The 71,031-nt window shown below is 38.3% G+C and overlaps 6 protein-coding genes, 1 long non-coding RNA gene and 4 other non-coding genes across 11 annotated transcripts; 6 read left to right on the top strand and 5 right to left on the bottom strand.

Moving 5' to 3' along the window:
• The first annotated feature begins 6,382 nt into the window (after positions 1-6,382).
• LOC141602341 (thioredoxin H2-like) lies at positions 6,383-7,456 on the top strand. Its single transcript, XM_074422638.1, has 3 exons — positions 6,383-6,768; positions 6,973-7,095; positions 7,195-7,456. The coding sequence occupies exons 1-3, from the start codon at positions 6,490-6,492 to the stop codon at positions 7,336-7,338; spliced, it is 546 nt and encodes a 181-aa protein (XP_074278739.1). The 5' UTR covers positions 6,383-6,489; the 3' UTR covers positions 7,339-7,456.
• A 2,781-nt stretch (positions 7,457-10,237) lies between these two features.
• On the top strand, positions 10,238-11,427 carry LOC141602343 (thioredoxin H5-like). Its single transcript, XM_074422639.1, has 3 exons — positions 10,238-10,595; positions 10,855-10,977; positions 11,074-11,427. Exons 1-3 carry the CDS (start codon positions 10,329-10,331, stop codon positions 11,203-11,205), a joined length of 522 nt encoding a protein of 173 aa, XP_074278740.1. The 5' UTR covers positions 10,238-10,328; the 3' UTR covers positions 11,206-11,427.
• Positions 11,428-11,606: 179 nt separating this feature from the next.
• Positions 11,607-11,679, bottom strand: TRNAA-UGC (transfer RNA alanine (anticodon UGC)). The gene has a single exon. It is a non-coding gene; the product is annotated as a tRNA-Ala (tRNA).
• Positions 11,680-18,389: 6,710 nt separating this feature from the next.
• Positions 18,390-18,462, bottom strand: TRNAA-UGC (transfer RNA alanine (anticodon UGC)). Its single transcript has one exon. It is a non-coding gene; the product is annotated as a tRNA-Ala (tRNA).
• Positions 18,463-29,678: 11,216 nt separating this feature from the next.
• LOC141602339 (thioredoxin H2-like) lies at positions 29,679-30,677 on the top strand. The gene is made up of 3 exons (XM_074422636.1): positions 29,679-29,962; positions 30,167-30,289; positions 30,398-30,677. The coding sequence occupies exons 1-3, from the start codon at positions 29,684-29,686 to the stop codon at positions 30,527-30,529; spliced, it is 534 nt and encodes a 177-aa protein (XP_074278737.1). The 5' UTR covers positions 29,679-29,683; the 3' UTR covers positions 30,530-30,677.
• Positions 30,678-33,973: 3,296 nt separating this feature from the next.
• LOC141602340 (thioredoxin H5-like) lies at positions 33,974-35,095 on the top strand. Its single transcript, XM_074422637.1, has 3 exons — positions 33,974-34,320; positions 34,574-34,696; positions 34,794-35,095. The coding sequence occupies exons 1-3, from the start codon at positions 34,048-34,050 to the stop codon at positions 34,923-34,925; spliced, it is 528 nt and encodes a 175-aa protein (XP_074278738.1). The 5' UTR covers positions 33,974-34,047; the 3' UTR covers positions 34,926-35,095.
• Positions 35,096-36,379: 1,284 nt separating this feature from the next.
• Positions 36,380-36,451, top strand: TRNAD-GUC (transfer RNA aspartic acid (anticodon GUC)). The gene has a single exon. It is a non-coding gene; the product is annotated as a tRNA-Asp (tRNA).
• A 9,511-nt stretch (positions 36,452-45,962) lies between these two features.
• Positions 45,963-48,352, bottom strand: LOC141602338 (uncharacterized). The gene is made up of 3 exons (XR_012524412.1): positions 48,005-48,352; positions 47,187-47,508; positions 45,963-46,116 (listed from the first exon to the last, which is right to left on the bottom strand). It is a non-coding gene; the product is annotated as an uncharacterized LOC141602338 (long non-coding RNA).
• A 7,190-nt stretch (positions 48,353-55,542) lies between these two features.
• Positions 55,543-56,264, top strand: LOC141599980 (thioredoxin H5-like). Its single transcript, XM_074420127.1, has 3 exons — positions 55,543-55,788; positions 55,927-56,049; positions 56,133-56,264. The coding sequence occupies exons 1-3, from the start codon at positions 55,543-55,545 to the stop codon at positions 56,262-56,264; spliced, it is 501 nt and encodes a 166-aa protein (XP_074276228.1).
• A 357-nt stretch (positions 56,265-56,621) lies between these two features.
• Positions 56,622-56,694, bottom strand: TRNAA-UGC (transfer RNA alanine (anticodon UGC)). The gene has a single exon. It is a non-coding gene; the product is annotated as a tRNA-Ala (tRNA).
• A 383-nt stretch (positions 56,695-57,077) lies between these two features.
• LOC141598685 (uncharacterized) lies at positions 57,078-60,137 on the bottom strand. The gene is made up of 2 exons (XM_074418418.1): positions 59,508-60,137; positions 57,078-57,884 (listed from the first exon to the last, which is right to left on the bottom strand). Exons 1-2 carry the CDS (start codon positions 59,972-59,974, stop codon positions 57,449-57,451), a joined length of 903 nt encoding a protein of 300 aa, XP_074274519.1. The 5' UTR covers positions 59,975-60,137; the 3' UTR covers positions 57,078-57,448.
• Between the last annotated feature and the right edge of the window lie 10,894 nt (positions 60,138-71,031).

Here is a 71,031-nt window from a genome sequence, read left to right as displayed (position 1 = left end):
CCGGCTTTGGTCCTGGCGTCTACTTTGGTAGTGACTGCCCGGCTTTTGGCCGTGGCGTCTACTTTGGTACGACTACGGAGGGGACAAGCACTTCGATGGAAAACTTGGATCACTCTTCATAAGATATAATCACGCGTTGGGGTGCCCACAACGGTCTCGGACACCTCCGCCGCTATACGAAATACTTCCTAAGGTTGTCTGTGTTCCAATGGCTCATTAGAGGCACACCCTCCATGTCTGTCAGCCGGTATGTCCCCGACCTCATTTCTTCTCGGCCGAGGATTTCCTCATCTTCCGCTTGACCGGCCGAGCGGTGGAGAGTACGTTCAGCTTGTGAACGATCACCTCCCGGCTCACGCCTGGCATCTCGGCAGCTGAGTATGCGAAGACATCTTTGTTCTTCCTCAGTAGGTCTAGGAGATCGCTACGAATTTTGGCTCGGTCGACACCGAAGCGATTCACGGTGCGCCCTGGGTCAATTTCCACTTCCTCGGTCTCGGCTCCTTCGACCATGCCGACATTAGTATCCATCGGTTCGCTCTCCTGCTGCAAGGATGGGCTCTTCCCTTTCTCCGATTTCTTCGCCACTTTGAGGGATTGCATGTTGCACCCCCTGGAAGATACTTGGATATTGACTATTTCATCTCTCTCGTCCTTTGAGACGAGCTTTTGTGCTTCCCCCCGGTTCGAGACGTACATCAATGGCAGGGCCCGGATGGACATCACTGCATCGGCCTCGCTCAAAGTGACCCGGCCTATGAGAACATTGTAGGCAGACGAACCATCGATAACCACGAACTCAGATAAAACATTTTTAGCCGCGTCCGCTTGGCCGAACATCACCGGCAGTCTGATTGACCCCAGTGGGTACAGTAGGCCCAGCAGAAGTTTGTATAGTGGGTTAATGCGGGGTTGGTCTCAATTTTCAGACCGAGATTAAGAAAGCACTCCCTGAACATGATGTTCGTGTAGGCGCCTGTGTCAATCAGGCACCTTTTGACCAAGTGCTTGGCTATATCCAGGTGGACTACAAGCGGGTCGTTGTGCGGGGCGACGACTCCCTCGTAGTCCTTATTTCCAATGGTTATATCGGGGATGGTGGAAGCGGGGATCGCTGTTTTAGGCACAAAGTTGATGGCTTGGTATAACTCATTTAGGTGCCGTTTATGCCCATTAGCTGACCCACCGTTCTCGTTTCCCCCGATGACAACCTGGATTACTCCCATCCGTTGGAAAACCGACTTTCTATTCGCCCCGTCGGCGCTTGTTCTGGGCCTCCGCTACATACTTGCCGAGGCTCCCCTTTCGGATTAGCTCTTCGATGGCGTTCCTTAGATGTCGACGGTTGTCGGTTTATGGCCGGTGTGGCCGTGGTACTCGCATAAAAGCGGCTTGTGTCACCGTCCCCCTCGCCTTGGGGGCCTTGCCCACTCGTCCATCATTCTTGCTTAGGGTAAAGACCTCGGCCGGGAGTGGCGACCAGGGGTGAGACTCTGTACCGCTTCGGTAGTATGGTCCCAAACTCCCCCGGCGCCCGCCGAGTGTCGTTTCCTATTAGATCTATCGGACGTGACTGTTCCGTCACGCGACCTTCATCTATGTTGTCCGGCGGCTCTTCCTCTCTGGGTGCCCAACTTCACTTTGGCCTACCCAGGTTTTGTGATAGTCTTCCACCTTTACAGCTCGGTCGACCATCTTTCTGGCGGAGTCTAAGTTGAGGTCTTCGCACTTGATCAGCTCGTTTTTGAACTCGCCTTTCGGGAGGCCTTTCATCGGCGCTAAGGCCGCCGATTCGGTGTTCACTCACGGATCCGCTGAACCTTAGCGTCGAATCTCTTCACGTAGCCGGAGGGACTCGTCCTCCCCGTCGGATAGTTAGGAGATCGATGTTTCACGGCCCTTCTCTTGTTGCAAGCATCTTGGGCTATGAAATTGTCTCTCGGTCGGCATAACAAAGATACCGAGCCATTAGGTAGCCCCTTGTACCAACTTTGAGCCATCCCATGTAGGGTAGTTGGGAAGACTCGACACCACACCTCATCAAAGTTGCTCCCATACCGACATGTACGACTCGAAAGCCTCGGTATGGTCGGTTGGGTCGCTATCCCCTTTGTATGATAAGGCGGCGGCTTCGGCTTAGTCGGCACGGGGATCTCGAGGACATAGGTCGAGGGGTTGTCGACCACGTGTCGAATGACACGCGGCGATCGGCTCCTCGCAACCTTAGTCCGGCTTCTCTCCCTCGGGCGGGAAGGGCTTGTTGTCCGACTTTGGTGAGTCGGACTTCTTTCATTCCTTCGAAGGTGGCCTCGTTGTTGTTGCGGCGACGATGTCCTCCCGCGAGTGGGGAAGGACTCAGTCGCCTTTGGAACCACGGGCTCTCTGGCGTTCTAGCATGCCCGACTTCTTGTATCGTTAGGACAAGTTGTTCGAGCCACTCTATGGCCCCCTGGTCACCTGTGGATGCGATGTCGCCCCGTCGTCGTGGACGGGGGTAATCGCGTACTACCCATCAGGTCCGGGAATAGCTTTAATTTGGCCGCATCGACCACATGTCCCATGACAGTGACTTGGTCGGTAGGCGGCGGTGTTCTGGATCTTTCGGCATCCCGTACGCCGTGTCGTGACTCGGCCGTGTGGGGACCGCCGATCTCGGTAGTCATTTTAACGTGTCATCCGGAAGAATGCAATTCCTTCGCTCACGTTTCTTGTTGCTTTGACATCTTCTTAGCTCGCTGAATGGGTTTTTTTTTTGTAATGTAGGTGACTAGCTTATAGTATCTATCCCCCAGACGGCGCCAATTGTTCGGGTGTAATTCCGGAGCAGGATTGTGACCACTTGAGCTTGTAGAATGATGTCGTTGCTCGTCTCTTCCTTTCACTCTTTCCTGTAAAGATGAACAAACTGAGGGCTCGGCTTGGTACCGAGCGTACTCACTCCGACGCTCAAGTCAGTAAACTTAGAGAGATAAGTTGTGTGTTGAACTTGGTAAAGTATATTGTAGAGAGATAAGGGAGTTTGATACCAGATTATTCAGTTGGTTTTTCAATGAGAGATGTGGAGTATTTATAGACTTTCACCTTTTGTCACGTAGTGGCCAAGTGGCGTAGCAGGTGGAAAGACTGTCTTACCCTCGGCCGAGGGACCCATGACAGGCCGGCAGGTCTGGTTGACTCCATGCCGAAGGAACTGGATGTGAGTACACGGATATGCCTCTCGGCCGGCTAGTTGCCGAGCCGAGACCAGTGACAGCCGAAAGGCTTTTGGTTTAGGTGTTTTTCCTTTGACTTGTTGTCTTTTAGCTTTGACCTTGGTCAATATGTTGACTTGGTCGCGGGTGCGAGAATATGCCCCATCAATTTGCCCCAGCCGTAGTCTATGCCGTGGTATGGACCTTCGATGCGTGTTGAGCGTATTCTGCGCATGTCAAACTTCTTCCTCGACTTGGTCCTGTTTAGGCCGTACCATATCCCCCCTCCACATTGTTGTGTAATGGACATCGAATGTGGAAAAGAAAATGGCGCTGGGCGAGACCAAGGTTGGGAGTGCCGTGTGCTTTTGATTGCCCCCGGCCGGTGCTGCCAAGCTTGGTTGATCAGCTGGCCATTAGCAAGTAGATACCAAGGAGCGTGTCGAAGAAGATTTGTCACTGTATGTCGATTGACATTCTGTGGCTGCATGCTTGACACGTGGCCCGGTGTTGATTGGTGGACGCTTCATGGGCTTTGCTCTGATTGGTCCACTGAATGGGCTTTGCTCCAGATGCCTAATATACACGCCTATATGAGGGTTTTTTATAAAGTAAATTGTATAACGGTTTTTTACTTTTTTGATAAAAAGCCATCTAAGGAAATATTTAAGATTTATCCTGAAAATTAGAAAAATATACTCGTTGTTACCATTTTTAAGTTGGAATCTTAAAAATATTTCCTTGGATCGATCCTTCCCGAATTTGGAGGTTCAACCGATCAAGCGTATCGAACTCAGTCGGGAACGTGAATGTGCACGCTGCATGCAGGTGAATTCCACATCGTTCATTGATGGTTTCAAATCTTAACCTCGCAAGTGAACGAGTTCGTTGCACTAATTGAGGATCGAATCCACAGGGAGCATGGGTGATTATTGATTGTCTAGATTCTTAAGTTTAGCTAAGTCAAAGAAAAGGTATTGATTGGTAAATTGACTAGGTAAGCTACACTAAAAGACTAGCAAATTAAACTAATAAAGCAACAACAAAATTCAAGGAAGAAACTAATCGAAATAATGTTTCACTCAAGATATGAAAGAACTAGGGCACGATTAGGCTACAAACATTCATGATTATCATGTTAATTAAATGCAATAAGTCATCTTGGGTACACAAGGCGGGGGAAAACGCCTCTAATTCGCCTATTGACTCCCTCCCGGGCCCACAATAGGACACTAGACCTACCGACTCAACTCCCTCCCGGGCTCATGACTCGGAATCTCCTACACTATATTCTAAGACCCTAGGAAACGCGCGCCATCCCCAAGGTAGTCGATCAATGCTAGGAGTCATTAAGCATACGATAAATTCCCGGCCTTCCCAACCCTTTTCCCAAAGGTGAAGGTCAAACCGGTTCCCAAAGGCACCCTCTTTAGGCTCTCCCTCCCGGGTTCAACCCAAATAGGCAAAGGATGTAAAATGGGTGGTCAGCCTAGGACCTAATCAATTCCCATTGGTGGACAAGGGTCATCAATCAACCAAAATCCCAAAATTCAACATTAACAGAGTAAATCCTAAGGTAAACCCCACCAATTTCCCCTTAATGACTATTTAAATGGAATCAAACATGTTAATCACTTATGTAAGTGCCCAATCGCACCCTAGCAAGGGTACTACTCACTAATCATGGCTTTTAAGACAAGACAATGAATAAAGATGGATTCTTTAAGTGTAAACATGATGTAAAATTGGATTCTACAATTAATCATGCAATAATTCAACAAAACTATGATAATAGACAAATTAAGCTAAGATGGGTAGAGATTAAACCAAAAGACACAATCTTTGACACAAGAAACCCAAAGATTCAATCATTGGGTAAAAACAACAATAAAGAACAAGGAAAAGATGAACAAGAGAGAGAAAAGCAACAATCAAACAACAAGAAGAAGAATTCTAACATAAACAACTTAACAAAACTAAAGAGTAAGCAAATGTAAACAAATGAAATTAAAGAGAGAAAGAGAAATTGAAATATACCAATAACAAGAACAATTGAGAAAACAATGAGGAATTTGGTGAAAGAAAGCTTGAATCTTGTAAATTGTTTGAAGGATTGTCACAAATTACAAGGGTTTTTCTATTTCTCCCACTAAGAGTTGTTATATGATGATTATTCCCTGAGAAAACTCAAGATTTTGCTTATATACTAGGTTACAAATCAAGTAAAAATGACTTAAAGCAATGTCGTTTAAGCTAATAAGAGTATTGCACGAATTTGGAGATGCGCACTGCCAATATGAGATACGCACTGTCAGATGCGCACGTTTTGTGCTTTCCTGTAAGAGATGCGCATCTTGAAGATGAGGAAGGCACTGTTGGATGCGCACGGTTTGTGCCTTCCTGTAAGAGATGCGCATCATGCTTCTGGATACGCGCTAGACTCAGCCTTTTGTTCTCTTAAGCCTTATTCCGTCTTGGGTTGGGCTTGTGGTCATGTGTATCGCATATGGGCCTCCCTTAGTGGGTGTAGTATTGCTAAATCATCATCTTTCCTACAAAAAATGGATAAATACAACCAAAACCGAAACAAACTTTCAAAAGGACGGGATTTGAGCATTATAGGGAATTAAGACACTGAAATGCACATAAAATACATTCAAGTGAGCTATAAGCAAAGGTTCTAAGGCATAGAAAGAGCGTAAATAACGAAGTTATCAAATCTCCCCACACTAAGCCTTTACTCGTCCTCGAGTAAACAAAGGATGCTCAAAACTAGACAAAAGGAAGGCTCTCATTGGGTGAGTCGTATGCACAATATAAGAAACACTCACCATTATTCAAATTAATAAGCCGAATGAGTATTAGCGCACTCTACGCCCTTTCAACTCACGTAATTTCACTTATGAGGAAAATGCAAAATTCGCAAGGCAAGTAGAGTCTTGCAAGAAAAATGCAATGCATCCATCATGTAAGCACATAAGCAAGAAAAATGCAATGCATATAATTTTGGGCCGCATGTTTAGAATATTTTTTTGAGTAGTGAACAAGGACATAGTACAGGCAAGTACACCTATGTAATCAAAATTTTCTTGTGGGAATTACAATGGAAAAATCAAATATTCTCATAGACGTATATAAAAACCCTAGTAGTACTGTAAGTGTATAATCATCCAAAACACAAACAACCTTAACACAAACACATTTAATTAAGCCATTTAATTTTCTATATATTATATTATCTTGCTCTCATTTAATTTAAAATATTTACGTAATTTTTCTTTATCTCACAAAATACAACATGGGATCAAATGTGTCTTCTACCTCTTGTGAAAGAAAGGAAGCAAAAGCAAGAGCAACTCCTCGTGCCTACCGCCGCTGTAATGCACACCGGTGGACTGACACGCCTCCAGCGGAAAGCGAGGTGGCTACCGATTCTTGTAATTTTAAGAACTCAAATGAAGATCAATCTAATATGACTATTGAAATAATTAGGCCTAATACAAACCGGGTCATCTCTTTTCACTCTTGTTCTTCTTGGAGAGAATATTTTCAAGCCTCTAAGCACTCGGATAAACTGGTAAGTTAGTATAATGACATCGTATTAATAAGTTATTGTCAATTTGCGAATGTACGTCATGTAAAATATAAAAAACTGCTCATAATTTTACCAGCTAAATTAACTAGTTGACATCTACACTGCCAGTATATGTATACTTAATAAAAGTTGGGTTGAGAATTATATCGACAACTCCTATAATCTAATACGTACAATTTTATACAGATTGTAATATTCTTCTCGGCATCTTGGTGTGGATTCTGCCGATATATGGAGCCCATTGTCGACGACCTTGCTACCGAGTACACTGACATTGAGTTCCACAAGAACGATATTGATAAGTTATTTGTACGACTCTTCTCAACTCGAAAGTAAATTATACTTTACGTTTATCAATTAGTATAATTTTTACTGATAATTCGATAAATTGAATAAAAATGGAAACAGGAGATATCACGGGAGTTTCAAGTAACTGTAATGCCTACATTCATATTCATCAAGAGAGGAAAAGAAGTCGATAAGGTTATCGGGACAAACCACCAAGAGATTCGTACCAAGATTGAGAAACATAGGGCTTCATTAATCCATTAATTATGGTTTACGAGTCTTAAGACATAAAAGAGTTACGTATATGGTTATTATGATATAGTGAGCTAATAAAAAGACTCGAGAAAACGAGTTCTATCATTAACTCTTGTTCTTGTTAGTATAGTCTAGATAACATACGTGACAAAGACAAACTAATAAGACTTCCTATGTCCTAAGTAAGCAGTTTACATTCGCTTTATTTTATGAGGAAAAATAAAGCAAATGTAAATGATTGATCGAGACAGCAGGTACTCGTAATGTATTTGGTGGTGTTGTATCATTATTATTCAAAGATAAATGATAATTTAATCAAAATAATGTTGCAATATAGTAATGCATCTTGTGGTGTTATATCTATTATCGACACTACCTTAACGGTCGCGATAGTACTCTAGCTAGTGTGTAGGGTATATTATAATTCGGGCTGTAAATGATTTGAGCTGATTTGTAGAGTCCTCAGAATCAACTTGGTTTGAAATCGGTCAAAATTGATGTCGAGCCGATTTTGAGCTAAGCATGACCAAATCTGAACCAATTACAGGCTTATTAGTAGAGCTCGGAAAGGAAGCTTGTTTACGCTCATTTTAATCTTTTTATTTTTCAATTTTAGTATTTTGCAACTATTTGTGTTATTATTGAAATATTTTTTTTAGTATTTATGATTATATTTTTCATTTATAATTGTAAAAAAAATTATGTTTGTTATTTATCTTAAAACAAATTTATTTTTAATTTTATTTTAAAAGTGAAAAAAGATAAATAGAGCTCGAGCCTATGCCAAGAAGATTCCAAGCTTTGTCTTTTTAAGCTCAGTGAATTCCGAGTCGATTTTGTGCCGACCCGAGCTCGAGCTCAAATCAGCTCGATTACACCCCTAATTATATCGCTCAATATATTGCTTAAGTATCACTCAATAGTGTGTATATCCTCATTAACTACAAAATAGAAAATTAACTCCGACAAAAGTTTTGGAACATAATCCGCCCCTATATATAATGACACGAACCATGCGTTTGCATAGTTACGTCCGCCGGCAGAAGAAAGAGATATTTTATTAGTATTACGGAATTACTGATTTTAAATTCAAATTACAGAAGTTAAGATTTCATAACTGTTCGAGTGATGTACAAAAATGTACATATAGGAATGAAGGATTCTACCTAAAACCTAATCAAAATTATAATAAATCCATAAGCAAAACCCTAATCCAACCTCTCATGTAATAGCCATCCTAAATAGCAAATTAGCAACTACCAGATTCAAGGCATTATTCAACGATTTGCTCTCTCATTTGTGGGAGACACTTAAATGCATGTCTGGAATTAATACTCTAACCCATGTTGTCCCAAGATAAGTCTAAGCTTAATTATTTCACATAAGATTCGATATTTTCTATCATGGCATACATTGGCTCCTCGATCAGTTGAGAAAAAGGATTACGCATTTGAGGTAGTACCTCATACCTTTTTGTTTTTGAGCATATGCACATTTTTTCTGAGCATATTACCATTTATAAATATAGTTTTTGAGCAATATTATATTTTTTTAGTGTAATGTTTTAGTAAATGTGCTCAAAAACTTTACACTAAAACAGAACTCAAAAACTTTAAAATAAAACTCAGAAAATAAACAATAAGAGGTATTACCTCAGATGTATAGTCTATGAACTGTCGATCAGTCCCCCCTCAAGAAACATGTGTAGAATCTTACGTACAAAGAAGCATGATGAGTAAAGAGTAAAGATTATAAAAGTGACATATGCTATTTGGAGGGCTTGAAATAAGGCACGGATTTCAACTTATGTACTCCACCCAGTGGTACTAGTCAGGAATATTAAAGTGTGTATTTGGTCTTGAAATAAATTAAAGTGTGTATTTGGTCTTGAAATTACGCTTTTGAAGTTCCGTGTGCAATCTAAAATAAAACGAGAGAGAGTACTTCGTTACTCCGTAGGTATGTACTTTTAGCTAAATGGTCTGATTTTCAAAAATCATTTATCATACGTAATTACTCCCTCCGTTCCAGTGATATGTTTACACTTCCTTTATTTTCCCCTCACAAAATAAAGAAAGCGTAAACATATCACTGGAACAGAGGGTGTAGTAAAATATCAATTTTTAATAATTTATTAATTCATGTGCATCATTCTAAAACAACAAATAAAAAAACGGAGAGAGTATACCATAAAATTTGGCCACCTATATATAATGCATGCCACGGCTATTATCTCCTCTACCACTAAGGTAGTGTCCTAAGTTTCAGTGGCATAATGCATATGCATGGTCCGTGTCACTATGCATGCTAGCCCTAAATTTTTGCTTGTTAAATTGCGTAAAAAATGTACATTGCATGCATGATGCACCGTACTCACTAGTTATTGTACGTTAACATAAATAATTAGTTAATTACAGATTATAAGATAAGTCTGTTTTATAGTAAGAGACGATATTTTAAATGGTTAAACACTACTCATCTATCATTATCATTTTGATCAGTAGTTACCTTACCTATTTATGTTTGAATTTCCCATAAAAATTAAGATAATATAATAGACAATTACTCCGTATATTGACTATAACGGAGGGAGTAATTTATAAACAAAGAAATCGTTGTACACTGTACAATGCACCTAAAACTGGCAAAAGTTGGCCGAAACGACTAGAGAATAAGCCGATGACAATTACCGATGGATAACCCGATAAGCTACCTTTATGCCTTTGACAAAAGTACAATACCAACCATGGTCAAATCTCAAAAAATAAATAATTTTTTGTTCTTGAGGAGACACTCAAATCTCAAATGCATGTATGGAATCAATTGACAATTTATTAACATTTCTTAAAAGTAAGACAATATATTCCATATCAACTATAAAACCCCATGCATCAAACACTTTTAATCCATCAATCCAAACACAAAATCAATTACAAAATAGTTACAACAACTAATTTGCTTTTGTGATATATTTTCCAAAATCTCTACAAAAATCAAGCATGTCAAGCTACTACAGAAGAGAAATGCCAATTCAAAGTAGGGCTATCATTCAAACCCCTGCTTGCTACAAGTTCCCTGCTACCCAATGTTCTGAATTTCGCCGAATGAGGGCGCCTATCGGTCATGGAACGTCTCGTTATGAAAATCAGTCCAATGTTGGTGCTAAGTTTTCGGGTCACACCCCGAACACCAACCGGGTCATTGCCTTTCACTCCTCAGCATGTTGGAGGAATTACTTTCATGCCTCTAAGATGTCTGATAAACTAGTATGTTACTCCTTACGTTTCAGACATTTGTCGTTTGCCTGTTTTTATTCTTTGTGAGAATATTTTAATCAAAGTTAAATATATGATTGGGACGTAGCGAGTACATTTGCTGTCTTGAAGATTTTAACTTTTATGATGGTAAACAAATAATTGTGGACCAAGTTATAAATAAAAAAACGCGTACAGTCTGGTGACTCACTTAGGCAAATTCAATCATAAGGTTTAAGAATACTGACTTATGTCTTGCATTGTTTTGTAGATTGTGATATACTTCACAGCTTCATGGTGCTCACCATGCCGATTCATGGCACCAGTCCTTGACGAATTTGCTGCTCATTATACTGATGTCGAGTTTGACAAGATTGATATCGATGAATTATTCGTAAGGATTTTATTACCAACACTATTTTTCTTAATTCATTAATATTTTGTCAACTAAATTGTGCTAATGAGTTCAAACATCTATGAATGTGAACAGAATGTATCACAAGAGTTCGGAGTTCAAGCATTGCCGGCATTCCTGTTCATTAGGAGGGGAAAAGAAATCGACAGGGTTACTGGAGCAAAGCGCGAAGAGCTTCAAAGGAAAATTGAGAAACACCGGGCTTAATCATACCTTAATCATCTACTCCGTACAATTTAAGGATATTACGGGTTAATAAACGAGTTATATTGCAGCCTTATTTTCTAATTCAAATGTAATTGTGTAATATTGTTACTCCCTCCGAACAAATGATTAGGATGACAGGAATACAATTGTTGTATCCTCGTCCTAGGAGAACTAACGTATTATGTACCGCATAGTTATTCTTACTTATAAAGTGAATTATATGAACCGATGTACAAGGCTTAACAACACCTTCACGAAATCTAGCCATTGAATTGAAATAACTAACATTAAAAAGAACTTTAACGTATAAATGTATCACTAATTCTCCTATGGAACTTTCAGGAGACTTAAATGCCTTATGATATGATATTTGATTAGTATATTAATCTTAAAAGTAAAAATGGAGATGCGGGGGATCGAACCCCGTGCCTCTCGCATGCAAAGCGAGCGCTCTACCATTTGAGCTACATCCCCTTTTGCTGTTTTATGTTCATTTATAGCATGTTATCTGGTGACGTTTAACCATATCTAAAAGTATTCCTTGTTACTTTCAGTCCAATAATAAATATTCACAAATACGTATTACATACATTTTCCTCTGGATTCTCTAGCTGATTTTTTTTTTTTTTTTTTTAATCCTGTTAAAACTTGATAACCGTCTCAATCCGTTTGTTTTTTTGGGTGTAAACTGGGATATTCACCGACCACCGTCGATAACAGTGTATTAGACCTGTCGAACGGGTCGGGCGGGTCGGGTCTCGGGTCGGGTCATACGGGTCGGGTCAGAATACGGGTCGGGTCAAATACGGGTCGGGTCAGATACAGGTCGGGTCATACGGGTCACGGGTCGGGTTAGGGTCAGAATACGGGTCAAGAAATAATTTTTAACGCCTTTTTTACACGATTTTTTTAATTTAAATAATATATTTTTAAAAATTAAAATATGTTTAAAATTATTATTTTAGTCATATTCATCATATACAATAATTATATTGATATAATTCTTAAAATAATGTTTTTTTAATAATTATTTTATTATTAAATATTATAAAAGTTATACTCCCTCCAATCCTGTATTTTCTTCCTCTTTACTTTGGGCACAAGAATTAAGAAATGGAGTATTATATTGATAAAAAGTTGGGTGGGGTTTGGTGATAGGAGAGAGGGATGAATAATTAAGAGTTAAATAATAAATTGTGGGCCACAAATATTAAAGTAAGGAATAAAATAGGATTAAAAGAGTTGGGTGGGTGGGGTAATAGGAGAGAGGTATGAATAAAATAAGAGTAAAAAGTTACCAAAAATAGAAAGGGGAAGAAAACCTGAATAACCGTTTTAGGAAATAGGGAAGAATATGGTGAATTGGAGGGAGTATAAAATTGACCTTTTAGTTGAATTTTTAATTTTAAGTAATAAAAAAATAATTTTTTAACTATATTTTTAAATATAATATATAAATAATAATATTTTTAATAAAATTCATGATTTTCCCTTGACCCAACGGGTCGACCTTTCAAGTCGGGTCTCGACCCTAAAATAACAGGTCATTTCGGGTTCGGGTCAAACGGGTCGCGGGTCGAAAAAACCGGGTTTGTAACCCTAAGAAAACGGGTCGGGTCGGGTCGGGTTTTCGGGTCGGGTCGAGTTTTGACAGGTCTACAGTGTATAATTCCCTCGCCGTAGGTGCTCTCATGAAGAGGTAAACGGCTGACCAAAGAGTCTACTTCATTCAGATGGACAAGATTCGAACCTTTGACCACACCAAATCCTATTTGGTTAATCCGTAATTTCCGTATCCGTAGTTTCCGTACGAGGGAAGTGCGAGTGACGGGTGAAAAGGGGAAAATTATTATGTTAGGTAGCATAAAATCGGAAATGGATCCTCTCCGGTCTCCATTTCCTCTCTCTCCATTTTCTCTCACAATCTCCTTAAATAATAATTTTCTCTTTCACCCTCATTTTCCTTTATTTTTATGCGTAAATTTAGAACCGTTAGATATTGTCAACATGCGATCCGAGCCATTAATAAATACTTGCCTCTCCATTTCTTTTGAAGCAATGGAGAGAAAATGGGCTCCATAAAATCATAATGTAATAGATGCAGATATATCGAATTATATCATAACCATTTACTTTTAAGTAGGAATCTTTAGTTTTTTCGTATTAGAGCGGTTTATGGAATCGTCCCGTCCTGTCCATTGAGCTTGACCCATCCGACCCACAAAATGAGCGAGTATGCAAAAGGCATTCTAAGAAAATTACAAAGGCCCGGCCTACTAACTCATCGCAACCTGCTAACCCACTTATTCGTGGCCTTGCTGGACAAACATTTTAACGTGAGTCTGGTTCGTGTCTGGCCCAAACTCGCTTTTATAAATTGGGCCTATGTTCGATTATTCTCAAACATTGGGCTTAACATCTTTGTTTATTCTATACAAATATTGTGCTTAACATATTTCTTTTTTCTCGTCACCTTTTCAGGCAGTGTAATGACCTTACACACTAATTACGTGAGTCGTTTCCAACGTATTTTGACATCACTCATATATACTTCAAAAAACACACTTAACTACAGAGTTCCTAGCACATGAACAATTAGAAAAAAGTGCACTTTATCAATATGATCTAAGTAGTACAATCAATACTTTTAAACACTCATTTATGCTTCATATATATAACCATTCTCCTTGTACATCTTAGTTATTAAATTTGATATGTTCAAAGCAAATTTAAATGATAATGCATATTTAATTAAATAAAGTTCAAATAGTTTAGCACATGGGTGGCGATTTAATCCTAGACTATACATATGTGATATGTGAAAGGAAAAAGAAAGCCGTACAATTTAGTATGATCTTTGACCTATAATTCCATTTATTCCTAACAAATCAAATTAATTTTTTAAAAAAAAAAAAACATGCACATTAGTTTTGTAAGGAATCGTAATTAATTAAATCTTGGAGCATCAAAATGTAGAAGTAGGACTAACTAATAAGGAATAATCAAATATTCCCACCTCCATTATAAAAGCCTATGTAGTATAATTAAGCTCCTAAGAAACACAAGCCAAAGACACAAACATTATTACCATACTATATTTATCATTAATCACAAAATATAACATGGGATCCAATGCTTCCACCTTTAGTGAAAGAGAGAAAGCAAAGGCAATTGCAACTCCTCATGCCTACGTCCGCTCTGATGGACAACAGAGCGGACGTGGGCGGATTAACGTCTCACCGGAGAAAGGCGAGATGGTGGCCGATAATCGTAATTATAAGAACTTGAATGAAGATCAATCCAATTATGTAATTGAAATAATTAGGCCGGTTGCATTGCTTAATCACTCTGCTCACATCAATCGGGTAATCTCATTCCATTCTACTGCGGGTTGGAGAGAATATTTTCAATCCTTAATGTGTAATATTATATATCATGTTTTTTCTATATAATTTATTGCTGATGATTTGATCTTTGAATTAAATGAAAACAGGAGATATCGCGGGAGTTTAGAGTAACGGTCATGCCTACGTTCTTGTTCATCAAGAGAGGAAAAGAAGTTGATAAGGTCATCGGGACAAAGCACCAAGAGATTCGTACCAAAATTGAGAAATATAAGGCTTGATTAATCCAATGATTACGTTTTATAACATAAAAAAATTACGGGAGTATTATATTAAGTAAAACATAATGATAACGTCAGCCTAAAATATTAGTAACACCAATATTAATTACTATCTTTTTTTTGTGTGTGATCGAGATAACAAATAATTAAGTACTACGAAGTTAATTAAAGTAAGTACTTGGTGACGTTCTATCATCGTTTAAAGATTTTATATAGTTTGGTTGTAGTCGATTATTGAGACTACCTCGGCGGTAGTCGTTAGTACTCTAGTGTGTATGTATTGTATTGTAACGCGCAATGTAGCAAGGGCATTGCCTAGGTATCAAGTGTGTAATTGGTTTTGAAATTAAGTTTCTAAAGTTTTGTGTGCTACCTATCATGCATGAAATTTGGCTTTAAATATATGCAAGATTTTTGTTGGTAAATTGGGTAAACCTAATTTATATACTGACATATTTGCCCTTGACTTTTGGAAGCACTGAGAGTCTGAGACCATCGAATATAAGGTACAATTGAGTCGGAATTGGAGTTGGGTAACCTAGTTTATAATGTCAATCGTAGCATGTCTCAACTAAAAGCTTATTAAAAAATACAATCGACACCGAAAATTTGTTCTTTTAGATCAAAAACCTCCGAATTGAAATCAAACTAAACTAAACTGAGCTTAACTTGTATAATCGAAATTAAATTACCATGAATAACACTTAATGTGAAGAGAAATTAACTAAAAAAAACTCTTCTTTTTTTAGTTTTCTTTAAGGAACCCTACTTTTATTCGGGTCGCTTTAAATACACCATCAAAATGTCCTGGATACTTTCTTTATGTTTCATATGACTGATTTGTCCTTTAATTTCCCACCTATCAAATGCAGTTATTATAATAGAATCAGAGGTATTTTTGTCCATTACTTATAATTGGAGTGTCCCGACAATTTTCATAAGTGTATTTATACGCACCCTTTTATTCTTATTATGGGCCACTTAATGCATGACTAGAAGACTAGAATAAATAACACTCAATCAAGATAAGTAGTAGCTCAATTATTTCACATAAATTATATTCAACATTACAATGCATCTAACATAACAACAGAACATTTTCTTCTTAGTCTTCCCTAAGATGACATTTGTCATACCCCTCCAAAAGAAAATAATAGTGATCTTAGAAAGAGGCATATATATCAACATAGGCCCAAAAATATTTTAAAAAAAATGCTATATGAATATAATATTGTTTCTTAATGTTAGCACTTAATCCTTATCCAATAAGATGCTCTTGTTTTGAAGAATTTTGATAATTTGTAAATCATTGGAGTGTTTAATGAGCTAGTGGAGAATTTTGCAAAAAGAAATTAGGAACATAATAAATTTTATAAAGAAACGTAGGGGAATATAATCAAGATTTTAACTGTAAGATTGCACATAAGCCTTGGTTGTACCGGTCGAGAAGGAGAAAGAGTGTCTACTTACTTTACAATTCAAGAATATTCTATCCCAAAATTAATTGACAATAGATGGAGTAACCCTTCGGGTTATAAGTTATATCACTCTTCTCTTCACATTAACGTTATAATATATTGACCAGCATCCAAAATCTGCACAAATATCAACAAGATTATATAGTACTCTGTAGGTGCTTATAATTCACAAATTATTGTGGGTACAACAAAAACAAACCACCTGGACATCCCTCTAACCAAAATCAACTCAGGAGACAGCAGAGACCTATGCTCAACACATACTCGATACAAAAAACTAGTCGTAAAAACTATCCCGTGGGGAAGGGGACAAGACACCCCAACCCACCAGGTATTTATTAAAAGGAACAACAAAGGAAAACAACTCCACAGACACGGCTTCAACATCAAATGAAAGTGGATCCCACCGCATCCGACCCGAACCAACAACACCGCCCAAGCACCCAGCAGCCCACACCACCATACCACACTCATCACAAAACAAACAAGCCCACCCAAGAACACAGACCGGAGACGGAACCAACGGACTAAGCGAACCCCAATCCGATGAACCGAACAAGGCTGACTCCAAACACACCCAGAACAAAACCCGATACCACACAAAATTCCCCAGGACCATCGACCTACATGCAACTAGATCAACCATAAAGGACACCGCAATAACACAAACCCGACCCGACAAAGGAACCATCCGGCGGGGAGAAAGGATGAAACACCACGTTGATAACACATTTAACAGCTGACACTTCAAATCTCCGAGTTGGAAGCATATCAACAACAAATAAAAAGTCTCATCGTCAACCTTCAAAAAGACCGATGAGACCCAAAACACTACCCAAAAAAACACAAAAACTAACAAGAAGATCATGACACACCGACGCAACTCAACCAAACACCAAAAACCAATAGGTAGATTTCTACCAAGGAGGGGGGAAGGGGCGAGGGGAAGGGGAGCCATCCCTGGGTTGCAAGTGAGGCTTTCAATGACAGGACAGAGACTCGTATTATCGGAAAGGACAGAAAAACAAACCAAGAAGACAGCCAACAAGATCGTCGGACGGTCCAATCAGAACCCAAAAGCCGTCAAAAACCTAAGGTCGAGGTCCTAAACGAGGGGAAGGAGCCAGCGATGAAGTGCGATCGATCACCGGAGATAGGCCTTGGGATGGCCCCATCTCCGGCGATCAGAAAGGGCAAAAAGGGAGGGCGGTGTGGGTCGGAGGATGCGGCGGAGCAGAATGAAATTAGATTTAGGGTTTTTTTTGGGGGAAAAAAAGAGAGAGAAAAGTTAGAGAGAGAGAGAAGGTGAATTTTTATTTTTTGTGACAGTATTTTTAATCAAAATTAAACAAATGATTGGGACGTAGAATAGTACATTTGTTGTCAAAAGTTATAAATAAAAAACGCGTACAGTCTACTAAAGAATACTGATTTATGGTTTGCATTGTTTTGTAGATGGTGATATGCTTCACGGCTTCATGGTGTTCACCATGCCGGTACATGGCACCAATTGTTGACGAATTTGCTGCTTATTATACTGATGTTGAGTTTGACAAGATTGATGTCGATGAATTATTCGTAAGGACTTTATTATCAACATTTGACTTAATTCATAAAAACCTGTCAAATATCAGCTAAATTTTGCTAATTAATAAGTTGAAAAATTTATGATGTGAACAGAATGTATCACAAGAGTTCTGAGTTCAAGCACTGCCCGGATTTCTGTTCATTAGGAGAGGAAAAGAAATCAACAGAGTTACTGGAGCATGACGCGAAGAGCTTCAAAAGAAAATTGAGAAACACCGGGTTTAATTAATCATACGTTAATTATCTTATGATCGATTTAAGGATATTATGGCTTAATAATGGAGTTATATTTGATTAATGTTCTAATTCAAATGTATTTCTGTAATATATATAGTTCAGTAGTTTTTCTTTTTCGAGTTTCAAATGAACTTTATAATTCAATAATTATGATAATTTACAAGGCTTTACAGAATCACACATTCATGAAATTTACCACTATAAAAAAATTCCAAAGTAAAAGTTCTGATCGAAGATTAAAAATTAAAATAAAAAAATGGAGATGCGGGGGATCGAACCCCGTGCCTCTCGCATGCAAAGCGAGCGCTCTACCATTTGAGCTACATCCCCTACTGATTATTCATTTATTCGTTATTTTAATGGTTCTAGCAACATAAATTCATTAATACGCTTTTTTTTTGTTTCAAAAATCCACTAATATGTGATAAACAAATTTTCCTTTCGATTCTCTGGCTAAAAATTTTGTGCTCCGTATTTTGTTAAAACTTGAAAACTTGATGTTTGCGCCCGTAATCCGTATTACGCAATATTTTTGTAAAAACACATTTTAAGAGGCCGACTCCACTAATTATTTCTACCAGGAATTATTTTTATTTACATAAGCTTGAATTCTTCGGTTTCTAGCTATTCCGGGTGTAATTCCGGAGCAGGATTGTGACCACTTGAGCTTGTAGAATGATGTCGTTGCTCGTCTCTTCCTTTCACTCTTTCCTGTAAAGATGAACAAACTGAGGGCTCGGCTTGGTACCGAGCGTACTCACTCCGACGCTCAAGTCAGTAAACTTAGAGAGATAAGTTGTGTGTTGAACTTGGCAAAGTATATTGTAGAGAGATAAGGGAGTTTGATACCAGATTATTCAGTTGGTTTTTCAATGAGAGATGTGGAGTATTTATAGACTTTCACCTTTTGTCACGTAGTGGCCAAGTGGCGTAGCAGGTGAAAAGACTGTCTTACCCTCGGCCGAGGGACCCATGACAGACCGGCAGGCCTGGTTGAGTCCATGCCGAGGGGACTGGATGTGAGTACACGGATATGCCTCTCGGCCGGCTACTTGCCGAGCCGAGACCCAAGTGACAGGCCGACAGGCTTTGTCGGTTAGGCTGTTTTTCCTTTGACTTGTTATCTTTTAGCTTTGACCTTGGTCAATATGTTGACTTGGTCAGCGGGTGCAGAATATGCTCCATCAATTTGCCCCCAGCGTAGTCTCTGCCGTGGTATGGACCTTCGATGCGTGTTGAGCGTATTCTGCGTATGTCGAACTTCTTCCTCGGCTTGGTCCTGTTCAGGTCGTACCATATCCCCCCTCCACATTGTTGTGTAATGGACATCGAATGTGGAAAAGAAAATGGCGCTGACCGAGACCAAGGTTGGGAGTGCCGTGTGCTTTTGATTGCCCCTGGTCGGTGCTGCCAAGCTTGGTTGATCAGCTGGTCGTTAGCAAGTAGATACCAAGGAGCGTGTCGAAGAAGATTTGTCACGGTATGTCGATTGACATTCCGTGGCTGCATGCTTGACACGTGGCCCGGTGTTGATTGGTGGACGCTTCATGGGCTTTGCTCTAATTGGTCCACTAAATGGGCTTTGCTCTATAAATAGAGCAATGTGCCCCTCATTTTGATGTGCAAATTTCATTTTCAAGAAAAATTTCCTCTCTCTAGTTTTCGAAGAATTTTCTCTCTCTAATTTTCGAAGCGTTACTCGGCGTAACACTTTCTTTCAAGGTAAAAAACAAATTCTTTCCCAACTTTTATTTGTTAAGTATTCGTTTGCCACCATGTCTGCTGCTGACGCTCCGGCTAGTACCTCAACCCCGGGGGGCGAACCGCCGCATCTTGATGAACAAGAGCCACTGGTTGTCACCCCGGTAGGGTTCGGGGGTCGCAAGTCGCATTCTTCTGAGATCGACGAGAAATATCTGGAGGATTTTGATGATGAGGAGGAGGAAAAGACCCAATCTGATTCAGAGAGGCCGCATTACTTGTGGCACGGCGAAGCCTGCTCGATTAAACCTGATCGCGTTTGGACGAACAAGTTCGCTTCTGTCTCCGGGCCTGAACTTTTCGAAGACCATTACAACTTCGGCAGGGGGTATAGAATTATTGTCCCTGAGGGTGATCAGGCAGTCTGTTGCCCTCCCGAAGGCTGTATAGGCGTGTATATTAGGCATCTGGAGTATGGGCTCCGTTTTCCTCTTTATGAACGCGTCTCGGCCATAATCAAAGCCATGAATGTCGTCGTGGCACAACTGCACCCGTTGGACATTAGGACGATTATTGGCTTCGTATGGTTTTGTCTCTTTAAGGGGGTGGCCCCAACGGTGAACATTTTCCGACGGCTCCACCATCTTCGGCTGTCTACCCAAGGCGTCATGGGGTGGTACAGCGTGCAGATCGAGCCGGGTTACGTGCCCGTCTCCAAGCTGACATCCTGCAAAGACTGGAAGGGGCGGTGGGTATATGTCGAGGTTCCGGAGGACTATCCACTGCCCCGGTCCTTCCAGCGCCGTGTCAATTTGCGGTGTGAGAGTCAGGGGGAGCACGAAAGATATGTCTCCTGTAATAAGATTATGATGGACGCCAAGAAAGTTTATCTTAATGACGGCAAAATGCGGGCAATGAGGATGTTCGAGGCTGAGAAGGATGGCACGCTGAAGGGATGAATGCCTCCGACGCAGATCGTCCTTCAAGACGAGCCGCTTTGCCACGTCGGCCTCATACCGGCCCTCAGCCAGGATGAGTGGGGTCGGTATGAGGCCCTCCTTTGCTTTTATGCTTCGATATTTGAGCCTCGGTTTACTTCTTTCGCTTAACTTCTGCTTTGTTTCTTGCAGATCGATTTGGCCGGGATCTCTCTGTCTCCATCCTAAGCAAGTTGGGACTTGACGAGGACAGGAGAGTCGTTGAACTGCACCCTAAAGCCGCGTTGCGTGATCTCAAGCATGCCCCGCACGAACTCATGGAGCAGGCGTTGAAGGCAATGGATGTGGGGGCGACTCAAGCAGATATTGGCGGTAACGTGCCGCGCCGGAGACCAAAAGCAACGTCTGCGGCGGCTACGACGTCAACTCCAACTCGATCTCCAATCCCCGTAATCCAAAAGGATAAGGTGGTCGTCAATGTTGACGATGACGTCACCGTTCTGGAGGGTCCTCCTCCTTCAAATAAGAGGAAAGGAACAACGCCTGCTGCTGCTGCTGTTACTGAGGCAGGGAAAAAGGAGGGGTCAGCCGGCCCTCAATCCAAGAAGGTCAGGACTGGTACGGATCTAACCCATGGCTCGAATTTAGCAGGTTCCTTATTCATTCCTGATGACAGGCTTTCTGATATGTCGATAAATGTTGACATGGACGCTTTGTCTGGGTTTTTTATAGATCAGCCGTCGCCAGCTGTTGTTCTCACTGAACGGCAATTAGAGAAGCAGCCTGTGCGGACGGGCGACAAAAATGTCGCCGCCGACTCCTCGTCCAAGAAGGTTTCCTTCGTTCAGCTCAGGGCGGACGGCATAAGGTTGGCCAAAAGGCTGGTGAAGTGGGCTGAAGTTGCCGGCACTCATCTTATCGAGCAAGAAAAGCTTGTGGCTCAAACTACCCCTACGCTCGAACAGCTTAGGCTTGAGCTTGCCGCTTCTAGGGAGGAGGCCGAGAAGACGAAGCGGGACTTCCTGACCACCATGAAGGACTTCCTCGCTGAGCGAAAGCTTAAGGAGGACGCTGAGAAGGTGGTCTGGCCGAGAGAGCTAAGGTTGAGTGCGTTGGCGATGTCGCTAAGTTGCGGGAGGAGAGAAACAAATTTGAGGGCGGTTATAAGGCCATGGTTGAGCAGAGGGAAAGATGGAAGACCCTGCATTCGGCCGAGGCGAAGGAACATAAGGGCACAAAGGCTATCCTTGCTCAGAGGGAGAAGGATATTGAGATGCTGAAAACCGTCATCATCCCTGAAATGTGTGCCCGGTACCGGGACCAAGCTGAAGATGCTACAAGGGATGCGATTAAGGAGCTCCTTCCTGAAGGCACTTTTCCGTGGCAAGATTTTGACAAGCTTCTGGATGAGAAGGCGGCTGCTGCGGAGGCCAAGGTCGTGGCCGAGGCGAAGGCGGTGAAGGCTGCTCAGGAAGTTGCGGTCAAGGCGGCCCATGATGCTAAGGTGAAGGAGGCTAGAGAGGAGGCTGAGAGGGCAAGGGCACGCGAAGCTGCCAAGTCGTCCTCTGGGCCGCCCACCGACGGTGATGCTGCTGCTGCTGCCGGTGGCGAGCGGCGACAAGCATAGGGAGACGGGCGGTCGTCACCAGACTCACCTGGCCTTTCGGACAGTTTCAGCTGTTCGGGGGCCAACTTTTGAGCCTTTCCTCCCTGCCATCCTTTTGGCGCTTCATGTCTGAATGTTGTAATTTTTGTTGTTCCTTCTCTTTTTTTTGTTAAACTTTGGTAGGTTGAGCTTAGGCTACCCCTATGGGGACGGCCGTCGACTTTATTTTGTCTCACTTGTAAACATTTTTAATGAAGTTTGTTTATTTGCCTTCGGCTTGGCCGAGGCTTTGATCTCATCCTCCATTCAGTTGTCTTCTTACGTTTTTAAACATATTGAGCGCTTTTTTCTTTTTACCTTCGGCTTGGCCGAGGCAATTAGATTGCGTATCTCAACTGTACTTAAACGTTTTTAGCATATTGGTCATGTCCTCTGCCGCACCTGAACAGGCCGAGGTAGCAAGATTCACGTTTTCCAATTTGCTCAGCAACATGTTGGCATGTCGGTCGCTTCCTCCTCCACTCTCGGTCATGCCGATGCGGTCAGATTTGCGCTTTCCAACTGCTGTTGTAAACATGTTAGCATATCGGTCGTTTCCCCGTCACTCCCAGCTTTGGCCGAGGCGATCGAGGTTACGGCTCGACTGCATTCGTATCTATAGACATATTGATCGCTTCCTCTGCCACTCCCGGATTGGCCGGGGCAGTCAGATTTGCGTTCTCAACTGTACTTATACGTTCTTAAGCATGTTGGTCGCTTTCGCGAGTATCAACTGCATTTGTAGTGACTGCCCGGCTTTGGTCCTGACGTCTACTTTGGTAGTGACTGCCCGGCTTTTGGCCGTGGCGTCTACTTTGGGACGACTACGGAGGGGACAAGCACTTCGATGGAAAACTTGGATCACTCTTCATAAGATATAATCACGCGTTGGGGTGCCCACAACGGTCTCGGATACCTCCGCCGCTTTACGAAATACTTCCTAAGGTTGTCTGTGTTCCAATTGCTCATTAGAGGCACACCCTCCATGTCTGTCAGCCGGTATGTCCCCGACCTCATTTCTTCTCGGCCGAGGATTTCCTCATCTTCCGCTTGACCGGCCGAGCGGTGGAGAGTACGTTCAGCTTGTGAACGATCACCTCCCGTCTCACGCCTGGCATCTCGGCAGCTGAGTATGCGAAGACATCTTTGTTCTTCCTCGCAGGTCTAGGAGATCGCTCCGATTTTGGCTCCGTGTCGACACCGACAGATTTACGGTGCGCCCGGGTCAATTTCCACTTCCTCGGTCTCGGCTCCTTCGACCATGCCGACATTAGTATCCATCGGTTCGCCCTCCTGCTGCAAGGATGGGCTCTTCCCTTTCTCCGATTTCTTCGCCACTTTGAGAGATTGCATGTTGCACCCCCTGGCAGATACTTGGATATTGACTATTTCATCTCTCTCGTCCTTTGAGACGAGCTTTTGTGCTTCCCCCCGGTCCGAGACGTACATCAATGTCAGGGCCCGGATGGACATCACTGCATCGGCCTCGCTCAAAGTGACCCGGCCTATGAGAACATTGTAGGCAGACGAACCATCGATAACCACGAACTCGATAAAACATTTTTAGCCGCGTCCGCTTGGCCGAACATCACCGGATCGATTGACCCCTGGGGTACCAGGCCGGCCCCAGAGAAGCTGTATAGTGGGTTAATGCAGGGGTTCAGGTCTCCAATTTTCAGACCGAGATTAAGAAAGCACTCCCTGAACATGATGTTCGTGTAGGCGCCTGTGTCAATCAGGCACCTTTTGACCAAGTGCTTGGCTATATCCAGGTGGACTACAAGCGGGTCATTTGTGCGGGGCGACGACTCCCTCGTAGTCCTTCTTTCCAATGGTTATATCGGGGATGGTGGAAGCGGGGATCGCTGTTTTAGGCACAAAGTTGATGGCTTGGTATAACTCATTTAGGTGCCGTTTATGCCCATTAGCTGACCCACCGTTCTCGTTTCCCCCGATGACAACGTGGATTACTCCCATCCGTTGGAAAAGCGATTTTCTATTCGCCCGTCGGCGCTTGTTCTGGGCCTCCGGCTACATACTTGCCGAGGCTCCCCTTTCGGATTAGCTCTTCGATGGCGTTCCTTAGATGTCGACGGTTGTCGGTTTATGGCCGGTGTGGCCGTGGTACTCGCAAAAGCGGCTTGTGTCACCGTCCTCCTCGCCTTGGGGGCCTTGCCCACTCGTCCAACATTCTTGCTTAGGGTAAAGACCTCGGCCTGGAGTGGCGACCGGGGGTGAGACTACTGTACCGCTTCGGTAGTATGGTCCCAAACTCCCCGGCGCCCGCCGAGTGTCAAGTTTCCTATTAGATCTATCGGGACGTGACTGTTCCGTCACGACGACCTTCATCTATGTTGTCTCGGCGACTCTTCCTCTCTCGGGTGCCCACTTCACTTTGGCCTACCCTGGTTTTGTGATAGTCTTCCACCTTTACGGCTCGGTCGGCCATCTTTCCGGCGGAGTCTAAGTTTAGGTCTTCGCACTTGATCAGCTCGTTTTTGAACTCGCCTTTCGGGAGGCCTTTCATCGCCGCTAAGGCCGCGGTTCGGTGTTCGGCTCACGGATCCGCTTGAACCTTAGCGTCGAATCTCTTCACGTAGCTTCGGAGGGACTCGTCCTCCCCCTGTCGGATAGTTAGGAGATCTGATGTTTCCACGGCCCTTCTCTTGTTGCAAGCATACTGGGCTATGAAATTGTCTCTCAGGTCGGCATAACAGTATACCGAGCCATTAGGTAGCCCCTTGTACCAACTTTGAGCCATCCCATGCAGGGTCGTTGGGAAGACTCAGCACCACACCTCATCAGGCTGCTCCCATACCGACATGTACGACTCGAAAGCCTCGGTATGGTCGGTTGGGTCGCTATCCCCTTTGTATGATAAGGGCGGCAGCTTCAGCTTAGTCGGCACAGGGATCTCGAGGACATAGGTACTGAGGGGCTGTCTGACCACGTGTCGAATGACACGCGGCGATCGGCTCCTCGCAACCTTAGTCCGGCTTATCTCCCTCTGGCGGGAAGGGCTTGTTGTCCGACTTTGGTGAGTCGGACTTCTTTCATTCCTTCGGGGCTGGCCTCGTTGTTGCCGCGGCGACGATGTCCTCCCGCGAGTAGGGGAAGGACTCAGGTCTGCCACTGGAACCACGGGCTCTGCTGGCGTTCTAGCATGCCCAGCTTCTTGTATCGTTCCGGACAAGTTGTTCGGAGCCACTCTATGGCCCCTGGTCACCTGTGGATGCGATGTCGCCCCCGTCGTCGTGACAGGGGTAATCGGCGTACTACCCATCAGGTCCAGGAATAGCTTTAATTTGGCCGCATCGACCACATGTCCCATGACAGTGAATTGGTCGGTAGGCAGCGGTGTTTCTGGATCTTTCGGCATCCCGTACGCCGTGTCAGTGACTCGGCCGGTGGGGGACTGCCCGATCTCAGAATTACGGAACGTGTCATCCTGGAAGAATGCAATTCCTTCGCTCACAGTTTTTTGTTGCTTTGACATCTTCTTAGCTCGATGAATGGGTTTTTTTTTTTTTGTAATGTAGGTGACTAGTTTTTAGTATCTATCCCCACAGACGGCGCCAATTGTTCCGGGTGTAATTCCGGAGCAGGATTGTGACCACTTGAGCTTGTAGAATGATGTCGTTGCTCGTCTCTTCCTTTCACTCTTTTCTGTAAAGATGAACAAACTGAGGGCTCGGCTTGGTACCGAGCGTACTCACTCCGACGCTCAAGTCAGTAAACTTAGAGAGATAAGTTGTGTGTTGAACTTGGCAAAGTATATTGTAGAGAGATAAGGGAGTTTGATACCAGATTATTCAGTTGGTTTTTCAATGAGAGATGTGGAGTATTTATAGACTTTCACCTTTTGTCACGTAGTGGCCAAGTGGCGTAGCAGGTGGAAAGACTGTCTTACCCTCGGCCGAGGGACCCATGACAGGCCGGCAGGACTGGTTGACTCCATGCCGAGGGGACTGGATGTGAGTACACGGATATGCCTCTCGGCCGGCTAGTTGCCGAGCCGAGACCCAGTGACAGCGGCTGGCTTTTGCCGGTTAGCTAGGGTTTTTCCTTTGACTTGTTGTCTTTTAGCTTTGACCTTGGTCAATATGTTGACTTGGTCAGCGGGTGCAGAATATGCCCCATCAATTTGCCCCCAGCGTAGTCTATGCCGTGGTATGGACCTTCGATGCGTGTTGAGCGTATTCTGCGCATGTCAAACTTCTTCCTCGACTTGGTCCTGTTTAGGCCGTACCATATCCCCCCTCCACATTGTTGTGTAATGGACATCGAATGTGGAAAAGAAAATGGCGCTGGCCGAGACCAAGGTTGGGAGTGCCGTGTGCTTTTGATTGCCCCCGGCCGGTGCTGCCAAGCTTGGTTGATCAGCTGGCCATTAGCAAGTAGATACCAAGGAGCGTGTCGAAGAAGATTTGTCACTGTATGTCGATTGACATTCCGTGCCTGCATGCTTAACACGTGGCCCGGTGTTGATTGGTGGACGCTTCATGGGCTTTGCTCTGATTGGTCCACTGAATGGGCTTTGCTCCAGATGCCTAATATACACGCCTATATGAGGGTTTTTTATAAAGTAAATTGTATAACGGTTTTTACTTTTTTGATAAAAAGCCATCTAAGGAAATATTTAAGATTTATCCTGAAAATTAGAAAAATATACTCGTTGTTACCATTTTTAAGTTGGAATCTTAAAAATATTTCCTTGGATCGATCCTTCCCGAATTTGGAGGTTCAACCGATCAAGCGTACCGAACTCAGTCGGGAACGTGAATGTGCACGCTGCATGCAAGTGAATTCCACATCGTTCATTGATGGTTTTAAATCTTAACCTCGCAAGTGAACGAGTTCGTTGCACTAATTGAGGATCGAATCCACAGGGAGCATGGGTGATTATTGATTGTCTAGATTCTTAAGTTTAGCTAAGTCAAAGAAAAGGTATTGATTGGTAAATTGACTAGGTAAGCTACACTAAAAGACTAGCAAATTAAACTAATAAAGCAACAACAAAATTCAAGGAAGAAACTAATCGAAATAATGTTTCACTCAAGATATGAAAGAACTAGGGCACGATTAGGCTACAAACATTCATGATTATCATGTTAATTCCGGCAATAAGTCATCTTGGGTACACAAGGCGGGGGAAAACGCCTCTAATTCGCCTATTGACTCCCTCCCGGGCCCACAATAGGACACTAGACCTACCGACTCAACTCCCTTCCGGGCTCATGACTCGGAATCTCCTACACTATATTCTAAGACCCTAGGAAACGCGCGCCATCCCCAAGGTAGTCGATCAATGCTAGGAGTCATTAAGCATACGATAAATTCCCGGCCTTCCCAACCTTTTTCCCAAAGGTGAAGGTCAAACCGGTTCCCAAAGGCACCCTCTTTAGGCTCTCCCTCCCGGGTTCAACCCAAATAGGCAAAGGATGTAAAATGGGTGGTCAGCCTAGGACCTAATCAATTCTCATTGGTGGACAAGGGTCATCAATCAACCAAAATCCCAAAATTCAACATTAACAGAGTAAATCCTAAGGTAAACCCCACCAATTTCCCCTTAATGACTATTTAAATGGAATCAAACATGTTAATCACTTATGTAAGTGCCCAATCGCACCCTAGCAAGGGTACTACTCACTAATCATGGCTTTTAAGACAAGACAATGAATAAAGATGGATTCTTTAAGTGTAAACATGATGTAAAATTGGATTCTACAATTAATCATGCAATAATTCAACAAAACTATGATAATAGACAAATTAAGCTAAGATGGGTAGAGATTAAACCAAAAGACACAATCTTTGACACAAGAAACCCAAAGATTCAATCTTTGGGTAAAAACAACAATAAAGAACAAGGAAAAGATGAACAAGAGATAGAAAAGCAACAATCAAACAACAAGAAGAAGAATTCTAACATAAACAACTTAACAAAACTAAAGAGTAAGCAAATGTAAACAAATGAAATTAAAGAGAGAAAGAGAAATTGAAATATACCAATAACAAGAACAATTGAGAAAACAATGAGGAATTTGGTGAAAGAAAGCTTGAATCTTGTAAATTGTTTGAAGGATTGTCACAAATTACAAGGGTTTTTCTATTTCTCCCACTAAGAGTTGTTATATGATGATTATTCCCTGAGAAAACTCAAGATTTTGCTTATATACTAGGTTACAAATCAAGTAAAAATGACTTAAAGCAATGTCGTTTAAGCTAATAAGAGTATTTACGAATTTGGAGATGCGCACTTTGCCAATATGAGATACGCATCGATGCGCACGTTTTGTGCTTTCTCGTAAGAGATGCGCATCTTGAAGATGAGGAAGGCATTGTTGGATGCGCACGGTTTGTGCCTTCCTGTAAGAGATGCGCATCTTGCTTCTGGATACGCGCTAGACTCAGCCTTTTGTTCTCTTAAGCCTTTTATTCCGTCTTGGGTTGGGCTTGTGGTCATGTGTATCGCATATGGGCCTCCCTTAGTGGGTGTAGTATTGCTAAATCATCATCTTTCCTACAAAAAATGGATAAATACAACCAAAACCGAAACAAACTTTCAAAAGGACGGGATTTGAGCATTATAGGGAATTAAGACACTGAAATGCACATAAAATACATTCAAGTGAGCTATAAGCAAAGGTTCTAAGGCATAGAAAGAGCGTAAATAACGAAGTTATCAAATCTCCCCACACTAAGCCTTTACTCGTCCTCGAGTAAACAAAGGATGCTCAAAACTAGACAAAAGGAAGGCTCTCATTGGGTGAGTCGTATGCACAATATAAGAAACACTCACCATTATTCAAATTAATAAGCCGAATGAGTATTAGCGCACTCTACGCCCTTTCAACTCACGTAATTTCACTTATGAGGAAAATGCAAAATTCGCAAGGCAAGTAGGGTCTTGCAAGAAAAATGCAATGCATCCATCATGTAAGCACATAAGCAAGAAAAATGCAATGCATATAATTTTGGGCCGCATGTTTAGAATATTTTTTTTGAGTAGTGAACAAGGACATAGTACAGGCAAGTACACCTATGTAATCAAAATTTTCTTGTGGGAATTACAATGGAAAAATCAAATATTCTCATAGACGTATATAAAAACCCTAGTAGTGTAAGTGTATAATCATCCAAAACACAAACAACCTTAACACAAACACATTTAATTAAGCCATTTAATTTTCTATATATTATATTATCTTGCCCTCATTTAATTTAAAATATTTACGTAATTTTTCTTTATCTCACAAAATACAACATGGGATCAAATGTGTCTTCTACCTCTTGTGAAAGAAAGGAAGCAAAAGCAAGAGCAACTCCTCGTGCCTACCGCCGCTGTAATGCACACCGGTGGACTGACACGCCACCAGCGGAAAGCGAGGTGGCTACCGATTCTTGTAATTTTAAGAACTCAAATGAAGATCAATCTAATATGACTATTGAAATAATTAGGCCTAATACAAACCGGGTCATCTCTTTTCACTCTTGTTCTTCTTGGAGAGAATATTTTCAAGCCTCTAAGCACTCGGATAAACTGGTAAGTTAGTATAATGACATCGTATTAATAAGTTATTGTCAATTTGCGAATGTACGTCATGTAAAATATAAAAAATTGCTCATGATTTTACCAGCTAAACTAACTAGCTGACATCTACACTGCCAGTGTATGTATACTTAATAAAAGTTGGGTCGAGAATTATATCGACAACTCCTATAATCTAATACGTACAATTTTATACAGATTGTAATATTCTTCTCGGCATCATGGTGTGGATTCTGCCGATATATGGAGCCCATCCTCGACGACCTTGCTACTGAGTACACTAACGTTGAGTTCCACAAGAACGATGTTGTTAAGTTATTTGTACGACTCTTCTCAACTCAGAACTAAGTTATACTTTACGTTGATCAATTAATTAGTACTCCGTATATTTTTACTGATAATTCGATAATTGAATAAAAATGGAAACAGGATATATCACGGGAGTTTCGAGTAACTGTAATGCCTACGTTCTTGTTCATCAAGAGAGGAAAAGAAGTCGATAAGGTTATCGGGACAAACCACCAAGAGATTCGTACCAAGATTGAGAAACATAGGGCTTGATTTAATCCAATAATATGGTTATTATGATATAGTGATCTAGTAAAAAGACTCGAAAAAACGAGTTCTATCATCAACTCTTGTTCTTGTTAGTATAGTCTAGATAACATACGTGGCAAAGACAAACTAGCGGTACTTCCTATGTCCTAGTAAACAGTTTACATTTGCTTTATTTTGTGAGGAAAAATAAAGCAAATGTAAATGATTGACTGAGACAGAGGTACTCCGTAATGTATTTGGTGGTGTTGTATCATTATTATTCAAAGATATGATAATTTAATCAAAATAATGTTGTAATATAGTAATGCATCTTGTGGTGTTATATCTATTATCGACACTACCTTAACGGTCGCGATAGTACTCTAGCTAGTGTGTAGGGTATATTATAATTAGGGCTGTAAATGATTTGAGCTGATTTGTAGAGTCCTTAGAATCAACTTGGTTTGAAATCGGTCAAAATTGATGTCGAGCCGATTTTGAGCTAAGCATGACCAAATCTGAACCAATTACAGGCTTATTAGTAGAGCTCGGAAAGGAAGCTTGTTTATGCTCATTTTAATCTTTTTATTTTTCAATTTTAGTATTTTGCAACTATTTGTGTTATTATTGAAATATTTTTTTTAGTATTTATGATTATATTTTTCATTATAATTGTAAAAAAAATTATGTTTGTTATTTATCTTAAAACAAATTTATTTTTAATTTTATTTTAAAAGTGAAAAAGATAAATAGAGCTCGAGCCTATGCCAAGCAGATTCCAAGCTTTGTCTTTTTAAGCTCAGTGAATTCCGAGTCGATTTTGTGCCCACTCGAGCTCGAGCTCAAATCAGCTCGATTACACCCCTAATTATATCGCTCAATATATTGCTTAAGTATCACTCAATAGTGTGTATATCCTCATTAACTACAAAATAGAAAATTAACTCCGACAAAAATTTTGGAACATAATCCGCCCCTATATATAATGACACGAACCATGCATTTGCATAGTTACGTCCGCCGGTAGAAGAAAGAGATATTTTATTAGTATTACAGAATTACTGATTTTAAATTCAAATTACAGAAGTTGAGATTTCATAACTGTTCGAGTGATGTACAAAAATGTACATATAGGAATGAAGGATTCTACCTAAAACCTAATCAAAATTATAATAAATCCATAAGCAAAACCCTAATCCAACCTCTCATGTAATAGCCATCCTAAATAGCAACTACCGGATTCAAGGCATTATTCAACGATTTGCTCTCTCATTTATGGGAGACACTTAAATGCATGTCTGGAATTAATACTCTAACCCATGTTGTCCCAAGATAAGTCTAAGCTTAATTATTTCACATAAGATTCGATATTTTCTATCATGGCATACATTGGTTCCTCGATTAGTCGAGAAAAAAGATTACGCATCTGAGGTAGTATCTCATACCTTTTTGTTTTTGAACATATGCACATTTTTTCCGAAAGATATTACCATTTATAAATATAGTTTTTGAAAGAATATTATATTTTTTTAGTGTAATGTTTTAGTAAATGTCTTTCAAAAACTTCACACTAAAACAGTAACTCAAAAACTTTAAAATAAAACTCGAGAAAATAAATAATAAGAGATATTCTCGGATGTATAGTCATGAATCGTCGATCAGTCCCCCCTCAAGAAACATGTGTAGAATCGTAATCTTACGTACAAAGAAGCATGATGAGTAAAGAGTAAAGATTATAAAAGTGACATGTGCTATTTGGAGGGCTTGAAATAAGGCACGGATTTCAACTTATGTACTCCACCCAGTGGTACTAGTCAGGAATATTAAAGTGTGTATTTGGTCTTGAAATAAATTAAAGTGTGTATTTGGTCTTGAAATTACGCTTTTGAAGTTCCGTGTGCAATCTAAAATAAAACGAGAGAGAGTACTTCGTTACTCCGTAGGTACTTTTAGCTAAATGGTCTGATTTTCAAAAATCATTTATCATACGTAATTAGTAAAATATCAATTTTTAATAATTTATTAATTCATGTGCATCATTCTAAAACAACAAATAAAAAAACAGAGAGAGTATACCATAAAATTTGGCCACCTATATATAATGCATGCCACGGCTAATATTATCTATCTCCTCTACCACTAAGGTAGTGTCATAAGTTTCAGACTGCATGGTCCGTGTTACTATGCATGATAGCCCTAAATTTTTGCTTTCTGTAGTTATACATGCAAGGGGTTTCTTGGTAAATTGCGTAATCCCGGTCAATTATTGTCCTTTCGTTTTGGCACAAAGAACAAGAAAAGAGAAAAAGGCCAATAACTAAATGATAAGTGGAACAAATTGAATGAGAATGATCAAATCACTCATCAAGTTCATTCTTAAAATAGAAAGGACAACAAATGACTGAGACACCTAAAAATGGAAAAAGACAACAAATGACCGGGACCGAGGGAGTACATTGCATGCATGATGCACCGTACTCACTAGTTATTGTACGTTAACATAAATAATTACAGACTATAAGACAAGATTATTTTATAGTATGAGACGATATTTTAAATGGGTAAACACTATTCATCTATCATTATCATTTTGATCAGTAGTTACCTTACCTATTTATGTTTGAATTTCCCATAAGAATTAAGATAATATAATAGACAATTACTCCGTATATTGACTATAACGGAGGGAGTAATTTATAAACAAAGAAATCGTTCTACACTGTACAATGCACTTAAAACTGGCAAAAGCTGGGACGCCCCACCTGAAACCCCACCCGATATAACCGGAAATTGGGGGAATCGAAACCAACCCCAATCCGACTAGAGAATAAGCCGATAACCGAAGTAGCCTCATTAGTTCCTACCTGAACCCGGGCAAAACGGACTGACCCGTAACCCAATATTGACTCAAACCGATGGGTAATCCGATAAGCATCACTTTATGCCTTTGACAAAAGTACTATAACAACCAAGCCAAAATCGCTAAAAATAAATATTTTTTTGTTCTTGAGGAGACACTCAAATCTCAAATGCATGTATGGAATTAATAGTCAACCGAAGTTGCCGCAAGATTAGTCCAAGCTTAACTATTTCACATAAGAAACATGTGTGGAATAGTACTTGCTGTTTAAGGGTCATGAGGTCATCCAATCTTGTTCATTGAGTCCGGTCTATCCAGCCCACAAAATAAGCGGGTATAAACCATGTATTTTAAAAAAATTACAAAGGTCTGGCCCACAAACCCATCCAAAACCCGCTTGTTCGTGAGCCAAAAAGTTAACGTGATCCCGATCATGTTCGGCTAAGCCTGCATTTGATCACCTCTCGAAACAACTGCCGCACAAGGTTTTTTTTTAGAGGAATCAATTGACAATTTATTAACATTTCTTAAAAGTAAGACAATATATTCCATTTCAACTATAAAACCCCATGCATCAAACACTTTTAATCCATCAATCCAAACACAAAATCAATTGCAAAATAGTTACAACAACTAATTTGCTTTTGTGATATATTTTCCAAAATCTCTACAAAAATCAAGCATGTCAAGAAGCTACTACAGAAGAGAAATGCCAATTCAAAGTAGGGCTATCATTCAAACCCCTGCTTGCTACAAGTTCCCTGCTACCCAATGTTCTGAATTTCGCCGAATGAGGGCGCCGCCTATCGGTCATGGAACGTCTCGTTATGAAAATCAGTCCAATGTTGGTGCTAAGTTTTCGGGTCACACCCCGAACACCAACCGGGTCATTGCCTTTCACTCCTCAGCATGTTGGAGGAAATACTTTCATGCCTCTAAGATGTCTGATAAACTGGTACATACAGAACTCCTACACGGCCCACTATACGAAAAAATGTTATTCCCTACGTTCCAATTATTTGTTTGATTTTTTATTCCTTGTGACAGTATTTTTAATCAAAAGTAAACAAATATTTGGGACGTAGAATAGTACATTTGTTGTGAAATGATTTTGTTGGATGATGTTATAAATAAAATACGCGTATAGTCTTAGGCATATTCAATAATAAGGTAAAGGATACTGATTTATGTTTTGCATTGTTTTGTAGATGGTGATATACTTCACGGCTTCATGGTGTTCACCATGCCGATACATGGCACCAGTCCTTGACGAATTTGCTGCTCATTACACTGACGTCAAGTTTGACAAGATTGATGTCGATGAATTATTTGTAAGCCCTTTATTATCATCAACATTTTTTTAAAATTCATTAAGACTTTGTCAACTAAATTGTGCTAATAAGTTGAAACATCTATGAATGTTAGCAGAGTGTATCACAAGAGTTCGGAGTTCAAGCACTGCCGGCATTCCTGTTCATTAGGAAAGGAGAAGAAATCGACAGGGTTACTGGAGCAAGACGCGAAGAGCTTCAAAGGAAAATTGAGAAACACCGGGCTTAGTCACACCTGACACCTTAACCATCTTACAATTTAATTAAGGATATTACGAGTTAATAATAAATGAGTCATATTGGAGAATTTTTATAGTTCAGATGTATTTGAGTAATAGTTACTCCCTAACAGCAAATGATTGGGAAGACGGGAATACAATTTATCGTATTCGCGTGATAGGCCTATGAAAACAAATGTATCACTTCTTAGTTAATTAGGCTCTGTTTGGCAAAACAACGTGAAAAGGAATTTGAAATCGAAAAGGTAGGAATTAAAACTAAAAAAGTTTAATCAAAACTCGAAAAGCTAAATGATAAGGTAGAATTGAAAATTAGGAGTGATAAGAATCGATTATATAAAAATGTGTTTGGCAAATTTGAAAAGGTAGCCGATTTTGGTAAAATGACGTAAAAGGATATGAAAATTATTTAATATTATAGAATAAAGGGGTACAAAATGGAAAATAAGTCATTTCAGGTACCTGATTTCTCAAATGCTACCTGAGGTAGCATTTTATTTCAGGTACCTTATTCGACCAAATAAGCTATTTGCCAAACAGTTAAAAAAAAATCAGGTAACTGAAATTTTGGTCAAATAAGCTACTTTGGTCAAATAAGCTACCTGAAGTGTCGTGTCAAACAGAGCCTTAGTAATGATGTAAAGTGAATTATATGAACCGATTTACAAGACTTTACACCTTCATGAAATCTTGCCATTGAAAAAAACTCCATTAAAAGCACTTTAACGTATAAAACTATAAATGTATAATTTTCCAAAATAAAATGGAGATGCGGGGGATCGAACCCCGTGCCTCTCGGCTCTCGCATGCAAAGCAAGCGCTCTACCATTAGAGCTACATCCCCTTTGCTGTTTAAATCATTCATGAATGTATTATTATATTCATATCTAAAGTAATATTCTTTTGTTACTTTTAGTGTAACAAAAAAAGGTTCTCAAATACGTATTACATCAATTTTCCTCTGGATTTTCTAGATGAAAATTTTGTATTCTGTTAAAAGTTAATAACCGTCTCGATCCGTAGTTTTCGTACGAGCTAAGTGCAGGTGACGGGTGAAAAGGGAAAATTATCATATTAGGTAGCATAAAATCATAATGTACGTTATAGATTCAGTTTTATCCAATGATGTCAAAAAGCTTTATTTTTAAGTTTTAAGTAGGAATCTTTAATTTGTTCGTAATATAGTTGTTTAAGGGGCGCCCCGTCCATTAAACTGGACCCATTCGATTCACAAAATAGATGGACATGGATGAAGCATTGTAAGAAAATTATAAAAGCCCAGTCCACTAACCGGACCCAAACCCGCTAACCCCCTTGTCGTTGGGCTAAAAATTTCAATGTGAACGGTGAACCCGACCCATGTCCACCTTAAGCCTGCATTTGATCATCTAACTTCATATAGTAGCCATTAAGTATTAAATTGCTCTTCTACATATTTAACAAAGTCGTTGTAGTATAGTGGTAAGTATTCCCGCCTGTCACGCGGGTGACCCGGGTTTGATCCCCGGCAACGGCGCTCTTTTTCCATTTTTGTATCGTCTTTTGAAACAGTTTTGTTCCGTTATTTATAAAATAGAGGTAGAAAAAGAAATCAAATAGAGGTAGAAATGTAGAATTATTAAATAGCCCTTCTGATTATTTTTATTGTGTATCAATACTCGCCCCTTGAAATAATTGTTCTCAAAGATGACACTCAAAATTGAGTCGCCAATTATGAAGGTGACAGACCTCCGCTTTAGGCTCGACATAACGCTCGGGTGTCTATATATAAGTTAGTTGTGTTTGATTGGGTTCCTTAACAAGTTAGGTTAATAACGTATATTTTTCCTTATATATTTAATTTTAAAGAGATTTTTTTTTTTTTTTTTTTGGGTGACGAGGGGTTGAATCCCCCCGGGCACATGCAATACCCTGCAAACCACGTGTGCCATGTAAGACATCCTTTAGGATGACAGTAATCGCAAAGACTCCGTGTAGGGGAGTCGAACCTGGGACCTCTCAATTCGTTGCCATTGCAACGCTTTGAGGCACTCCCAAACTCCACTACACCCAAGCCACTTTGGTATAGATAATTTTATATTAAAATCATTTATATGTGTATTTATTTTAATTTTTAAGTTTAAAAAAAATAACATGAATGTCAAATTGGTCTTAGCTAGGAGCTAATTCGTTATCAAATCATCCGCCTCATTGTATCTATATATTGAGTCACGGACTCACGGGTAGACAATAGCCTTGACAAAGCTTACTCGGCATGAATGACCAACCCGACCCATACCTGATCAACACCCAAACTTAAGACTTAGGCTTGACCTGAACCCGATTTGATCCGGCCCAATTTATTGCACACTGATTATTACCGTAAATAACTTCATAATAATTGACCTTAAATGGCCCAAATCTAAAATGACCAAACTCGGCCTCGACCTCTTACAATCTAAATATATTGACCCAGTTTGAACTGACATGACCCGATTAACTTGTTTGCCATGTATAATCAAGGGTCGTCGATTCGGTTCAAGTTAAGAGAAATTAGACTGTTATCGATTACCGGTTCAACATGGGTCGTTTCACCCAATTTTGGATCGAACTATTCAGATCGGATATCTCGGGTTAGATCAATTTTGATAAGTTTCAATTTTACACAAATTTTCATTTAAGATGATAATATCCGTCTTAAGTTAAAGAGGGGATCAATTATCATACCATTTATTACTTATAACAGATAAATATATTATTGTTTTCTATGCATTTTTATATACACAAGTGATATTTATTGGGTGTTGCTCTTTCACATACGTATTTTACTCTTTCACATACACAAATTACTTTTTTTACCCCTTTTATTTTCAATTTTCTCTCATCCCTTATCTCTCATACTATACATCAATAATAATTAAAAAAAAAAACAATCGCCCCTTTGCCACCACTGCCATCACCTTCATTCCCCTACCTGACCACCACCAACCACTCTTACCACCAGTGACCCACCTACCAGAAACCGACCACATACACCAGTTGCTTTCCCTAATCAACGACTATAATTCATTAATTAGTTGGAAAAAAAAATTAAAAGACAATTGAATGACAATCTATTGAAATATAAAAATGGCTCCCATAGGTTCCAAATTACATGGTAGTCAATGTCTACATGATATTGAACGAAATAATTCATCAATATCTATCTGTATTCCAATTCTTAAGAATATAAGCCCAAAAGAAGCAACACTCGGCATCTGAAATTACATGGTTCTCATTTGACTCCCATAGGTTCCAAATTTGCAAGTAATGACTAGTTGAAATTGCGCTTTATGCAATTGAATGACAATCTGATTGAAATATAAAATTGATTAATGTACAATGAAACTTCATGTATTGCCTGACTACGGTTTCGACAAATTCAACTTTGTGTATTGCTGCAATACAGCTTCGCTAAATTCATTTTTCACGCTAAATACAATTTCGTATAATACATAACAAATTAATGTAATTTTTTGATAAATCGAAGTAATTACTTGTTCGATAAGGTATTAAGATCTATAATTTGAAGAATTTGAGTGATATTTAATTGGGTTTTAGGAGAAAGAGAGAGATATTATGAGGGTAGTGTTTGGAAATATTATGACAAAAATGTATGTGCAAGAGTAAAAGGCGTATGTGAAAGAGCAATACCGTATTTATTTTGCCCGTTTTAAACTTAAAGACTGGTTAATGGAGACTTGCGGCTAATTTTAAGAGGTTAACTGCCAGTCTGCCACTTGTATGAGTTGTATGGTTCCACTTGATGCTTTGTAATTGTGTTGTACTCGTGGCTTACATGCAACGATGCAAATCAATAACTATATACTCCCTCTTATTCCCGATAATCTTCTCTATTCATGGATGGCACAAAAATTAAGGGTGTTTGAATTAAATAAGTTAAAGTATTGTGGTGGGGTGAGATAATTGGAAAGAGGGAAGGTATTGTGGGGGTGATGTGATTAAAATAAGTATTGTTGTGGGGTAAGGTGATTAAAATAAGATAAAGTATGAGTATTGTGGGGTATTGTTGTGGGGTGAGTTGATTAAAATAAGTATAAAACTTTACTAAATAAAGAAAGAGGGAAGATATTGTGAATAGATGAAAAAGGAAATAAGGAAGGTTATGTAGAATAGGAGGGAGTATTAAATCCAGAAACCAATGGACTTCCATGTAATTAAAGAAAGTTATACAAATTAATTATATTATATAGTTTTAAATCACTAGCACCGTGTGATGGACCCGATTAAGGGATCTCAATGCAAATATTATTAAGTTTCGGTTAAAATTAAATTATATAGAAGCTTGGTAATTTTCCTAAATATTTGTAAGAGACTAAAACATGGTCAATTTCATTAAAATAAAATAATTAATTAAGATGATCAATTTCCTTAAAATAAAATAATTAATTAAGATGGTCAATTTCAAGGAGACTAAAAGAAAAAAGATGCTTGGTAATTTTCCTAAATATTTATAGAACACTAGAAGATGATCAATTTTCTTAAAATAAAATAATTAATTAGTATAAACATTACTATTAATTATTAACATCATAAAATTATATATTAAATTTAAAATCTATGCAATTTTATTAAACTTTATAGTTTATTAGATGTATAGAGATGTTAATTATTTAACATACAAAAATATAACATAAGTATGTTATAAATAATTCAAGTTAGATTCCATAATATATAATATTGCATAATTGTTTCGATTTGATTTAATGCATATATGTAATATATTTATATAAATACTAGTTTAAGACCCGTGCAAAGTTGCACGGGCATGTATAAATAGTAGATATAAATAAGCGTTTAATTTTCATAAAGAAAATAATATATTGCCTGAATGTACAATATCTTGTTATAAATAATTTAGACATGAAAAATGGATAAAACGTACTCGAATGATCCAAACAAATTGTGGTGGACAATTGCAAAAGAACATCATAATACTTATGTAATAAAATATTGTAATAATATAGAACAAATCATTTTCTTAATAACTATGATAAATAAAATATATACAGTAAATGATTACACTATTTTGTCTTTTTAGTTATTGTACATCACTGTTGGCCATGAAAACACGTCTGTTTTGATCAAGTATAAAAGCCCATTGTGTGTTATAACATGTAGATAATTAATAAATTTGAAACAAAGTGGTTTTGGTGTGTTAGTGGCTTACTTCATCCCTTGATTCAAAGGTCGGAGATTCAATCCGTGTCCATAAAATAAAGCAAACTTTGTGACCAGTTGTTTATCCTTTTATCAGAGCTCCCGTAATAAGGGATTACTCCCTATTAGAATAAATAAATTACAAATATGAGCAAATTCTAGGTATGGGGTACGTCTCAATCATATAATATAACCACTATTATTCTCGAAAAGTCAATTACAGTGTTGTGACTAATTAGACCTTTCTACTATATTTCAAATCATAAACTCTGCCCCCGTACATATACATATATTTGGATTTATAGCTTTTGCCCACGTAAATTTAAGTAATCAACATTCAGCAAGTCTCATTATAGACGGGGGATATCCGTCTATAATGAGACGGGTCGGATCCCTCTCACAAAGAGGCAAGTGAGAGGCTAAATGGTAACCCACTTGGTTTTCAACTTGCCCTCCCACTTGCCTCTTTGTGAGAGGGATCTGACCCGTCTCTTACTATAGACGGATATGTTCGTCTATAATGAAAATTTGTGTTTAGCAATATTCCCTAGATAAAGGCCAAGTTGAATAGAACTGCCAAGGTTGGAGTTATAAACCATACTTACATTATCCATGTGAGGATGACATCGAAATCATAGACCAAAAGTCCCGATGAAACTTGTTATGTTACCTACTTACCAAAGAATAGAAGCTTAAGATACATCAATATTTCATGTTATACATGCAAATGAGAAGACGCGGTCTATGGTAATCCACACTCCATAGATAACAAATCGGGAAGATTATGAGTTTGTTGTAGCCAAAGGTTCATTGTGAATGGGATTATTACATTTTTGCATCACACAGAGTAAACGGGTGTCAACTAATGTAGCCACAAATGAACCTCTTCAGCTACTCTATTTACGTTTCGTTTGAATTAACCGAGAAGTACTCTAAAGTTGAGATAACCAATTACAGTTACTGAAAATAGAAAATAGAAAATTAAATTAATTCAAATCCCAGATCGTTAAGAAGAATTATTTACGGCCAATATGTTCTAAATACAATGGTACTTGGTGTAGTTGAATTATTAAGGAAATAAGGAGTACTACCAACAACTTGTGAATAATCTACAACTCATACACAATAACCCAATATGCTAAGTGACTAACATACACAACTTACACCAAAAGATGTGTTTGAACATGAAATTTAAATTTCTGCACATAGCCCATATTACATCACAGTCAAATTTTGAAGCAGTATGAACCATATTCTTAATACGACAACCATGATCAGCCACAATGACAAACTTCGTTGAGATTAAACAAATTGCTCTCTTTGTCTCACTTATTTATTTGCCTTTTTATTCTTTGAGAGAGGTATTTTAATCAAACGCAAACAAATGACTGGGACGTGGGAGTATTATTATATGAACATTTTGTTACCAACTACGCTTCTAATTCAAAATAAATATAAAGCATTAACAACAGTGACAAACTTCATTTGTACTGAGATTCTAGCCATAGAGCATATATACATGAACATCACTCATTCATGGAAACATTAAACCATCTTAAGATCTCACTTATTGTTTCAAACGTTATTGCATCGACTCATAGTATGTTTGCATCCTAAAAATATTAGTTCTAATTTAAAAAACACACTAAAAAAAGGCAATTTGAATAATACTCCCTCGTCTCAATCATTTGTTTGCCTTTGATTAAAATACCTCTCACAACTCACAAAGAATAGAAATTGAAAACAGGAGTATCATTGATCAAATATCTGGGTAGTTTCTATTAAGAAGCTGTTCAAGTTAATAAAATTCTAAATTTGAATAACATGACCAATTAGAAAAACAAAATGAAACTGGAAAACTTTTCAACTTACGGATTCATGATCAACATGTAAAAAACTAAACAAACACCTGCATTCCAAAATCGAAACAACCCCAAGATGAAGGAATCGCAAGATATTTCAATCAAACAATACGCATTTGACAAACATTTCTTTATTTGATTCTACAAATCCTCGGCGAAAAATAGTAAATCTGGAACCGTAGCATGTTAAAGATTCGGAAAAATTGTGAATATTAGTCACAAAAACGCGAAACAAACCGGGAATAATGACTTACAGGAAAATGTTGAGATGAGTTTAATGGGGAAAAGAAGGCATCTGCAATCTGATCGAAGGTCTTTCATGAATCTATGCGCACAATGAATTCTCAGAGACCTGAATAAATTAGCGAGAATAGGAATGATTTCTAAAGCACAAATTCTCATTGAAGACATGACATATCCGTCACAAGCTGAAGACGGATACCATTTTACCTCACAATGTACCCACTTTTTCTCTTTCTGAAACACTATTTATGTGGTTCCCTTTCTCCACTAACCCATTTTGTTACCATTTTATCTCACAAAATATCCGTCACAAATGGTAACCCGTCACAAGGGAGACCAATTGAAAAAAAAGTCGGCAGTAGGATTAGGAAGAATATTTTAGGTTAGACTCTTTGGTGACTTGTGAAAGCTTGGGCGGGAAAATAATGAAGGAGCTTAGGACACGTGGCAAGTATGACGTGTAATGGTTATTGTTTTATACTTCCTCCATTCAACTCCAAACTACCATATTGGTTTTTGCATACTATTCACAAATGAATCTTCAATTGCAATTTTCTCTCAATATATAAGTGAAAATATATTCTTGTGGGATCTTATTTGATTCGTCTTTACGAGTACATTAAAAATATGTAACTTTTATAATTTTTGCATATACGTAGCTAATGATATTTACCGCACAAAACATGCGTTGGCAAACGTGAAAAGTGTACTATGGTAGTTTGGAGTTGAATGGAGGAAGTAGTTATATATAGATAGATAGATAGATAGATATAGATATAATCCTCTTAAAATTGCATGCTTAAATAATAAAAGTAATTTCGTCAGTTAAGAAAAGAATTGTAATAGCATTGGATATAGTTTTATGATAGTAATCACACGTTTGAATGGTAAAAGTAACAATATTATCAGCGAGATTAGTGAAAGTGGTAGAAACAACAATGGGAGTAGTGAAATAATCAATATTAATGCGGCAATAGTGAAAGTAACAATAATTACGGCGGGAGTAGTGAAATTATCAATATTAATGCCGGCAGTAGTGACAGTAACAATAATTACAGCGGGAGTAGTGAAAGTAACAATGATTACGGGCAAGTAGTAAAATGTTATTACTATTGTTTCATTAATAAGAGTAAAATATTAATAGCGGGAGTAATGAATTTGTCTCAAAATTTATTTAATCGTAATTTTAGGATATATCATAGAAAAATATATTAATGAACAAAAAAAATTAACGGAGAGTAGAGGTAGCCCGGGCGAAGCCGGGCACCAATACTAGTATAGAGTATAGACTATTCTGAAAACATCTACTTTAATCACTAGTGACTTGCTTATAAATAGGGGAGGGCTCGATGAAAATAGCACGAGTAATGATTTAAAGGAGGGAAAAGAAAGTAATAAAAGAAAAAAGAAATAAATCCCTTGAGAAAATTATATTTGAGCCGTGAAATTATCAATCATGGATGGTGGTTCTTATTACTACCCAAGTCATCAAATGTTTCCCGCTCATTCTTACAATTCTAGAGGTTTGATTTTCCGACAACAAGGTGTCGGAACTCTCCTAAGGTCCTATTTTTTCTGACTATCTGTTTAGCTTAATTCAATTCAGTCCTGATTTATTCAGTTCAGCCTACCTTTTTACAACTTAACTCTTATTTTAGCTTTATTTAGTTCAATTAAACTAAATTTCATTCAGTTCAGCTCTTAACAGCCGAAAAAAAAGCCAATCATTGGCATTTTATCATCTCCCCTTTTTCTCTAATTCAAAGTTAATTTCATAATTTTTTTTATCATTTTAATTGCGTAATTATGTAGTACTCCGTTTTCAAACTCTCTATCGATAATATGTACCACTAAGGCCGGCTCATCTTGAGGTAAGACTGTATGAGTCATTTTGGATCAAGCCACTTTCGTTTAGGGGTTAAAATACTCAATTAGTACTAATTAAACTAACAAAAAGTATTTTGCAAATTTAATTATATACGGTATTATATATTGTGAAGCATTATTAATATGCCAGTTGTCAATTCAAACCATCTTTGAATTTTTACAAAATACAGTAACATTTATGGTGAGATTTTGGGATTTGTGCCAAAAAATACTAAAATTGGATTATTATTATCGAAGATAAAAAAAAAAGTCGAGTAATTTTTGGAAAACTTATCAAAGGTTTATCTTAATTTTCAATCCCTTTGCCGCTTTGCGTCATACCCTTTCTCAGTGCTTTCAGATAAATGCCACATGGAAGGACGACTAGATCAAACATATAAGTGACCAGAGAGAGATGCTACATAAAACCCATGGAATGCCATACCAAAAACAACGCCATACCAAAAAGCGGAAACATATAAGTGACCAGAGAGAGATGCTACATAAAACTCAGTTACTTATCTACTACTTATGCTACATAAAACACAATCACTGAGTAGATAGGTCTCCTAATGAGTAGGCAACTTACAAAATCAATTGTGCAGAACTTTTATTTTAGCCAAATAGTACTTCAGTAGATAAGTAATGTCTACTACTAGGTAAATCTCCTAAGACAGGCAAATGAAATAGGAGTAGATAGGTCTCCTAATGAGTAGGCAACTGGAAGAGAAGAATCTCATTGAATGGTAGTGCAGCCACACCCTCAATGATAAATCTGTCCTGGTGAGGTTGCGGAAATGCATCTCCGGTTTCGGTCACAGCAACACTTGGCTCACGCATGAACCACACACCCCCAGCCTCAAACACCCCGTACTTTAAGGTTGCACTATGTCCGACTATGGGCGGATGAGTATCGGTGTGCTGCAGAAACTCCATTCCCCTGATGGCCCACCAACCATCTGCAACATTTGGCATCACCGGCGGTTCAGCAAGTGCGAGATGAGCAGCCCCTGTGCATTTTGTAACCCATAAGTACATATAAACATTTTCAAATTAATAAGAAAAGGGAAAAGTGGAAGAAAAATGGAAGGAAGAGACTTACTTATATGAGCAAGTAACCCCTGCATTCCGAAATCATTATACACTGTAATGCAGAATGGCCAGTATCTAACATCTGTCAAAAATGGAAGGTATCGAACATGCTTCCACACAACCCTCATTGCTCTTGTTCGTACACTGACTGGATCCGTACTTACAGTAAAATTTTCGTCTATGTGATACTCTGGTTATAGTGTCGTAAGCGTCTCAAGCACGTCTCCAGGGATTTCAAAAAGCGGAAACTCAGTTGCTTCAATTGGGGGAAAACTTCTTCCAAACGCGTCAGGGCCGGAGTAACTGAGTTTTCCCCCAATTGAAATAACTGAGATTCCGCTTTTTGAAATCCCTGGAGAGTTTTCCCCCAATTGAAGTAACTGAGTTTCCGCTTTTTGAAATCCCTGGAGACGTGCTTGAGACGCTTTCGACACTATCACCAGAGTATCACATAGACGAAAATTTTACTGTAAGTACGGATCCAGTCAGTGTACGAACAAGAGCAATGGGGGTTGTGTGGAAGCATGTTCGATACCTTCCATTTTTGACAGATGTTAGATACTGGCCATTCTGCATTACAGTGTATAATGATCTCGGAATGCAGGGGTTACTTGCTCATATAAGTAAGCCTCTTCCTTCCATTTTTCTTCCACTTTTCCCTTTTCTTATTAATTTGAAAATGTTTATATGTACTTATGGGGTTACAAAATGCACAGGGGTTGTTCATCTCGCACTTGCTGAACCGCCGGTGATGCCAAATGTTCCAGATGGTTGGTGGGTTGGTGGGCCATCAGGGGAATGGAGTTTCTGCAGCCCCTCCTTCGGCCCCACGCCCGCCGGCAGACCCTCCTCCGGCCCCGCGCCCTGCGGCAGCCCCTCGTCCGGCCTCGCGACCTCCAAATATACCTGCCTGCATCATCTTGAACAGAAGAATGCAAACAGAGATTAACAATGTATTAGGGCTAATGACAATGACAAACACTTAGCATATATCCAATTACAAAAGACAATCTTTGATTAAATTAAACTAAAGAAACTAAATTGATAATGGATAGATCCACTCATCATCTTGAACAGAAGAATGCACTTGATTAAATTAAGCTAAAGAAACTAAATTGATAATGGATACAACAATAACAACAACATTACCCCAGTGCTTCAATGGCTCCCGCAAATTGCGGGGTAGGGGGTCGGATGTACGCAGCATTACCCTTGTGTTAGCAACACAAAGAGGCTGTTTCCGAATGACCCAAGATGAAAGTAGGTACATTGATAAAATAGGTCAATTTAAACTCACATATATATATTGAGATAACATTGTCCTCCCTCTTTCAAGTCTTTGAAACAAAGAATTCTTATCAAAACCCAAATTCAATAAGATTAGTATCTTCTAAATCTCACTGTAAAACTGAGAATTCATGAACACTAACATGATTATGTTCCAAAATCAAACAAAATCAAGGCTTATAACATTCAGTTGGTCTCGCTTAAGGTCCGTCTTAACTTAAGACCTCTCACAAGTCACAACCTCCCTTTTATTTCCATCTCTATTTTATTCGGATGTGAGAGTCGTTTAAGTTAATTAAACAAGAAATGGTGTATAGCATTCTGGGTACTAATTAATTTCATCAAAGAAATCAGCTTTAGAAACAATCTCCTAAAAACTAACCAATTTGGGCATTTGGGCACTAAATCATTACACAAAAATTAATCAAATTTAAACACATTATACAACAATAACATCATGAACTAAGAAAAGATATCAACTTTTACCCAATTACTAATTTAATTAAATTGGGTATCTTTGAAAGTTTTACTAGATTCACAATAAATATACACAATGCATAAAATGATGATATAAATCACATAAAATAAAAATGCAGACGAAATAATGTGAGATCTTAGTAAACTGACCATCATTCTATGATAATGGATAGATCCAAAAAATTAAGCATGGAAACAGAGAGAAATTAGGTGAGTTTTTCTTACCTTTCTCTCTTTCTCTCTGTATGCTGTGTGTTGGGTGCTTGAGTTTTGCAGATCTGACTATGTTACCACGCTGTAAATATAGAAACGGCGAGTTGAAAGGCTGTAAGACCATCCCCAAGCAAGGTCATGACCCAATTAGGAGGTAAATTAGCATGACCCAGTTGTGAAAGAGGTCAGTTGGAGGGCAACTGGTGACCCTCAGTTGATAAAATTGACCCCGTTCATGACCTCATAGGTGTTATGCTCTCATTGGTTCCACTTAAAATTCCACAGTAAATAGGTCAGTGCAGCCTGCTGCATTCCTGTTTGCTTTACTCGGTACCTGCAAAGGTGAGAGATAATTTGATAAAGAAATTAGATGAGAATGGTAGACTAAACCAAAATAAAATAAATTATGAGCCTTAAAAAAACGAGTATATCTATTGATTATCTATCCAATGAACTCAATTTTGATATTTTTTACCCACTTTCATTTTTTCTACAATTGGTCTCCCTTGTGACGGGTTACCATTTGTGACGGATATTTTGTGAGATAAAATGGTAATAAAATGGGTTAGTGGAGAAAGGGGACCACATGAATAGTGTTGCAGAGAGAGAAAAAATGGGTACATTGTGAGGTAAAATGGTATCCGTCTTCAGCTTGTGACGGATATGTCCTGTCTTCAATGAGAATTTGTGTTTTTTCTATATTCTTATATTTACTCCATTGTATTAATCAATTAAGAGATCTAACAATCGGCAAAATCAGGCAGCAATATCATTTTAACATGCAGCAAAATCAAAATCGTCTCACAACATTAAAATAAATCAGATTATACCTGGAAAAACAAAGGTTGCCCGATGGTGATGACGATTCGATGATGGTGATGCGCAATGGTGCTGCTGATGACGGTATTCGATGATGATGATCGCCATGCAGCAAAATCGTCTGATTGATGTTGTTTTCGATTTGGGAAATATATGGAGAATGATGATGAGTTGGGAAATATCAATCTGGGTCTATAAAAGATGATGATTTTGATGTAAAATGACGATTTGGGAGGCTTTCATTTGGGTAAAGAAAAGATGATGATTTTGATGTAAAAATATAAGATGAATAATTAAAAGATGGTGATGAAATAGGGTGATGCAGATAAAAAATGGGGGTGAAATATTAATGTAAATTTAGGGATTGGAGTAAATAAGTAGTAACAAACTTTTATTTCTTATTCAAGTTAAAATTACAAAATTTATCAATATATTTGTTAAATTAAAACTTAAAACTAATAAATAGGAGAAAAAGTTTGATGGGATAGAAAATGTAAAAAATGATTGGGAAAATGGAAAAAGTGACAAATAGTTTAATTGGTGACCTAGGTCGTGACTTTCTGCTTGGGAGGGTAAAACTGGGTCAAGATTAATTAGGTGTGATTAAGAGTAAAATGGGGTGGTGACTCAGTTAAGGCGACCCTTGCTTGGGGATGGTCTAAATAGGTTTAGAATTTAGGTTGATTCATTTTGGCGAGTCATTTTAGGGTAAGGCCCTGTTCTTTTGGACTGAAATTTATAGGATCTGAACTGAACTGAACTTATAAGATCTGAACTGAATTGAACTTATAGGATCTGAACTGAACTTATAGGATCTGAACTTATAGGATCTGAACTAAACTTATAGGATCTAAACTGAACTGAACTGAACTGAACTGAACTTATAGGATCTGAACTGAACTGAAATTATAGGATCTCAACTGAACTGAACTTAACTTATATGATCTGAACTGAACTTATAGGATCTAAACTGAACTGAACTGAACTTATAGGATCTGAAATTAACTTAAATTAAGTGACATTAAGTCCAAAAGAACAGGGCCTAAATATGAATACGGTTTGGATTGGTCACGTTAAGTCATCTCATCGGTCAAGTCAAGTCAGCTCATTATGGGTATTTTTGTGTTGCGTAGCGCTAATGAGTTATGTATCTGGTAGCTTATGTGACTTCCCCAACCACTTCGAGGACTTACGAACTGGGCTGCGTCGGGCTAGGTCAATTGACTTGGGCTATTTGCTCCCTCTCATCCACTCCATAGGTAACATGGAGAAAAGTGAATTCATGTTACCTTTGGGGTAAATGTAAGAGAGTACATACTACGAAATCCATATTCAAAAATAGTATTTCTGTAGAAATTATTTGCATATTATGCATGTTACCCCATAAATCTAATAATGATGAAGTACTAACCATGGGATCAACAAAAATGCCTATTACAATGATCGATGCCGTACAATATACATGGCGTGCTTAAATAGGTTTTCGTAATACACAACCAATAATCACTTCCAACAATTAACTTTGAAATCCTTAAGTATCTAGGGCAATAATTAGACATGTCAAACGGGTCGGGTCGAGTCAGATATGGGCAAAGAAATAATTTTAACATCTTTTTTAAACGAATTTTTAAATTTAAAAAAATATTTTTCTAGAAAGTAAAATATATTTAAAATTATTATTATTATTTTGATCATATTCATCATAGACAATAATTATATTGATATAATAATTAAAATAGAGTTTATTTAATAATTATTTTATTATTAAATATTTAAAATTATTATTTTAATAATTATTTTTGATGGGGCATATTCTGCACCGCTGATCAAGTCAACATATTGAGCAAGGTCAAAGATACCCACAGCAAGTCAACGACCTAGACCGCCTAGCCGATGCAGCCCATCGGCCTGCCAGCCTGGGTCTCGGCATGGCAACCTGCCAGCCGGGACACATACCCGCGTATTCATATCCAAGACCCCTCGGCGGTGAGTCAACAGGGCCCGCCGGCCTGCCATAGGTCCCTCGGCCGAGGGGTAGATCGATCTTTCCACCGCTAGCCACTTGGCCACTTGGCACTACGTGACAAAAGGTGAAAGCCTATAAATACTCCTCAACCTTCATTGAGGAAAGGATCCACAACTTAACCTAAGAAACACTATTCATCTGGTATTATCTTCCTTATCTCTCTACAATATACATTCAGCCAAGTAACAACTTATCCCTTAAGTTTCATCGACTTGAGCGTCGGAGTGAGTACGCTTGGCACAAAGCCAAGCCCTCAGTTCGTTCATTGTTGCAGGAGAGGCCGAGAGGAACGATAAAGACAAGAAGGGTTCAACTCAAGACATTATTCTACAAGCCACGGGTGGTAACAATACTTGCTCTGGAATTACACCCGGAACAATTTTATTATTAATAATTATTTTATTATTAAATATTATAAAAGTTTATTTAATAATTATTTTATTATTAAATATTATAAAAGTTCGGATCATTTCGGGTCGCAGGTCAAAAAATCGGGGTTTGTAACCCAAAAAAAAAAAGGGTCCGACGGGTCGGGTTTTTAGGTCGGGACGAGTTTTGACAGGTCTAGCTATAATGCCTTCTTTTAATATGAGATTTCCGCTATGAGAATGCTATTAGATCGGCAATTTTTTACTCCTAACAAAACAACTTTACCGTTATGAACTCTATTGGCTCATCTTAAAGTCACCAGGCCACTTTATTCCAATAGAATTTTTTATCCGTCAAAATTAGCTTAGTTTCAATCGAAAATAAAGGCTTTAGTAGTTCAAACAATCAAAAGGCCCTTCCTCATTGGTTCAACAATAGATGAAAAATAATAATAATGAGAAAAGCTATAGGATGACAAGTTCTAGTAAAATATTAAAATAATACTTAATAATTAATTAGGAAAAAGGGAGTGGGTGTATTGAGTGTATGTAATAATTTCAATATTAGAACTCTACCAAAACAAACATCATGCATCTCTACTCTAAAATAAACTTTAGAATAAGTAATACGGATCATGAGACAAACCTAAATGGAACCGCACGAGAAAACAATTCGCAGGTACATGACCATCCCACATAGCATACCTCATGCGCCTTTCGTGCTTTGTCTTGGCCATATCAACAAAATAAAACACCATTAAGATACACAGCACCATTACATTTACGAAAATTTTCAAAAAAATTAAAGCTCTATATCTTGTTTTATACTCCAATCTTCAAGCCATTTTCATGAAAATAAATGTAACCAAATATTTTGACCAATAGCATCGTATAGCACAAGCACAAGGTCATTCCCAACCAAACCCCCCCCCCCCCCAATAAATTAAAACCGACCCTGATATTAAATAGACACCAACATATTAACTAGACACCGACAAATAACGCAAATGGCATGCTAAAAAGTTATATATATCCTCTCAATAAGTTTTACAATTTCCCCAATTTCCTATTACTATTGTTATGGGTGCTCAACAAGTAAACCATACAACAAGGACCTCACCTATATACTAATGTAGCTATGAGGACCTAAACTTCAAAAGCCAAGCTTTAAGGACCTGGGTCACGTTTTCCGTCAAAATTAACGTACTTCTGTTTACTTTGGTACTTGTTGCCTTGTTAACTAGACATAATATACGTGGGTTTTCTAATTAATTCCATTAGCTCACAATTAGGAGTGGGGATCCTCTGTCCCATTTGGTGTCCCAATCTGTGTGCCACTCTAATCACCTTCTAACACATCAACAAATAAATATAATTATTGCAATATTTTATTTTGCAACAAGTGATGTGTCAGAAGGTGATTGGAGTGACACACAAATTGGGACACAAAAGTGGGACAGATGATCCATACTGCACAATTAGTGATAAGCTCTTAACCAGTTAACCCCATTAAATCTCTTATTTCCGTAGTCTCTCACATTAGTATTCATAGTCTCTTTTGCTCATTTGATGTCATGCACCAGATTTGTATTTCTTTCTATATATTTTATAATCTCTGTTTATTTTCCCACCCTCTAAATCTTCTAAATATAATATTTTCAATTACAGAATTATATCCAACCGTAACTCTTAACCACGAGTTCAGAATGGATCAATTTTTCCTTTTCAGATCGGTTATTTTTATGACTGATCTTAAAAAAAAATTTCACCACATTTCCATTTTCTAACTCAAAAAGATTGCTAGAAGCTCAATATCGTATTTTTTAGTCTACACTTTGCAATTTTACTACTACGTATCTAAAATTGACCACATTTCCACAAACACGAGGTCATTCTTACCCCCCAATAAATTAAAACCGACCCTGATATTAAATAGACACCGACATATTAGAGTTTTTTTCTAAAATAAGGTTATATAACAAAGTATTTAGCGGATTGGGTTTTCATTGAAAGTAATTATCCAAAATGGGTGCACGTAGACTTGGTTTTAGGGAAGCTTGGATTAAGGTTGCTCGGCCGGAAAGCGATTTGGGTTCCGGTCGTCCAGCGGCTGAGCGACTATTCACGACGCAAAAAAAAAAAAAAAGCCCATTAAGTTAGGGATAATCGAACCAGATCTTACCTATTTGTGCATACTCTAACCAGTAGGCCAAAGTTACTATGTGATATTTTCACACATTTAATAGTAGATTAGTAGTTGCAAAAATGCAGCGAATAACAGATAACTGATTTAATGTTTTCACGCTTAAATTACATATAAAAATTTTCTTGCTCTGGTGGTAGACTTGCAGTACAAACTGTCAGAAGGTCTGTAGTTCAATTCCACATGACTTTTTTTTTTTTTTGCTGCGTCTGCTATGGTTGCTCAGTGGCTGGACGACCGGAACTCAAGTCGCTTCCCGGCCAAGCGACCTTAATCAAGTCACAGGTTCGACAAAACCGAGCCTAAGTGGACCCATTCTTGGTAATTACTTTCAAAATAACCCCAATCCGTTAAATACTCCCTCCCATCCAAACCAAAGGTTACATTTGACTTTATCACGCTTGTCGATGCGTGTTTTGCAACGTGAATATCTTTAGTTACACATTATTAAAAATTATAAAAACTTGATATTCTTATAGCATTCATGACGATGAATTAAACAAGATCTCGCATGACTATGTTTTCTCTTATACATTACTAATAATACCAAAGATTTTCTACAATTATGAATAGTGCCAAAAAGTCAAACGTAACATTTGGTTTGGATGAGAACTTTATTTTACCTACATGCATATGGGTTCCAAGTAGGGATGGCAGTGGGTCGGGGACCCGACCCAGACCCTGAGGGTCGGATCCTAATGGGTCGGGTATGGGTCTTATTTTTCAGACCCAATGGATATGGGTCGAGTATGGGTCTTAAGAAAATATTTCGGGTCCGGGTATAAGTTATGAGACCCATACCCGACCCTTTATTAAAGAAAAAAAATCAAAATTACAACTTTTCTGAATTCATACTGGCAGACTGTAGAAACTCAACTAAAGTCTCTTTCTATCCCTCATCCCATAAAGTGATAAAACCCAACCAAACTCTTCTGACAATACCACCACTCCACCACTGACACAGGAAAACCACCACCACAGCACTGATACGCGACTGGCAACCACCTCTTTAATAGCCGGCCACCGACAACCACCATTAACGGCAGATTAATAAACTCATAATGTTAAAGTAGTATGATTTTTTTTTTTTTTAATATTATAGACCTATACCTGTTAATCTTGTTACTAAAGTGGTTGAAACTCGGACCCACGGGTAGACCCAGACCATACCCTTACCCATAGGGTCCGGGTATGGGTCCTCAAATTTTAGACCCTTGCGGGTCTGGGTAGGGTACGGGTAAATCTCGGATCGGGTCCGGGTCTAGGCGGACCCTGCCCAAACCCTATCCATTGCCATCCCTAATTCCAAAGACACCCCAAATGAAAAAATATTGCTGTAAATTTTCTGATTTTAAGGAGAAGGACCCCATAAAGTGGAGTGTGGGACGCCACAATTACCTCGCAAAAAAATGTTATGAGTATCCTATTTGTTTAATTAGATTAAAATATTGCAACCATAATAATAATAATAAAGATATTAAGTCTAGTTTTATATAAAAATTGAAAAAATGTTTTTCTTGGCCTACAATACACAAAAATGAGGTTGTTTTTCAATCTCCCATGACCCCGAGTCCCCGAGTCTTTATACATGGATCCGCCAGTGAATACATTATTTATACACCATCTAAAATTATATACTTTCTCCATCCTATCAAATTCTTTATGCCTGGTTTTTGCACACAATTGAGTAACGTATTAAATAATATTTTCATATACCGATTTAATGAAAAGTTTTTTTGGAAAATTAGACCTAAATGAAAAAGATGAATAAGTATCATATACTTATAACTACTTGATGTGGTGGCACTAAAATATCGTGTAACTATTGGAGATTTATTACGTATGGATCATTATAAAGTAAGTGCACGTTTAAAGTACAAAACTTTGTACTCTAAGAAGGGAAATAGAGAATTGGGGATGGATGCCTTGTGCTCAGAACAATTATTGTTGGGAAAAGCCAAATACATATATATTCTCTACAAATTACTATGTGTTGGTAGTTACAAGTCGTTGAATCCTTGTGAAATTAGGGTGTACATTAGGTCTATCAGGTTATCGTGTGAAATTAGGGTGTACATTCGGTATTTCGGTCTATCATGTCATCGTACATTAAGTTAATATAAATAATAGATTTGAGAGCATTTCAATAGAGTTGGCAAACATGTCAATTTGATCGGTCAGTCCGAGTAGGGTCGTTTTGGGTTTGTAAAAATTCGGATCAGTTCGAGTTGCGCCAATCATTACGGATTCGAGCCATTTTTGGGTTGGTTGTTATCAAGTTATTTGGAAATAACAGTCAGTATGCAATAATAAACATTCAGATCAGGTTGGATTAGATCGGATCAATTCGGTTTTTGGGCAGATACATGTATTCAATTCGGGTCCGATCAGTTTGTCAGGTTTACCTTTAAGCTTGAGCGACGAGATACTTAACATTTTTAGCCCCCTTAGTTATTTTTTATTTTCCTAATTAATTTTCTACTTACCAGTTTCCCCTAGAATTTGCGTGTTATGTTTCGTCTCTAACTTTAAATCCTGGATACGTCATTACTAAGAACTAGGCCAAGGAGTATACATAACCTAATTCTAGCAATAGAGTTTCTACTAAACCCTCTCAAGTCTTGACTACATATCAAGAAATTACTTAATCCACGTACAATATATCTTTTTTATACCTATGATACAATACATATTGAAAATGTGTATTTTGGATTAAGAATTGAGTCAATTGAGCACAAGGATTCTTAGAAGAATCAGTTCAACATACAATAAATTAAATATTCTCATGAGTAACACAAAATATTCCATTTCAACTATAAAACAACATGCATCATCAAACCCTCTTAATCCATCAATCCAAAGGCAAATCAATAACAAAATACTTAAAATTTATTTGCTCTTATAACATTTTTTCCAAATTCCTTACAAATAATTAAAACAAAAAAATCAAACATGTCAAGCTATTACAGAAGAGAATTACCAATTCAAAGTAAGCCTATTATACACACCCCTGCTTATTACAAGTCCCCTGCTACCCAATGGTCTGAATTTCGCCAAGAACCGGTTAATCACTACAACCGGTCCAATGCCGTTGCTGCCATTTCCAGTCACACTGCGAACACTAACCGGGTTGTTGCCTTTCATTCTTCCGCGTGTTGGAGGAATCACTTTCATGCCTCTCAGATGTCTGATAAACTGGTATATATTGTTATTCTTACTAAGTCCATTTTATGAAATGCCACATTTGTAAACAAATATTCCATGCAGATGTCAGCTAACTCAGCTGATAAAGTCATAAGATGTGTTACTCATTTTTGTTCGGGAATTACTTTGTAGATTGTGATATACTTCACGGCTTCATGGTGTTCACCATGCCGATTCATGGCACCAGTCCTTGACGAATATGCTGCTCATTACATTGATGTCGAGTTTAACAAGATTGATGTCGATGAATTATTTGTAAGAACTACATAATAAACAACATTCCTCTATATTCACTTAAAAATGTTTACTAATGTGAAACATATATGGATGTTAAACAGAGTATATCACAAGAGTTCGGAGTTCAAACATTGCCGGCATTCCTGTTCATTAAGAGAGGAAAAGAAATCGACAGGGTTACTGGAGCAAGGCGCGAAGAGCTTCAAAGGAAAATTGAGAAACACCGAGCCTAGTCACACCTTAATTATCGATATAATAATTATGGCTTAATAATGGAGTTATATTGGATCCATGTTCAAATTCAAATGTATTTGTGTGAATTGTGATAGTTACAGTCTTATAGCTTACGGTATTTTATAAGGGTGACAATCTTAGGAAAACTAATGTATCGCTTCATAGTTCGTAAATTTGTGTAAAACGGTGTATTTTGTAACGTTTTTTTTTTCCCACTTTTTATTTCATGATTTTGGATCCGTTTTACACAATTATACTTTGAAATATTTCACTGAAGTCTGAAGATACGCAAAAATAATAGATTAAAGAAAATTAAATTAAATAAACGCATTGATTCTACAAAATCTTTAAAAAATTGGAGATGCGGGGGATCGAACCCCGTGCCTCTCGCATGCAAAGCGAGCGCTCTACCATTTGAGCTACATCCCCTTTGATGTTCTTATTGATCAAGAATGTATCATTATATGCATATCTAAAGTAATATTCTTTGGCACATTTAATTTACCGTCAATGGTAATACTCCATTAGCATTACACATATTTTTTTCCTCTGAATTCTCTAGCTCAAAGTTTTGTATTCGGCTTTAACTTGAAAATTATCCGAATTTGTTCGAACTAAGAGCGGGTGTCGGGTGGAAAGGGAAAATTATCATGTTAGGTAACACATTAGCATAAATCATAATGTTGTAAATACAGATGTATCTAGTGAAATCAACGCCTTTACTTTTTAAGTAGGAATCTTTGTTTATAATCAATCACTGTAAGGTGCAAATGTTAGCTCACTCAGCTGATAAAGTCATAAAAGACGGTATGTTAAGACAAGAACAGATTAGCATTACATAATACAGAGTACTTATAATTACTTTAACATCACCAAAAATTACACAAGTGACTATAAAGGACTAGTGAACTGATATACAAACTTCACATAAAATGGGTGAAGCTCAGTCCACCTCGTCTCGCAATAGCCACCACCTCACACGTATTTCTACACTATAATGTCGCTATTTGCAACATAATTCTTGTCTAAGACGGTCTCAGAGACTGAGACAGTCTTAGTATATACAACTCTATATATCCCAAAAAATAATACATAAATGACAATACACACGCCTATTTAATATCTACATTCGATATATAGTACAGTATCAGTCTTGTATAAGACCGACTTATATAATTTTGGGTCAGGTTAAGATCCTCTTGAGAACAGCTTTTTTTTCTGGGGAAAGCCTAGAAGGAAACTTAACATCAAAATTGATTCTTAAGTTTCCTTTCTTTCTAGGATCCCTGGATATCGGCATTCCCTCACCCGGGATCACGACTTCACTCCCCGGTTTCACGACATCATAGACGTCGATAGTCAAATTCCTTCCATCCAAAGTCGTGAATTTCAAAGTAGTCCCGGTTAGAGCCTCGACTAGTGAGACTTTCTGAGTCATTATAAGGTCGTTTCCTTCTCGCTTGTAAATGTCATGCGGCCTCTCATCAACGACGAATATTAGGTCTCCTGGTAGTAGGCCGGGTTCTTGGTGACCTTTGTCTTGGAAGGTGATCTTGGTTCCTCTTTTCCACCCGGGTTTTATGTCGATAGCTAGTACTTCCTCCATTCTACTTGGTTTACTGCAATATGGTTAATAAGATTGGTCAGATTCAGCGGGGAAAAACAAGCAATGTTAAATTGAAAACTCAAAAAAGAATTCAAAATCTTAACTTAAAACTTTGTAAGTTTCATTTTCAGACAGGGGCGAACAAATAATGTTAAATTATCATCTACTAAGGGTTAAATCTAATTAATCAAACGTAACAAATGACTGAGACGGGAGAATATGTCGAAAATTCGACATGATATGATATCACCAAGCTACCAGACTAGTTTAATTATAGGATATCTTCCACTTCTTAAGACTTCTTATCTTACTAAAATGTAAGTAGATGACAGATGACCAACCCCAAGATTACAAGTAATCTACTCTTTAACTACCAGTAATTGGTCAACTACCAATAATGAACAGTTAGCAGAAAAAAATGAAAAATAAACCTAGAAGATCTAGATTTAGGGGTAAGCTAAGGTCAACAAGTTAACTGATTACTTAATTGTATGTTATGTTAGGAAATATCGAGATATGTTGAGATATCGACATATTAATATTGATATTATGTCATATATATTCTCGTCACTTTGTTCCATACCCGGCCCCTCTTGTTATCTAGAGTTGTGCATAGGGAGAATTCTATAAAAGCGATCCGTCGTTTAACCCGTATTTGATAGATATTAAAAAAATCTATCTAAACACGCCATTTACTTTTTACTCGTTATTTATTTATACAAAATCATTTACATTTTTTTTTTGCTAGGGTGGACAATAGTTATGTCATGCCTACGAACTTTTTATCAGATACAACCTTCGTTTTATTCATTTACGTTTTATTCATTTACTTACTTCTAAAATGATTTATGTTGAATGAAAAAGTAAACAAATGATTAAGACGTAAACATCGCATAATCATGAACCATAGATAAACCACTTGCAACCTAATAGTAATAACTCAACATGATCTTATCTAACACACATATGTATGATGTAACTTGACATAGTGGATACCAAATCAACTCTAAAATTTAGTCCCTTCTTATCCTAATTTTGACGTTTACATATTTGGTTGATTGATAAATATGCTCATAAATTTAACAAATTTATTGGCAACTAAACGATATTGACATATTATACTTTTTGTATTATAGTTACCCATTTTTTCAATTTGTTTCTACTTGACTTTTTGCACTTTGACCTATTTTCTAGCATTTATATATAAATTTTTCATTGAAAATATAATTTATCAAAAAATTGTTTATTACTTGCCTAAATATTCTAGTAACATATTACACCTCTATCTTAATTACTCCGTATTTATTTACTTTTAATTAAAATACTCTTATAAAGAATTAAAAAGTTAAAAAAATTGATGAGACAAAGGGTGTATAATTTTCTACGTTTTCAATATGTTATAGGTCAAAATTTTGAAATTTTGACCTCAAAAAAATAAACACGATCATGAGATTATGCTATAACACTAGTTAAGGGGATGTTTGTTTCATGCGTGGCAGTATGGGTTGAAACTGATTAAAATCATTTTTTATATATCCATGCAACTTTACACGACTTTTAAGCAAGTATTTAGAATTTCAGTACAATCAAGACCTCCTATAACTCGATAAATTAAAACCGAATAAAAGGAACATACCCAAATTTATCAGGAACAATCCTCGAAATAGCCATCTTACGTTTAGAACCCTTATACAATTCCTCCAAAGTACACCCCAAGTTATTCTCAATTGGTTCCGCTTTACTCTTCAATGGAGAATTTCGATACCCATCCCTCTTATTATCATTATCATTACTATTATCGCTTCCAAACCCGCCAAAGAAGTCACCCACATAATCCCCGCTAGAGGCGGACGAGGGGGAGGAGACGTCGTCATAACGTAAGGCATCCTCCCCGTAAAGATCATACATATGACGCTTTGTAGGGTCGGATAGTACATCATAGGCTTCACAAATTTGTTTGAATTTCGCCTCGGCCAATTCCTTTGCGCCACTTGGGTGCTTGTCCGGGTGCCACGTCATAGCTAGCTTCTTGTACGTCTTTCTTAGCTCTTCTTCACCGGTTGATTTTGTTACCTTTAGTGTGTTGTAGTAGTCCACGCCCATGTCGATTATAAGTTAGGTATATGAAGCGGTATAGATACAGATATAGATATAGATGGTCGATGACTCGAGTTTTGAGAGAGAGGTAGGAGTTATGTGATTTGTAATGAAAGGTATATATAGAGGGAGTTTAATGGATGAGGATATTTGAAATGAAATAAATAAAGTTTTGTGTATATTACGTGTTTTGATTAATTATGTAGTTTGACTCAAGTAGAAGAAATACGTTTGTAATTTTGTTTTGTGGATGCAATGAAATATTATTGGTCCACCTAAGGAGTAATGAGGTTAAGACCGTTAAGTTATGGACGTCGGTTGCTTTTGATTATTCTACTCCAATTAAGATTTTGTTTTAAGAGAACTACTCGAATAGGTTGGCCCCTATAGGTGAAACAGCGGGTTAATTTTAGTATAAGTAGTTTGTGAAAGCAAATTATATTAACGGGTAAAACAACAGGTTAATTTTAGTATAAGTGCTCGGGTCGGGCTAGGGTCGGGCCGGCCTCTCCTGGTCAGACCCAGGCCAGGCCAAGGCGAGGGACGGGCTTGGGTGGGCTGGGATATGCTTGACCCGAGCCAATGCGGGCCAAGGGCGAGTCGGGCCAAATTGCATAAAACAACGGGCCGGGGCCGGGTTAGCCCGTGCTGATGGCCAGCTCTAAGCGGGTTTGACCAAAATATATAATTAGGAGGGTTAATGTTGTTTGATAATACGTCGTTTCAGATTAACAAATTGCTTATTTTTTTAAAATGCTTGACTGGTTTTATCGATCTCTTAGTTATAACGAGATTGGTAAGCTGCGAATTTTTTTCGTAATTTGAAAAGGTAAAAAATAAAAATGGCATGTTTTTGATATATTAGATTGGAGTTACGACTTGTCAAAATTTTTTTGTTCCAAGAAATTTTTACTAGCTACTGTATAAATTTTGATCATACGTGCATAAAGTGTTTTTTTCCGAAATGATTGTGCTTTCGAGCTCTGTAACTTTAGAGAAAAAAAACGTGGTTTTATATACTAGTGACTAAGATATAAGTGAAATTAAAAAGGTGAATTGGGGAAAAAGTGTGAACTTCAGAATAGTTAGTCTTACACAAGACGGCTTCGGAAGCAGTGACGATTTTGAATGCCACTCACAAAACGGATAGAGGACAAGGTGAGGACTCCCATGTACTTCCCTCTCTCCTCTATTTGGTTATTTGTGAGAGAAATAGATCCGATCACTCCAAAGCCGATTTGGACACGCACTGGCCTTAAATGAGATTTTGTGACTTCGGAATTATGATGAAAATAATCTGATATTATTTGCTATGTTGTTATCTTGTTACTATGCAAGTCGTATGACAGTTCATGGCATAGAATCAATAGGGCCCTAGTGGGACAACCTTCAATTTGAAATTGGATGGGCGAAGATTTTTTAAGTAGGTGAATTATATATTAGTGGGATATTATGGAATAATATTAACTAGAAAAAAAAAATCCTTTAATTAAAAGTTCAGATATTTTATTGCTTGAGGAAGAGTTGAGGAGACGACTTTCCCTATTATTGTCCGGCATAAATTGGGTTATTTCATAACAATAATCCATCATATTGGTGGTATGCAATAATCACTTCATCCTATCAATAATCTCAATTAAATCCAACCTAAACACCATATCTTCTAATAATGAACCAGCTGATATTTTTTTATGTTTATGTGTATCAAATAAATCAAGTACTTGATTTATCACTTGAAAATATTACACATAAACATCACATATACTAGCTAGGTTGTCAAAAAACTATCAAATATTCCAACATAAACATAAAAAAATAACAGTTGGTTCGTTATTAGAAGGTATGATGCTTATGTTGGATTTAATTGAGATTATTGATAGGATGGAGTGATTATTGCAGACCACCAATAGGATGGATTATTGTTATGAAATAACCCTAAATAATATGTATAATTGTAGTATTTATGTAGCGATTTTATTTGATCATTTTTGTAATAGAACTCATTTTCAAACTATGACGAGAATTATGACTCCTATTCTTAAACGCGAGTCAGTAAAATTATATGAAACTACTTTTTTCCTTGAAATTAGCTTAGATCGGAAACAATTCGTTAATCAAAAAAGCTAAACTAAAAGGTGTATTGTAATTATTACTCGTATGTAAGACTATTGTATATTGACGGTAATGAATAAATGTTTGATCAATTAACTAAATAATCGTTTAGGCGTAAGATGATAATTTATCAATTACAAAAATCAATAATCATTAAAATAATCGATTATACTTAATCTGTTTTAAGTTTTAAGATGATTTGGCATCAAAAATTGGTGACAAGTTTTTGAGGTCGGTTGTTTAAGGAGTGTATAGGATGGTGGCGTGTAATTACTTGGAGGAGACATGGAAGAATATGACTAGAGGAAGGGAACATTAGCTCACACATGAGTTATGGGTAGGCCAATAAATATTAAAGGTTGTAAATTAAGGAAATGGTGACGTCGGCTAGACTTTTTATAATAATAATAATAATAATAATAATAATAATAATAATTCCTACTTCTCGAATTCTCTAATTCTTAATTAAATGATTAATTTAACGTTTTTGACAAGAATATTTATTTGTTATTTGTATTTCACAAATTTTTGATTACGATCATGTCTTTCTTAAACATGAAGGCCCTGTTTGGTACTCAGCAGATTAATAATAGCATAAGCAGATTGGTCAAGCAGATTATAAATGATAGATTGGATTGACAGGTTTGACTAGTATGTTTCAATTAGCAGATTTAATAATAGTGTTTGGTAATTAGCGGATTTAGGTTATAGATTGTTGTATCTATATGTAAATAGTTGACAGATTCAATTTTCACAATCTACTAATGTGAATATGTTGGGTGGAGTAGCATATTGTAAAACAATAGATTGAAGCTCAATCTACTGTTTCAATATGCCATTTACCAAACACGTAAATTAGTAGATTGATGAGTCAAACATGCTAAAAGGCTTGAATATACTGAAAATTCACCAATCTACTGTTTATCAAACACCCCCGAAACATGTCAAATAGTTAGATGAGATAAAAAGCTTATCGCATCTAAATGTGAGTTAGTATTTGACTTGTTTTAGGTTTAATTAAGATGGATATGATTGTCTGAAGAGAGACAAATTGTTACTACTCCGTATTGTTCATGGTCATGTCAATTTATAACGAGTTACTTACCATTAATTAAAGTAAATAATTATTAATTCATAGATGTGGTTAATTAAAAAAACAGAAATAAATAACAAAGAAAAAAAATTAAAATAATTTGATCTAGATAATATGACAAATCAAAATTAACCCCGCCTAAAATTCAAACCACCTCGACTTTTGACAGGTTCATGAGATACCATTTACTATTTTAAACTCTAATAGGCTAATAATGTTCACAAATTCTTGTTTTGGCATATTTATTACCCTAATGCTTTAATTCTCTCGGAAATTACCAGGTAAGGAGGTCGTATGTACGCAACCTTATCAGAATATTAGGAACACAAAAAGACGGTTTTGGAAACTTCAAGAGCATGCATGCATGCATGTATTTTAAATGTACACGCGACTACTTAAGCGCGCGTGAGTCTTATATATTACACGTACGCCATGATGATTTATTGAGTAATATGTTTAACGGTCATCATCATTTTAAAGGGTAATTATCATCGTTACACTATTGAAGACACGTCGGCCAACTAGATATTATATTTCTGTGTTTATCCTTGCAATTTGATCAACAATTATTTGTGGAAAGTTGGAAGCCAAATCACCTAGAAGGCTAGAAGTCTTTCTATTTTTGTACCCTCGTTTTTTTAAGGAATAGTGTTTTTGAAAATCAATTTAATCCGACTTTTATTCTGCACACTAATTTTTACCGAGATACGGAAATAATTGAACTTGAAGAAAATATTGTGAATTAGGGTTAAGCTTGTAAGTGGCCTGAATAGTGGGTCGGGCCAGGCTAAGGGAGAAGGCTCAAGCCCGCACTATTGGCTAACGGTTGGCGGGCCGGGCTTGGAAGAAGTGAGCCCAAGTCCGGCCCGAGTAGGTGGTACGGGTCATACGGGCTAAGTGGCGAGTGAGCAGGCTGCAGGAGGAGTGAGCCCGTTTAACGGCTGGACTAAAGCGGGCGGGGTTGGCCCGCATTTATGTCCACCTCTACTTGTAAGTAAGTAATGTTAGAATATTGTGTAAATAAGTTATTATTTACTAAATATATTGGATGTATTATATTAGGTAAAATATCTCTTGTAATTAGGGTTTGGTATCTCTTAGTATCGCATGTCTATATTGTATATATACCGCATTGATTTATCGATAATAATCAAGCATTACAATCTTTCATGGTATCAGCTTCCTAGGTTAAATCGATCTAACAAATCGCTTCCGCTACCCTAGTCTCCTTCCTCTCGGCTGCATCTTCTCCCTCGACCTCTCGTCCCTAAACTTGCAGCCATGTCGAAGAAGAACCAGTATCATCCAGCCCTAGCCGTCACGCAAATTCGCAATCACGTCACCGTTACCCTTGGGATGGATAACGATCAGTATCCTCTCTGGGTCGCCCTATTCACGAATCATGCGAAATCTACTCGTGTGCTTCATCATATCATTCCTCCGAAATCAGGGAAGCCCGATCCTCCTGTCACGGATGATGAAAAAGAGATGTGGGAGACAATTGATGCGATGGTCCTTCAATGGATTTATGCGACAGTTTCGACGGACTTGCTTGAAACTATTGTTGAACCCGATTCCACCGCCATGGAGTGTTGGAAACGGATCGAAGACATCTTTCAAGATAATCAACACAGCCGTGCTGTTACTCTTGAGCAAGAATTCTCCTCTACCTCTATGGGGGATTTTGCATCTGTCTCCGCTTATTGTCAGAGGCTAAAGAGCCTTTCGGACCAGTTGAAGAACGTTGGTGCTCCTGTTTCCAACAATCGTCTGGTTCTCCAACTCGTGTCCGGACTCTCCTCTGCCTATCAAAACGTAGGAACAATTATTCGCCAAAAAGAACCCCTGCCTCAGTTTTATCGTGCTCGCTCCATGCTCACTTTAGAGGAAGCGAGCATCGCAAAAGCAGCTGCATCCTCCTCCGCACTGTATGTTAGACACCCTGATGATGGCTCTAATTCATCATCTCAATCAATTCTTGGTAAACCCCCTGCATCTTCAAATAAAAATAATGGGAATAAGAATGGGAATAACAAGAAGAAAGGTAATAACAAGGGCAAGAATGGGAAGCAGAATGAGTCGAACTCAAGCAGCGGTTCAGCAAACGGTGGTGGCGCTCTTGTTTCTGCACCGTGGGGTGGCTATGGCGGCTGGCCATGGGGTCCTTCGAACTGGCCCTATCCTCCTTGTCCATATCCGACTCAAGGGTATGGTACTTGGCCTAGGCAGCCTAGTCCACGGCCTACTGTCGCTCCAAGACCTCAAGCTTACTCGGCTGAAAATCCTCCTAGTGCGACGGATATTGAGCAAGCTATGTATACTCTTGGGTTGAATCCTCCTGATCCAAGATGGTTTATGGATACCGGTGCAACTTCGCATATGACGTCTGATGCAGGTAAACTCTCATCTTATGTTAATTCGAGCATTAATAACGGTATAATTGTTGGAAATGGTCAGTCTATTCCTATTAGTGGTCATGGGCACGCTACTCTAGAAAACCCGCACCCTCCCCTTCACCTTAAGAATATCATACATGTACCCCAAATTGTCAAAAATCTTGTCTCTGTCCGAAAGTTTACTAAAGATAATTCGGTCGCCGTAGAATTTGACCCTTTTGGTTTTTGTGTGAAGTATTACAAGACGGGGACGCGTCTCATGAGATGTGATAGTCGTGGCGAGCTCTACCCTATTACCTTGACCGACACAAAAATTCCAGCTGCTTTCACCGTTGTCTCTCCTTCCCTTTGGCATGACAGATTAGGACATCCCGGAGCTCCAGTTTTTAATTCGTTGCGTATTAGAAATTGTATTCCGTTTAGTTCAAATAAAATACCTTTAGTTTGCTCTACTTGTTCAATTGGAAAAATAATAAAACAACCATTTTATGCTTCAAATACTCGCACTGTATTGCCATTCGATATTATTCACTGTGATCTTTGGACGTCTCCAGTTTCGAGCTCCTCGGGTCACCGATTTTATTTGATTTTACTAGATGATTTTACCAATTTTGTTTGGACTTTTCCGTTGTCTCACAAATCTAAAGTCTATGACATTTTTGTCACTTTTCGAAAATTTATTAAAACCCAATTTGAGCGAAATATAAAAGCTATACAATGTGACAATGGTAGGGAATTTGACAATGCTCCGTTTTGGGCGTGGTGTGAGAAACACGGAACCTCGTTTCGTTTTTCGTGCCCATATACATCACCCCAAAATGAAAAGGCCGAACGCAAAATTCGTACCATAAATAATGTTGTTAGGACTTTACTGATTCGTTCATCCGTTCCATCGAATTTTTGGCATCACGCTCTTCAAATGGCCACCTATTTACTTAATATTCTTCCAAATAAACAACTAGCAATGAACTCCCCTGTTTATGCCCTTTACTCGAAATTGCCTTCATATGACCATCTTCGAGTCTTCGGTTGTCTTTGTTACCCACTAATTCCGTCTACCAAAATTCACAAGCTTCAACCTCGGTCCACTCCGAGTGTGTTTCTTGGCTATCCGGAAAATCATCGTGGTTACAAATGCTATGACCCTCTTACAAAGAAAATTCAAATAAGTCGTCATGTTCTTTTTGATGAGTCCTGTTTTCCCTTCACTGAAAACCAACCATCTCGCTTGCCCGACTATGATTTTCTTGAGAGTTTCGTTCACCCCGCTGTTATCCATCACCAGCTAAACCATCCTCCTGATCCTTTTACACCACCCGAGTCACCCACCAATGGACAGCCTGCAACTTCCCCTGCGTCACCCACTAGTGGCCAGCCTATTCCTTCAGTGTTGTCCCCTACCCCTGCTCCTATCCCTCCGTCACCTACACAGCCCAGAACCGTGCCCAGTACCCCACATAACGACCCCCTACATTCATCTCCTACTTCGTCCCCTGTTCCAATTCCTCAACCTGTCACGAAAGCAGTCACACGCGGCGACCACGGCATCCGTAAACCAAAAACTATTTTTGATCTAAATACTATTGTTGCTATTTCACCATTGCCCCGTAATCCCGTGTCTGCCCTTAATGACCCTAATTGGAAATTGGCTATGGATGACGAATATAATGCTCTTATTAGCAATAAGACGTGGAGTTTAATACCTCGTCCATCTCATGTGAATGTTATTCGGTCTATGTGGATTTTTCGTCATAAATATAACTCTGACGGTTCTTTTGAGCGGTATAAGGCTCGCCTTGTCGGTGATGGCAAGACTCAGCAAGTAGGTGTGGATTGCGGTGAGACTTTTAGTCCGGTTGTCAAACCGGCCACGATTCGTGTCGTTCTTTCTCTTGCACTTGCTCACGGTTGGGATATCAATCAACTTGATGTCAAAAATGCGTTTTTACACGGTGACCTCCATGAGACCGTGTACATGCACCAGCCAGTTGGCTATAGGGATCCGAAATTTCCTAACCATGTGTGTCTTCTCCATAAGTCCCTTTATGGTCTGAAACAAGCACCTCGAGCTTGGTACACTCGATTTGCTAATTTTGTTTTGAAAATGGGATTTACTAATAGCAAGTGTGATCATTCTTTATTCATCTACAAGAACGGGAGAGACACGGTTTTTCTTCTCCTATATGTGGATGATATAGTACTTGTTTCATCATCAGCTGCTTTACGTCGCACTATCATTGCTCAATTAAGCTCGGAATTTGCAATGAAAGATTTGGGTCCTCTTAGCTATTTCCTTGGAATAGCGGTTCGTCGACAAGCCTCGGGTATGTTTCTTTCTCAGTCCAAATATGCTAAAGAAATTATTGAACGCGCGGGTATGTCGATGTGCAAGCCCAGTACTACACCCGTTGACACAAAGCCTAAGTTGAGCTCGGCACCCTCCACTCCTTGCTCTGACGCATCCTTGTATCGCAGCCTTGCTGGTGCGTTACAATATCTCACTTTCACCCGACCGGATATTTCCTATGCAGTTCAGCAGGTATGTCTCTTCATGCACAATCCCATGGAATCGCATATGAACGCTTTAAAGCGGGTTTTGAGATATGTTCAGGGGACTATTGAGTATGGTCTTTGGCTTAATCGGTCCAAAACCGATTCACTTGTCACGTATACTGACGCTGATTGGGCCGGATGTCCTGACACTCGTCGTTCTACAAGCGGCTATTGTGTGTTTCTCGGGACCAATCTTGTTTCGTGGGCTTCGAAACGGCAACCTACTTTGTCAAAATCGAGTGCCGAGGCCGAGTACAGAGGGGTCGCTAATGTTGTCTCCGAGTCTTGCTGGTTACGCAATTTATTGCTTGAACTTCACCATCCTTTGGCTAAAGCTACCATTGTTTATTGTGATAATGTCAGTGCCATTTATCTCTCCGGAAATCCAGTCCAACATCAACGGACTAAGCATATTGAGCTTGACATTCATTTTGTCCGTGAAAAGGTAGCTCGCGGTGATGTTCGTGTCCACCATGTTCCCTCACGATCGCAAATTGCCGATATTTTTACTAAGGGCTTGCCCGGTGTTCTGTTTCTTGACTTTCGAGACAGTCTAAGCGTTTGCAAGCCTCTCGCTTCGACTGAGGGGGTGTGTTAGAATATTGTGTAAATAAGTTATTATTTACTAAATATATTGGATGTATTATATTAGGTAAAATATCTTGTAATTAGGGTTTGGTATCTCTTAGTATCGCATGTCTATATTGTATATATACCGCATCGATAAATCAATGCGGTATATATACAATATAGACATGCGATACTAAGAGATACCAAACCCTAATTACAAGAGATATTTTACCTAATATAATACATCCAATATATTTAGTAAATAATAACTTATTTACACAATATTCTAACAAGTAATGCATAACTTAAGTTCTAGAACGATATACTTTGCTGGTTAAGAGTGTTCGAAATAGGATAAGATCCATATGAAATGCGATACAGGATCGGTAAGTCTTGTGCTAAGTTGTAAATTCTAAATCACACAAGATTTTTGGGATTTTGATACTGATGAGATTTGAACCAAAGTTATGAACACCAATTTTTATGAATTTACCAAGTTAGTTGATATCTGTTTTTCTTTTACTAAATTATTGAGAGAATTGAACATTTTACATACTTTTTTATGTTTTCTTGTGACCCTTATTTTACGAGTATTATTTCTCATGACTCAAAGTAAATGTAAGTGTGATAGAGTTTCATTTGTTCTTTCAATTGTAAAATTGTCTTATAATAAATCTAGTGTGAAGCTATCTCTCAGAACTCAGAAGACATGCTCGTTGAAAATAATACTCCCTCTGTCTCGGTTATTTGTTGTCATTTTCCATATTGGGGTGTCTCACTCATTTGTTGTCCTTTCTATTTTAAGAATGAACTTAATAAGTAATTTGATCATTCTCATTCAATTTGTTTCACTTGTCATTTAGTTATTGGCATTTTCCTCTTTCCTTAATCTTTGTGTCAAAACGAAAGAACAACAATTGACCGGGACGGAGGGAGTAATTACCACTAAATCATATATTAATTTTATTTACATATATTTATTTTTTTTCAAGTGAGCGCATTATATTATGAGTAAAAATCAACCTTCAACCTCAAGATTATTATAATCGGAAAACTCTAATCCCTTAAATTAACTCTGATTCGTTATTAAATGAGATATTTACGATAATACAACATAGAATGGTAGGATCCGAAATTACAAGTAAGTTAAAATTTGAGTCGACCAAAAATCTAAACCATAAAAACCACTCAAGTTTCTCATTTTGTACTCGGTATACTTTTTCACGTGGGACATTCTAAAGGCTGAACACTTTGAGGGTTGGGACACTTGAAATTATAGTGTGTGTGGATATGATGGTGTCTTGGGTGAAACAAAAGCCCAGGTACAAAGTGGGCCAATTCGAATGTGGGTCTCCACAGAGAAAGGCCCGTGAATTAAGCGGATCCACTTGTCAACTCTTGTATCTTGACCCTTGAGATTTAGCATAAGGCATAAACATGGACTCACTCACTTGACTTACGAGTAAATCTTACGAAGTACTTCCTCCGTTTCCTTGAATTGTTTACGTTTGCTTTTTGGGCACTATTTATAAGTGAGAAGAATCTTCAATACAACTTTTAGTGTATAACATAAAAGATAGTCATGTGAGATCTTGTTTAAATTGTCTTACCGAGTACATTATGAATATCAAATTTTTATAATTTTTAATGATACGTAACTAAAGATATGAACAAAAGAAAATAAGCATTGACATATGTGCATAAAGCAAACGTAAACTATCATATGGAACGGAGGAAGTATATAAAACGGTTTTCATAATAGATGGCGATAGGGCGCCACCCAATGGTAACAAATCTCGGCGTCACCATAATTAAAGAAAAAATAAAATAAAATAAAAAATAACATGTTACTTTTCATTTTTACGCCAAAGTTATAGGGTATATATATAATTTTTTTACAAAACACTAGTTTAACTAACTTTTATCTATAATATTTTATACCAAAATAATTTATTTAATATTAACTAGTTTTATGCCCGTGCAAATTGCACGGGGTTGTAGTTTAGGGTTGAGAAGTAGGGTTGTTAATAGGAAATGCTCTTTCATGGTAGTATTAATTTTGGAATTCTAGAATTACAGAAAAAAAAATCTCAAAAATTATAAAAGTTAACAAAAGTAGACAAATTGCAAAGAAATAAGTACAATAAAAAGTTGTTACGGGGTACAATCATAAGTTAATTGAACTATAGCTTCTCAAAAACTTCTTTATACACTACGTTGTTTGTTCTATTGGACACGCGTTTATCATTATCGCAAATCAGAACCTTCAATCCCTTTTTGCTTGTCACTCTTGAAATAGCGACATAGAGCTGACCGTGCGTAAACATCGACCTTGGAAG

Source organism: Silene latifolia, chromosome 9 (assembly GCF_048544455.1).
Source record: "Silene latifolia isolate original U9 population chromosome 9, ASM4854445v1, whole genome shotgun sequence".
NCBI classification, from domain to species: Eukaryota; Viridiplantae; Streptophyta; class Magnoliopsida; order Caryophyllales; family Caryophyllaceae; genus Silene; species Silene latifolia.
The sequence above is the reverse complement of the archived record's forward strand: the minus strand, read 5'-3'. Positions and strand labels throughout refer to the sequence as shown.

Excerpts from the sequence above, each read along its gene's own strand:
- LOC141598685 (XM_074418418.1), bottom strand. The coding sequence starts at position 59,974 with ATGGGCGTGGACTACTACAACACACTAAAGGTAACAAAATCAACCGGT. Across the intron at positions 57,885-59,507 it reads ATTGTTCCTGATAAATTTGG|TAAACCAAGTAGAATGGAGG; the intron begins GTATGTTCCTTT and ends ACCATATTGCAG.
- LOC141602341 (XM_074422638.1), top strand. The coding sequence starts at position 6,490 with ATGGGATCAAATGTGTCTTCTACCTCTTGTGAAAGAAAGGAAGCAAAA. Across the intron at positions 6,769-6,972 it reads CTAAGCACTCGGATAAACTG|ATTGTAATATTCTTCTCGGC; the intron begins GTAAGTTAGTAT and ends AATTTTATACAG. Across the intron at positions 7,096-7,194 it reads ACGATATTGATAAGTTATTT|GAGATATCACGGGAGTTTCA; the intron begins GTACGACTCTTC and ends AAATGGAAACAG.
- LOC141602339 (XM_074422636.1), top strand. The coding sequence starts at position 29,684 with ATGGGATCAAATGTGTCTTCTACCTCTTGTGAAAGAAAGGAAGCAAAA. Across the intron at positions 29,963-30,166 it reads CTAAGCACTCGGATAAACTG|ATTGTAATATTCTTCTCGGC; the intron begins GTAAGTTAGTAT and ends AATTTTATACAG. Across the intron at positions 30,290-30,397 it reads ACGATGTTGTTAAGTTATTT|GATATATCACGGGAGTTTCG; the intron begins GTACGACTCTTC and ends AAATGGAAACAG.
- LOC141602340 (XM_074422637.1), top strand. The coding sequence starts at position 34,048 with ATGTCAAGAAGCTACTACAGAAGAGAAATGCCAATTCAAAGTAGGGCT. Across the intron at positions 34,321-34,573 it reads CTAAGATGTCTGATAAACTG|ATGGTGATATACTTCACGGC; the intron begins GTACATACAGAA and ends ATTGTTTTGTAG. Across the intron at positions 34,697-34,793 it reads TTGATGTCGATGAATTATTT|AGTGTATCACAAGAGTTCGG; the intron begins GTAAGCCCTTTA and ends GAATGTTAGCAG.
- LOC141602343 (XM_074422639.1), top strand. The coding sequence starts at position 10,329 with ATGTCAAGCTACTACAGAAGAGAAATGCCAATTCAAAGTAGGGCTATC. Across the intron at positions 10,596-10,854 it reads CTAAGATGTCTGATAAACTA|ATTGTGATATACTTCACAGC; the intron begins GTATGTTACTCC and ends ATTGTTTTGTAG. Across the intron at positions 10,978-11,073 it reads TTGATATCGATGAATTATTC|AATGTATCACAAGAGTTCGG; the intron begins GTAAGGATTTTA and ends GAATGTGAACAG.
- LOC141599980 (XM_074420127.1), top strand. The coding sequence starts at position 55,543 with ATGTCAAGCTATTACAGAAGAGAATTACCAATTCAAAGTAAGCCTATT. Across the intron at positions 55,789-55,926 it reads CTCAGATGTCTGATAAACTG|ATTGTGATATACTTCACGGC; the intron begins GTATATATTGTT and ends ATTACTTTGTAG. Across the intron at positions 56,050-56,132 it reads TTGATGTCGATGAATTATTT|AGTATATCACAAGAGTTCGG; the intron begins GTAAGAACTACA and ends GATGTTAAACAG.